At 31.6% G+C, this 72,089-nt stretch overlaps 2 protein-coding genes across 2 annotated transcripts; one reads left to right on the forward strand and one right to left on the reverse strand.

Annotated features, from left to right (window-relative positions):
• Positions 1 to 35,404: 35,404 nt before the first annotated feature.
• On the reverse strand, positions 35,405 to 37,481 carry LOC105777957 (hypothetical protein). Its single transcript, XM_012601493.2, has 5 exons — positions 37,215 to 37,481; positions 36,318 to 36,432; positions 36,104 to 36,193; positions 35,872 to 35,970; positions 35,405 to 35,781 (listed from the first exon to the last, which is right to left on the reverse strand). Exons 1-5 carry the CDS (start codon positions 37,280 to 37,282, stop codon positions 35,680 to 35,682), a joined length of 474 nt encoding a protein of 157 aa, XP_012456947.1. The 5' UTR covers positions 37,283 to 37,481; the 3' UTR covers positions 35,405 to 35,679.
• An 8,647-nt stretch (positions 37,482 to 46,128) lies between these two features.
• Positions 46,129 to 46,723, forward strand: LOC105778607 (uncharacterized protein At4g14450, chloroplastic). Its single transcript, XM_012602338.2, has one exon. It carries the CDS (start codon positions 46,229 to 46,231, stop codon positions 46,556 to 46,558), a length of 330 nt encoding a protein of 109 aa, XP_012457792.1. The 5' UTR covers positions 46,129 to 46,228; the 3' UTR covers positions 46,559 to 46,723.
• The last annotated feature ends 25,366 nt before the right edge of the window (positions 46,724 to 72,089 follow it).

The following is a 72,089-nucleotide window of genomic DNA, read 5'->3' on the forward strand; positions in this document are numbered from 1 at the left end:
AACAAACTTGGAAGTTGAAATCAATTTTTGTAACTATTGAAGTCAAAATTAACATGCAAAAGAAACCGCTTAAAGAATCTGATAATAGATGGATAACTTCACTTGTTTCATTTCTTTTTTTAAATCTTAGAATTTTATTCTTCAGAAGAACTGCTTCTAGAATCTGGACATAATAGATGGAAAATAAAATTGAAAAAAAGAAATAAAACGCCAATTGACGACACAAAACAACAATTTACCTGATCTAAAAAAAAGACATGGCGATGATCCTAGGAACGGTGCTATTCGTTCAAAGGTACGTCTACTCTTCTATTTCCTCTGACCATATGCGTATCATTTTTGCATTTATTTCTTTTTGTTTAATTTTTTCCCAACTATGTTATTTGATTTTTATTTTGTTGAATTAGTTTGTAATGATTGAAACTGCTTTTTATTACTTCAATTGAGTCATTTTTTCTTTATTCAATTTTCTCATTTAATTCCATTTCTTGTTTCATTTTTTAGTGAGAAATTTTACTTTCAACTTGTTTCATTTTTTAGTGAGAAATGTTACTTTCAACAGACTCTCACATAGACAGATGTTGAATACTTCTCTTAGATGATACACACAGATGTTACTCTTGGCAGATTTTTATAATAACTGATATTTTAAGGTGAACTTTTTACAGATCTTACCGTGGCGGACTCTCATGCTAAATTTGGAAACTACAAGGATACTAGTTAGATCTTCATTCAACCCAAAACACAACTTATTCTGATGGATGATACATTCTAAGTCATCCTAGAAAATCTTACTGCATATCATGAGAATGCTCTGATTTGACGGGCAACTTATGCTTAAGATAACCTTTTTATATATAGTGTGAAACACTCAGGTTTAGCGGATACCATAGAATTTAAATAACTTCCTTACATAGCGTAGGCAAACTCAGATCTGACAAACACTTATACTACTCATAGTTAGAATATGCCAAATTCTTGTACCGGCGAAACACTATGGCAGATTCACCTTTAAAAAATATTGCTAACAACTCTTCCAGGAAATGCCCTTAGGTCACATTCACATTTCACCACAAGGCTATTCAAACAGATATATTTTCACGCTTATCCAGATCTTTACTACAAAGTCATATAGTGAAGAAGTCTCTAAACTTACCCTGATTTCACCACAAAGGTGGTTATCCAGATCTCGCCTCAAAGGCATTGCAAAATGTGTCACATAGGCATCACAGAATATGCCACAAAGGCTTTACAGAACACGTCACAAAAGCTATACAGAATATTCCACACAGGCTTTACTGAATACGTCTATGTTTACTATCCCAGCAGAGTATCTCAAAGGGTGTCATGAGTTTCTCCCACATGGTCTTGTACATATTTTCATGTCGTGCTCTGCCAGTCCGGTTTACATCTTACCAGAGGCAACAACATGAGTATTATCATTGTTATATGATTACATGGGTCTCTACCACATGGTCTTACACATATTTTCATATCGTGATCTGTCAGTCTGGTTACCAATGTACCTGCCTTTCTAATTTTCTTTGGAGACAAGAAAGAAGAAATCTGAAAAGGAAAATTAAAGTCTTTCCTTTTTTATACCTCTATTTTTAATATAAAACTAAACTCTTCCCACTTTAGGAAAATCCCTAATCACATTACATGCACACAAGATTCCACTAATTAAGAACAACCATCGAGACTCTTCAGGTGTCATGCAGAGTGACACATTTCCTTTCCTAAGGTTTGAAAACGCAATCGGTATGTGTCCCACTTACCGTGGGTTAATAATCAAATGATTAAATTCACAACAATTGAACTTGCCACTAGCGTGTCCGTGCACGGAGAAGCTCTCCAAAGCGCAGGAGTTCGCCAAACGTGGAATGGGAGTCCACATGATGGCGGAACACAGTAAAACAATTCGCTAGAGGATGCGCCTAAATAAAAACTAGTCTAATATTGCTAATTAGATGGGCCCACCTACAAGTTCTTTACTAAATCAACTTGGTCAACCATCCAAAATACAGATTCAAACATTTGGGATGTGACAACTCCTCCACCCTTAAAGAAAATTTTGTCCCTAAAATTTCTTACCTGTAAAAAGTTGAGGGTACTATTCTTTCATAGTTCCTTCTCTTTTCCATGTAGCTTCATCCACTTTGTGATTCCTCCAAAGGACCTTTACCAGAGGGATCTTTTTATTCCTCAACTCCTTTACTTCTCTATCTAATATGCGGGAAGGTTCTTTTTCGTAGGATAGGTTCGGCTCCACCTTTAAAGTCTTTAATGGCACCACATGATCCGGATCCAAACAATACCTTCTTAACGTTGATATATGACAGATGTTATGAATTCTAGACATTTCCAACGATAGTGCTAATCAATACACTACAAGTCCTACACATTCCAAGATTTCATAAGGTCCAATGAACCTCGGACTAAGCTTACCTTTTAAGCCAAAATGAATGATCTTTTTCCAAAGCGAGACCTTAAGTTTTGTTTATATAACTAACTATTTATCTTAAACTTGAAATATAAAAAATTTTAACTAAAATTGATAAAAAAAAATGTTTATTTTTAGAAATTTATGTTTAAAGTAAATATATGGTTAATTAGATAAATAAAATTTTAAAAAGTTAATTTATCTACTTTTTTTAACAAATTCATTATAGGTTCTGATCATATATGTTCTTTATCTACTTAATTTAACTTGATAATTATTTTTTTATTATCTATAATTATTTTTAAATTGATATTTTATTTATAATAGTTTCAAGTCTACTATAAAAATACCCTTGCATATTCAAATATATCACTGTCGTCCATGAGCTTCTCCGGCTGATCCCAACAGAGGATCGGAGCTCCTTCTCATCCTACAACCTAGATCTACTAATTACCTTCACACCGTTCGAATTCTTGAACAGACCTTTGCTATTTTTCAACTCATGAGACCCAAAAATGGGTGTTTTTTCTTTTGTGTTTTTTATTCTAAATGCATGGAATGGTTTAAATTGTATTGTAAATTCAAAATTTATTATTGATTGTCATGCATTTCTACTCACTCTTTTTCCAATTTCAGTTTAGTCATTTTATTAATTTTGATATTTCATTTCGAATAATATTCAATTTATTAATATTTTTCATATACATTTTTAAGATTTTTGGTAAGATTTTCAGAAGATACTTATGTATGCTTCAAAATTAAACTTATTTAATTTTCATTTAAGCTAACTAGATAATTTTATTTATCTAAATTAAATTTAAAATCAATACATAAATTTAAATAGATAAATTTAATATATTTAAACATATACCATTGATATATGTCCATATAATTTTTTAAAAATATATTTATAATTATTTAATTAAATTTAAAATTGTCATAAATGTTATAAAATAATCAAATAAAAGAACACTTAAAGTAAACAATAGATCAAATCAACAGAGAATTTTCTCGTATCTCATTTCACTCATACAAGTGTTCTATTTATAATTCATTGTCATTTAATGCAACACATATAAATGAAGCTTACTTAAGTGCTTCATTAACAGAACTTGCGCATTTACTTTCATAATGAATGAGGGGGTTTTATTTCATAAATAAAGGGGTTAGAAAATGGACATCCACATTTATTTGTAACATTCCCCTAAGATGTCCACTAGAGAAAACTGTGCCTCATTAAAACCTTTATTAGGAAAAATTCTGTGGGATAAAAACCTAATGAAGGAAAAAGAGTACACAATCTCCTGTTACAAGTTGCCTCGTTAAAAAAATTTACCAGGAAAACCCAGTGGGACAAAACCTTGGTTAAAGAGAAAAAGTGCAACGTGTTTTTTACTCCCCATAATGGCAATATCACATTACATCTTTTAGTTGTTGCCTTCCAATCTTGTGTAGTCGTCTTTCAAACGTTGAAGTTGGCAATGCCTTGGTAAAAATATCTGCTAAATTATCACTAGAACGAATTTGTTACACTTCTATGTCACATTTCTTCTCAAGATCATGAGTGAAGAATAGTTTTGGTGAAATATGTTTCGTTCTGTCACCTTTGATGTAACCACCCTTCAATTGAGCTATTCATGCTGCATTATCTTCATATAAGATAGTTGGCATCTTTTCTTGTAAAGGCAAATTACATATCTTCTAGATATGTTGGGTTAATAACCTTAGCCAAAGACACTCTCGGCTTACCTCATGCATTACAATTATTTCAGCATGATTTGAAGAGGCAGCAGCTAATGTCTGCTTTGTTGAACACCATGATATGGCAGTACCTCCACATGTAAACAAATATCTTGTTTGAGATCGACCTTTATGTGGATCCGATAAATATTCAGCATCAACATAGCCGACTAATAGGGATTTTGGATCATTTGAATAAAATAACCCCATATCAATGGTCCCTTTGAGATATCTAAATACATGTTTAATTCCATTTCAAAGTCTATGTGTTGGAGAAGAACTAAATCTTGTTATTAAGTTTACAGCGAAAGTTATATTAGGTCTTGTATTGTTTACAAGATACATCAATGCCCCTATGGCACTTAAATATGATACTTCAGGACCAAGAAACTCTTCATCATTCTCGTAAGGATGAAATTGATCTTATTCACATCTAACGATCATACAGCCATCGGGGTACTTAATGGATGTGCTTTATCCATGTAAAATTTCTTTAAGATCTTTTCCGTATAAGTTTACTAATGGACATGAATTCTATCTTTTAAATGCTCTATTTACAAGCCAAGACAAAACTTTATTTTTCCAAGATATTTCATCTCAAATTCTTTCTTTAAATAATTTACTAAATTTTGAAGCTCTTTAGGACTTCCAATAATATTTAGATCATCAACATAAATAGAAATTATCACTAAATCTGATCCAGACCTTTTTACAAAAACACATGGACAAATTAGATCGTTTTTATGACCTTCTTTTAACAAATATTCACTAAGATGATTGTACCACATACGTCCAGACTGTTTTAATCCATATAAACTTTTCTTTAATCTGATTGAGCAATTTTCTCGAGAAACTCTATATCCTTCAGGGATTTTCATATAAATTTCACTATCAAGTGTACCATACAAATAGGCTGTAACAACATCCATTAGACGCATGTCAAGTTTTTCACGTACTGCCAGACAAACAAGGTATCTAAACGTGATTGCATCTACCACAGGAGAATATGTCTCTTCGTAATCAATGTCGAGCCTTTGTGAAATCCTTGTGTTACAAGTCATGCTTTATATGTTATGAATTCATTTTTCTCATTTCATTTTCGCACAAATATCCATGTATATCCTACCGGCTTTACATATTTAAGTGTTTGGACTATAGGTCCAAAAACCTCACGTTTAGAAAGTGAATTTAATTATTCTTGAATTGCACCGTTCCATTTTAGCCAATCTTTTCTATTTATACATTCCTCAATAGATTTAGACTTAGGATCCTTATTTCCTTTTGTTATTTTAATAACAAAATTATAAGCAAAATTGTTGTCAACAACTATATTTTTCTAGTTCCATATTTTTGTTGTATTGACATAACTTATCGAGATATCTTTATTTTCACCATTTTTTTTCATTTCCAGGTACCTGAATCTCTTCTTGAGTTTTATAATTAGTTATGTCATGGGTTTCTTCAAGAACCTCCGCCTCAACTATATGACCATCTTGAATGTTTGCTCCTTTCCTTTTACGAGGATTTTTTATCTTTGGAACCAACTGGTCTTCCACGCTTCCAGCGTAGATTACTTTCTTTTGTACAAACAGTTTGCCCTATTGGGACATCAATTCATATTGGAGCATTTTTAGCTGGTATGTGAGATTTTGTAATTCTCTTTAGGTTAGTAAATAAATCTGGCAGTTTGATTTGTAAAATGAATTATATGTTGAACTTCTAGTTCACATTGCTTTGTACAAGGATCTTAGACAATGATAATTCATTTCAAGTACTTTATTCATCCAACTTTTTATTCTCTCCCCCTAATGTTGGGAATGTTGTTTCATCAAAGTGATAATCAACAAATCGTGCAGTAAATAAATCTCCAGTTAATGGTTCAACATACTAAATTATAGAAGGAGATTCATAACCAACATATATTCCCAACCTCCTTTGAGGACCCATCTTTGTCTGTTGTGGAGAAGCAATTGAAACATATATCACACATCCAAAAATTCTAAAATGAGAAATATTTAGTTCCTGAACAAAAGCCAATTGTAATGGGGAGTATTTATAATTTATTGACTGGATGCGTACAACATGTAAATCAATACAATCTCATGTTGAAATAGAAAGCTCTGTTCTCATAAGTAATGGTTTAGCTATTAGTTGGAGGTGCCTAATAAATGATTCAGCTAAACCGTTTTATGTGTGAACATGAGCTACATGATGTTCAACTTTTATCCTAATTGATGTACAATAATTTTTGAAAGCTTGGAACATAAACTCACCAGCATTAGCAAGATTGTTAAATTAAGCCTTATTGGATAATATGTTTTGATATAACAAATTAAAGTGTTTTTTAATAAAAGTAAAGCTAAGCAATTTAATAAAATAAATTTGAAATGGTTTCAATTAAGTCAAACATTTTCAAATATGTTTTAACCATTTTCAAACAAGTTAGAATTGCCTACAGGACAAAAAGTATCGATATTTTTTTATCTAAGTATTGATATTTTACAAGATATTGATACCCCTCTGATAATCGATACCAAATTGACATTCTGTTTCTTTCAAACCCTAGTAGGTATCGATCCGGTATCTATACTTTTCTCAAGGCATCGATATATTTTCTAAGGTATCGATGTTCTTGCTCTAACGGTTACTGAAATCTACATTAATTAAAAAAATATCGATACCCTTTTAGTAGGTAGCAATACTAGTTGTTTCAGGTGCAGTTAATGACCTGGTATTTCATCCCCAACAGCTACATTCACTTCTACAACAACCATAATGGTTGGAAATCAATTAGAATGTATAAATACCATCTTCTAAAGATCTAGCAAGATGTAGAGTAATGCGAAATGCTTAAGGATCTATCAAAACAACTTAGAGCTTAATTCTTTCATACCTTTTCTTGTAAACACTTGTGAGCTTTCATTGTATTCATTTAGCTCAAGTGTTCTTTGTATTTGTGCTTAATTGGCAAACATCTTGATCTTGTGAGGATTGTTTTCTTTGTATACTTATTTGTTTCTCTTTGAGAGAGAGTTTATTCTTAAGGTTTGGGTAGAAGCCTTAAGGGAGTTAAAACTTAAGATTTTGGGTATAAGTATTAAGAAAGATTGTAAGGTTAAACCTTGTCCTCAAATGTTTCCAAATTAGTAAATTTGGGAAAGCTAAGGTAGTGGAGTAGGCAATTGGGGTCGAACCACTATATATCCTTGTGTTCTTTGTTGCACAATTTTTGTTGCTTCCACCACAACTTCTCAAAGTCTGATTCAACCTCCTTATCGTCGATCTCAATTTGATCCTTTCGAGCTAACAAAGATGAATTATTTTAATTGCATAATCTGAAATTAATCATTTAAACAAGCAATCTCGCAAATGACAGGTTGCGAGTTGATAATACATATATGATTATTTTGTAGATGCATCTACCAAAATCATATAATATCAAAACAATTCACATGGTGGATGAATGAGCCCATATTCATTTCAGAAATGCAAAACAATAAATCTCAACTTTAGCTACTGAGCTTGTAATAATCAATTATCATTTAGAATAAGCAACACATGAGAATTCTTTAAATTAAAAAAACTTCTAGTTTCGTACTAAATGTCCATATGAATTCTCATTTTTTTGTATCATATATGATCCAGGATGGTCTAACCGATCATACCAAATAGTAAAAGTATGTGTTTCTACAAACTTCTGGTTTGTAGTAACATGTGTCTCAATTGCACTAATAGGTGCATAATATAAACCTGATGAAAGGCAGGTAGTCTTTCCAAAACATATTTCTTTCCACATTCAACATTTTTAATATATAAATATTCAATATTTTTCTCATTTGTAGTCTTGTTATGATATTCATTTCATGAATATCTATAAAGTTAAATTTCTTTGAGATTTAAAGGAAAACAATGCATCATCTATAATTTACTTTACCCTTAAAATAATACTATCATAGCTCTTCTAGAGCCTTTTATTACTTTTGCATTTACCTAATATGATATTAAATGAGAATAATCTTTTACCTTTAAAGATAGAATATGTTGTAGCAAAATCTACGTGACACGTGTCTTTATTATTAGGTTTAACGAAAAAATCAAATTTTTTATATTTTTCTTTAAAAGAAAACATTGTTTAAGAAATATTGCAAATATTCATAGGAAAATATATAAAACTATTTTGAAAAATTAGAAACATATAAATGAGCTATATCATTAAGGCATTTAAAATCACCATCCTTGTATGCATGGTTAGCTTTAGCATCATAATAAAAACTTTCATTTTTTGTATGGAAAACTATCCTCCATTTCATTATTTTGGAATAAAAATTTGTCTCAATATTGTTTCTCTTTTTTTAATGGATACTTTGATAAAGTTTTATTAGATGCTTAAACATATGATAGGTACGTGGCCAATGCATTTTGATACCATATCGGTAATATGAATTTTCAATAACCTTCAAATATTTTGACCACAATTTTCTTGTTTTTCATTATTATTCTTTTTCTAATGGTTAGAAGTACCACTATTATAACCACCATGATAACAGTTATTACTACATCTCCAACCACATCCTCAATTACAATGACAACCGTGAGCTTTATATCTTTATTTTTCATAATTGTTATGTATTGTTACATTCACTTCGAGGAATGAAGCATAATCAGCATAACGAATAACTCGATATTTTGTTTAGCTATAAGAATGCATGAGATCAATTCATAATATTTTTTAAAACATTTTAAACAGTAAACAGAGAATTATTGACCCAATCAAGATTACCACTAAGCTACATGTGAACATTAAATAAAAGGAGTAAACAATTTTAAAGATATTATTCCCATTACTGCAAATTTTAAAGATTTTAAAGATAGAAACCCATAAAGAAATACTCGGCTGCAAATGCTTGAAAGAAAAATTCTTTGTGAGGTTTGATAATCTTTATACAAGTTAGCAAGTACTAACCTTGCTAGCCCATAAAATCTAGTGATTATAGCTAGACTAAATGCATTAAAATATATATTACATCTTACTAGTGCCTAATGATCTATTAACCAAATTTACTCAATTAAGTTGATATGATTCATGGTGGATATTTAAAAGAAAGATAAGTGGTAACTTCCAGATAAATCAACAAATCAAAGGGAAAAACTATGAACAATAATAATAGTAAAAGAGTAATATTCATCAAGAATTTCAAGAGCTACTTATAGAAAATGTCAAATAGTGTATTGGCCAATCATATTTTAAATAAAATTAGGAACTTAATGTACACGTCAACTGAATGCAAAACAAACAAAACAAACAAACAACAAATCTCCTTCAAAATGCTTGATAGGTTACATATAATGTAACTACAAATCTATATTCATTATGCATCAACATGAACTCCCAAACTACCACGTAATCCATAAATAGTAAATCCATGAAAGAGCATGCAAGCATCAATGTAAAACAAACAAATATAATATAATATTTTATGCAAATTATCTAGATCAAAAGGATAAGATATAAATTTAAAAAAATTGAAATAATTGAATTTTCTTTTAGTAACCTTTTAAAAAAATAGTGAATAAATCAATTAGTTTAAAAATTTTGTATGCTTTGAATATTTCTCTTTCTATTGAAATATGATGAACAAATTAAAATAATGATGAAAATACGTATGTTGTATATAGTTCAATGGAAGCTTTATGGGCAAGTTATATATAGTCGCAGTGACGTGAACTTTACTATGAACTTGTAGAGGCTCATGCATTAAAACAATGATGAAAATACGTATTTTGTATATAGTTCAATGGAAGCTTTATGGGCAAGTTATATATAGTCACAATGACGTGAACTTTACTATGAACTTATAGAGGCTTTGTTAGAGTATGCCCAAAGATCAATCATGGGATGGTTGTAATAACATACTTGATTTATCATGTTTATTAATATAAGGCGTTACCATTATTATTTCAGGTTCTTTTCTGTGTGTATAAATAAATTGTTTTATAATAATGTCCTAAGAATAATATGATTATTCTTAAAAGATCCTTAGTCAAGTATTATTGTTAGATAGGAAAACGATAATGTATTAAGACTAACATGTAGTTGATTGATGATAAAGAGTTATCATTGATATGGAATGTCGAATCGATGCATGAATATGTGTGTTAGAGAACAACATATTGGATTGACCCATTATGAGTATGTTTCCTGGATTATTATGTAATTGTCACGACATTACTCATAGTGATTAATATGTATATGATCCTCGACTTGAGATCATCATAATCCCAACATCGTGAGTAGTATATTTTGATACGATCAAACGCATACCGTGAATCGGTTGTTCTATAAAGGTTGATGTTGGATATACCACAATCGATGTAGAGGGATATGGTTGGTCGATATAGAATAAGTCCCTCCTACATAATGGGAGTAATATCTTGGGCCACTTGATTAAGTGAGACTAGAAATGCATGGCCATGCTCAAATAAGTTGATATGAGATGTCATACTTATTTGTATATTGTAGTCTGCTTAAGGTATCAAGGAACATGGAATGGACTATACAAGTGTGACTATTCCATGACTTGTGTCCAATCCAGAGATAAAGGACTTAAGGATTATTGCATACAAGGTTAATCATAAAAAAATAATAAAAAAAGGTTATGTCGAATCATGATCTCTTGTGACTTAGGTAGCAATGATGCATTGCTAGATGCCACTCATTGTTTGTAACATTGGAATCGTTCTAGTATTATTGCTAACGTTACAGGAACCTACAGGGTCACACCCTATAGTTGAAATGAACGGAATAAACCATAGTTGGTATTATTTTTGGGTTTCGCTTGAATTAAATTAATTATAGAATAAATTTAATTCGGTAATCAAATTTCCAACACATTATGTACAAGTTTGTTGTACACATAATGAGGACATGAATTTGGTTAGCATATGAATTCAAAATTATAATTTTCAGTTTAAAATATTATTATATTTATTTAATTCCTAAAAACCCTAAAATAATAGGATATAAGAATCCCGTTTTTCTTTGTTTTTTGTCTAGCAACCGTCAAAGAAAAATTACTTTCAAAACCGTTTTGGGGATTTCTTCCGTTCGTAGTCAACTGGGTGGATTACGTAGAGGTCGGAGTCTCGATAGATTGCGGTTTGGTTCGATTGTAGATCAGACTACACATTGTTGAGAAGTTGTTGTCTACTCAGAACAAACATTAGGTAATTTCGTAACCCTTTTCACCCCGATTTGTTCCTCACACATGGATCTGTGGTTAGGGTCTCCGATTATTAAATTTTTCTGCTGCGCCGTAGGGGTGCCGGGCGATCCAACAGGCTCATGTTGTTAACGTATTATAAATAATCAAATAAAAGAACACCTAAAGTAAACAATAGATGAAATCAACAAAGAATTTTCTCGTATCTCATTTAGCTCATACAAGGGTTCTATTTATAATTCCTTATCATTTAATGCAACACACATAAATGAAGCTTACTTAAGTGCTTCATTAACACAACTTGCATATTTACTTTATAATGAATGAGGGGGTTTTATCTCATAAATGAAGGGGTTAGAATATGGACATCCACATTTATTTGTAACAAAAAATAAATTATTTATCTTAAAATTTTATTATTTAATTTAAATAATAATTGTTTTACTGTAATTATTCAATATCTAAACTTTATTAACTTCAATTACTTATTTAAAATATATTTAAATTAATGATGCATAATTATATTAAAACACATATTTATAACAAATAAATTGTATTTTATTAATACATACAACAACCCGTGCATTGCATACGGGAAAGAAAACTAGAATTATATATATATATATGACTAGTTAGTTCAAATATTTTAAATAAAAATAAAATGAAATATTATCTTATAATTTAATATTATTAAAAAGATGAATATGATTAAAAGACATTATGAATATTATTAAATTCTAATTTAAGTATAACAAAATATTTAAAATAAAATTAATAATAAAAATTAAAGAAAATAGAAATAATCATAGAAGTAAAATTATTATTTACTTTGAAATTTTTAAGAGTAAAGTATTATTTAATCAAAATATAAGAAACATGAATGATTTGAAATAATTTAAAAGATATTAAAAGAAATTTAATTTAATTATCAAAAGAATTTTAAACTTTAAACTTTAAATTTTAAATTTTATTTATTTAAAGTTTTAATTTATTAACTTCCATTTTATCTTAATTATCAAAATAATTTAAAGTTAAAAGAAAAATAAAATAAAATACTGACATTATATATCATAGAACAGTTTTTTTTCTCTGTGTTGTAAAAATATACAAAATGTAAAAGAAAAATATTAAAAATTTTAATTATATATATTAATAAAAAATATAAATCAACAAATTTATTTTATTTTCTTTAACGTTAAAGTTAATTCCATGTTTATAATTTTACACTATTTAATGGTAATTAAAATTATATAAATGAGGTTTTCAAAAAATGTATAAATTATTTAAATTAAAATCCATTTAAAATAAAATCTTAATAAAAATAAATTTAAATAAATAAATAAAAATCAATATATTTTTAAATTTTAAATTTTAAATTTTAAAATTTAAAATTATAAAATGGAACATAATTTCATTTAAAATTATTTATAAATAAAATTAGAGAAAATAGATTAACATATATTAATGTAAAATAATATAAAATAATATCTTCATAGAATTTAAATTATTTATTAACTGAGTTTAATTAAAATAAATATTAATAAATTGAAAATGAAAAATCTTTATTGAGCTATCATAAATAAAATGCTTTAATATTTTATATTGATTATCTTCAACAAAACAGTGAAGATACGTGTGAAAATAATTATGAATTCTAAAAAAATAAAATCATATTTTGCACATTTATAGACTGATCTAGCTAAAAATACGAAAAATTTAAAAATTTGTAATAAAATAATAAATAATGAATGAAAAATTAAGGATATATGCACTTTTTTTAAAAGAAATTAGCGAATTAGGTCATTTTTCACATTATCTAGGGAAGTAGGTCGATTTTGAGAGTTAAAGTTGACATTACGAAAACGTTATGTAAAAAATATTTTATATAAAATGCCCTTTTCAGAAAACACTTTATATAAAATGCGCTTTTTTATAACAATTCATCTTTCTTGATCAGATGGTTAAATTATTTTGTTTCCGACTCAATGACTTGGGTTTGAGTCCCTTCCATATTTTTGGTTTCTTATCTAATGCATGTTTTTCAAGTTTTTCTTTTAATTTTAATTAAAAAATAAGCATGAAATTTTCAAGTTTTTAATTAATAAACATGTTTTTTACATTACTTTATTCTTAATTCTTGTTTTATTTAATAACTTTTTATTTATATAAACAAAATAATAAATATGCAATTGTATAATGGAAATATAATTTTCATATATATAATTATATTAAATATATTTTATTTTTAAAACCTAAACTAATTTTTTATATATTTTCTTTTTATATAATTTTATATAATTTTCTTAATATTTATTTTTCAGTTATCTTTGGTATAGAAAATTCTAATATTATAAATATAATTTTATATGTGAAATATTTATTTTTCCACCTACATCGTGGGTGTGATAGACTCTAATATTATAAAATTAAACAATTATTTCAAATATCATTATATTTATATGTGAAATATGTCAAATACATATACAAAAATATATAATACAAAAATTGTCACACCCATGATATGGATGGAAAAATAAATATTTCACATATAAATAATTATATTTACTAAAAATAATGATATTTGAAATAGTTAATTGATTTTATAATATTAGAGTCTATCATACCCACAATGTAGGTGGAAAAATAAATATTTCACATATAAAAATTATATTTACTAAAAAATTATATTTGAAATAATTATTTTATAATATTAGAATTTTCTATACCCAGTATAACTGAAAAATAAATATTAAGAAAATATATAAAAAATTAGTTTAGGTTTTAAAATAAAATATATTTAATATGATTATAAATATAAAATATATTTTCATTATATAATTACATATTTATTATTTTGTCTATATAAATAAAAAATTATTGATTAAAAACATGAATTAAAAATAAACTAAAAAACTTAAAAACTTGTTTGTTGATTAAAAACTTGAAAATATCGCTTATTGTAACACCTCAAAATTTATATTGTTAGAAGAAATAAATTGCCGATAAATGGTTTAGTTTTGATGGTTATGTAGCTAGAATATTACTTTAGAGGTTCACGGTACAAACAACACTTTACCCATTTCCTTTTTGGTTGGTTAGCAACCAATGAACAAAATTAAATTAGGATATATATTAATTTTGATAAAAATATAACAAATGTGGGTAGTAACCCAATAATTAAGTATTATACTCGCTAAGGTTTGAATCACATCATTCCCCCTTCTATTTCTTTTATTTTCAATAGCTAAGGGAAATTACCTAGCAACCCTTAGAGTTTTGAAGCCCTAAAGATTCAGCCCTTTTTCCTAATTTTACTTGAAAACTAGTTTTTTTTTTTCAAATCAAAATTGAATTTTTCTCTCTTCTTCCCTATTTCTCCTCTCTCTTTTTCCCATCTTTTCTTTGCAAAATCTTTGCTCTCCATTGTTGAAATTTAATTTTGATCCCGAATCCAAAAATAATCTTTGCTCAACCCTTTCTTTGTATCAATTTAACATAGCGCCATCAATTTCATCCTTAATCTTGCCAAGAATCGATAAGTTTCAATTCAATCTTGGGAGTTAATCCCAAATTCTTGTAATAATTACATTCAATGTTAAACTTTCATCTTAATTAACAAATCTTTTTCGAATCTTCTTGACAATCCTGATAATTTTGCTAAATCTTGAAAATAATCTCTAATTCTTGTGTAATTATCAGATGAAAGACTCGTTGTAGGTGTCCCGATTCAATTTTGGACGTGAGGATCATCGCTTAGTCTCCCGGTAACAGGTGTGTGTTTCTTTACAAGTGAATTGGGGCAATTTGGGCCCCGAACTAGGGCTACAAGGGTGTGTGAGCCACCTGTGTGGACCACACAGCCACTCACACAGCCATGTCCACCCTGAAATCCTAGGAGTTTGATTCATACACGGCCTGTACCTCTCCACACAGCATGCCACATGATTGTGTCTTCCCTACACCTTGATTTTACAAATTCCACACAGCCTCAGTCTGTTACAAGGCCTAGCCACACAGCCATGTGCCCCATCCACACAGTCCAGGGCTTTCCACATGGTTCGGTCACACGGCCATGTGTCCCCTGTTTCTCAAATTTTACAATTTTTCCCAGAATTTTATGATTTATTCAGATTAGCCCCTGATTGGATCCCAAACTATTTTTAGTGTTTAATTTATTCAGTTAAGCTCTGATAATATGAAGAATGCTAGAATAAATTATCTAATTGACTAAATTAATATTATACTTATATATATTTGCATGAACTGTGAATAAATATGTTTATTGTACCTATATTTGTGAATGTTCGTATAACATGCCTTATGATACCGTTAAATTGGATCCTTGAAAAGCATATGGTTTGACTACTGTATCGATTATTTTAAAGCATAATTAATGTTGTCGTATTTGATCTGTTATAAATATGTTATATGTATCCGTTTTAATTTGTTATAAGCATGTTATAATTTTATTGCATGGGATGAGATATTTTGAAAGGAGGAAGTTCTAGCAGATTCATAGTTTGCAATGTAACAGCCAGTTTTCAGTGAAATCAGAACAATGATTTCGGGACCACAAATCTGAGTTTGTAAGAAAATTTATTTTAAAATTATTTTATGGTTTACCGTATGATAAGAATATCGTATAAAAATTTCGTTAGGAAAATTTTACCGGTTTCATATTTAATTGATAAAAGGACCAAATTGCATGAAATGCCAAAGTTGAATTCTAGTAGCTAAAAGGATCAAATAGCTATGGAATTCAAAATTTGAGGTCCTTATTGACAAATAGACCATTAAGAGGAGTTAGTAGATAAGTTTGATGATTCATCCATGGAAAATTAAATAAAGAAAATGACTAAATTGGAAATAGAAATAATTAAAGATGATAAAAATCTAATATCATCTTATATCATCATCTTTCCCAAATTTTTTTATGGAAACCCTAGCTAAGAGAAGAGAACTCAAGCAAGATTATTTGGCTTAATTGGGTAAGGATTCTTGTCCCTTTTTTAATGATTTTTATATTTTCGAGATCGTAAGCATCTAGCTATCTCTAGGATTAATTTGCAAAGTTATCAAAGTACTAGGGTTTTTCCATGGATGAACAACTTTTGTAAAGTGCATTTTGATGAAATTGTGATTTAGGGACTAAATTGTAAAGATGTAAAATTCATAGAAAAATCCTAAATTTTATGAATTACATGGGCTAAAAATGTTATATAAAAAATTTGGTTAGGCTTGGAATAAGGATTAAATTGCATGAATTTCATCTTCCGACCCTAGGGATGAAATTGTCATTAATTAAAAGTATAGGGGCAAAATGATAATTTTGCCTAGAATGAGAATTAAATTGAATTTATTATGAATTGTATTAAATTGAGTTAAATTTACTCGTATAGATTTGGATAACTCAAATACAAAGTTAGATCGTGGAAAAGAAAAAGTGTCGAACTAGTACATTTCAAATACACGAACATTTGTCAAGATAAGTTCGTGTAACTAAATTGTGTATATTTATATGTTTGAATTGAATGTTGTATATGTGAATTGTATAAATGTCATATGTATGAAATTGATCACACATCCGATAATATTTGATAAATAATAAGTCACGTTTGGATAAATGAGATTCGATGGATACAGGGTTTTCGAATTGGTTGTGGTCCTGTATATGTTGCGGACACACCACAGCTCGAAAGAGCGTCTCGATAATTGCCTTATCAAGCTTCCCGTTATATAGTTTTTGTGAGCTTCTCGATAATAGCTCTTCGGAACATCCCGATTGGTTGTGATTATGCATGTATTGTAGACACACTACAGCTCCTATGAGCGTCCCATTATATTGCTCTTCGTGAGCTTCCTGATTAAAGGCTCTTTGTGAGCTTCCCGATATGGCTCACTTGAACTTCTCGATATATGGTTATCTAGAGCTTCCCATTAATGGCTCTTCGGAGTTACCCGTTATTGGCTCGCATGAGCTTCCTGATTATGGCTCTTATAAGCTTTCCGTTATATAACCCGGATAAGCTTCCTATTACATGGCTCACATGAGCTTCCCGTTATATAGCTCGAGAGAGTGCTTCTCGATTATGTGCTCTAATGAGCACTTCCGAATATGAATTGACGGATTTCAGATTCGTACACCTCATGTGTACTACCTTTGTATCCATCGATATTTTAAAAGATACAACGTGTAAAGTTCCGTTTTGAGATGATATGAATTCAAGATGAATTACTATGAGAAATACTTGAAATACAAAGATATAATATGTACATGTTTATAGATAATTGAAGAGATAAATACATGTATGTGGAAATTGAATATTGATGAGCTCATTCATGTTTCTTGGTATATATATGTGAATTACATGACTAATATGCTTGATAAGGATATGTGCTAGGCAATTGGCCAAATTGGTTTGAGTATGCTTACTTGCTTACCTTAAATGTAAATGAATGGTAAGTTTATTTCCTCTTATACGAACTTACTAAGCATGAAATGCTTACTTTGTTTTATTTCCTTTGTTTTATAGTATTCGAAAGCTCGTAAAGGTTGAAAGTGAGTCGAAGCAACATCACACTATCACTTAGTTTGTTTTGGTATAAATAGCAAAATTTCTTTTGGGTATAATGGCATGTATAGGTTAAATTAGACAAATGATGGCATATAAATGTTTGGTTAAAACAAGCCATTGGTATGGCTTGTGTTTGGTATATTTTTATATGTAAATATATGGCTTAAACATGTTTGATGTGTGTGTTTGAAATGGTTAAATGGTGGAAAGTATATAGACTTATTGATGATTGGTTTGAGATAGTATATGTAATAGCCCGATTTTCAGTGATGTCAGAAACAGTGGTTCAAGGCCACTAAATCCGATAAGTAATCTCGTAAATTTTATTATTTAATATTTAAGAGTCAAATGTGATTTTTAAGAGATTTTTGAATTAGAAATTTGGGTTTTATAAGGATTTATTAGGTCAAGTGGTTTAGAAAATGAGGTATCGAGACCTCGATGTTATAACCCGAGCCATAAATATTTTTATAAATATTTACGGAGTGTCATTAAGGTAGTATTAAAATTTCGTTAGAAAATTTTAACGTTTTGGTAGTCAATTAGTTAAAAAGGACTAAATTGAAAAAGGTGCAAAGCTTGCTAAACTGATTAAATAGATTAACAATGAAATAAGGGAGGAACAAAAGGGCAAATGGACCCATTTTAAATGGCTGAGGTGGCATAGTATAAAAAATCAAGGATTTTTATGTGATAAAGGGCAAAATTGGAATTAAAACAAAGTTTACATGGCCAAATGTGATTTTAATAGTTTCTAGACATTTTCTTCATCATTTTTCTGTAAAAAACAGCCATGGAAGATGGTTTAAGCTGGTCTTTCATATTTTAGCTTCATGTAAGTTTAATTCTTGCTTTTTCCTTGAGATTTTTATGTTTTTGGACTTTTACAACTAGGTCCAACTTACTATTTTATTGGTTTTTATTTTTTAAAATTTTGGAAGATACCATTGAAGTTCATATGATTTTAGTTGTTAGATGATGAAATTGAGATGTTGATGGGTATTTAAAGGTATTTTATTAAGGAATTTTGGATGAAATCATGTTTTAAGGATTTAAATTGAAAAGTTGTTGATTGCATGAAAAATTCTAAAATTTTATGGAATTTATTGGCTTCTATTGATATATATGAAATTATTTAGGATTTAAATAATGAATAAATTACATGAATTTCATTTTCCGAGCCTAGGGAAGAAATCATTATTTAGTAAAAGTATAGGGGCAAAATAGTAATTTTGCCTAAGATGTGACTTGGATAGAATTGAATGTTAATTGTATTAAATTGATGTTAAATTTACTCATATAGATTCGAATAGATCAAATACGGAGCTAGATTGAGGTAAAGAAAAAGTGACGGATTAGTATACATGGTTTCACGAACACTTGTCGAGGTAAGTTCGTGTAACTAAATTGTGTATATTTATATGCTTAAATTGAATGTTGAATATGTAAATTGTATAAATTTCATGTATGTGTATATAATTTACCTCATAACTGACAATTCTTGATAAATGAATAAGTCTTGATAAAATGAATGAAACTCGATTGGATACAGGGTTATGTTTCTCGAAATGGTAATGTTCCTGCATATGTTGCGGACGTAGCGTAGCTTGAAAGAGCGTCCTGTTACAAGCCCTCTCAAGCATCTCGTTATAAAGTTCTTGCGAGCTTCCCGTTAAATTCTCTTCGAAGCATCTCGACTGGTTGTGATCTGCATATGTTGTAGACACACCCATGCTCTTATGAGCGTTCTGTTTATAGGCTCTTTGTGAGCTTCCCATTAAAGGCTCCTTAGAGCTTCCCGCTAGTGCTAGCTTGAACTTCCCATTATATGGCTATCTAGTGCTTTCTAATTAAGTGCTCTTCGGAGCTTCCCATTAAGTGCTCTTCGGAGCTACCCGATATAGGCTCTTTGTGAGCTTCCAGTTACATGGCTCAATGAGCTTCCCGTTATAGTGCTTGAGAGAGAGCTTTTTGCTTAAGTGCTCTAATGAGTACTCCTGGACATGAATTGACAGATTTTTTATTTGTACACTTTATGTGTACTACCCTCGTATCCATTAAGATTTCAAATCATTCAACAGGTGAAATTCTGACATGAAGGCAAGTGAAAATCAAAATGAAATCAATATTTGAAAAATACATGAAATGCATGGAACTTGGTATTTGATGAGCTCATCTTTGTTATTGACATTTACATGAAATGAATAACTAACATATTTGATGAGATTGTGTGCCTAGGCTATGGCCAAGTTGTTTGGAGTGTATATGTATTTTTACTTAATGTACAAGTGAATCGTAAGTTAATTTCCTGTTATACGGACTTACTAAGCATAATATGCTTACTCTATTTTATTTCATCTATTTTATAGTAATACGAAAGCTCGTTGGATTGGACACTTGGGGAAATCACTCACACTATCCATCGGCACATTTCGGTACAAATATGATATTAATTATAGATATAATGGCATGTATAGGTTTTGGTTAGCCATTGGAATGGCTTGTGATGAATGTGTTTTGGTATATTAACATATGAGTTAATTTCATGTTTAATATTAAGTAAATATGGTCAAATAGATAATTTTACAATCATGGATTTATGAAGTGATATGGTATGTATGAGACTTGAGTTTTGCATGATTTAAATGTTTTGGATTGGCTTTTGGATGTGTTAAAATGTTTGTGTAGGTGGATGATCAAATGGGTAAGAAATAAGGCTTGGAAATAGCCTTATTTTGTCCACACAAGCAGAGACACGGGCTTGTGTCTCAACCGTGTGTGACACACGACCTAGCACATGGGCGTGTGGCTTGGCCATTTGACCCCTACAGCTTAATGTTTTGCAAGTCAGAGAGTTACACAGGATGGGGATACGACCGTGTGACCTATTTCATATACCACACGGACGTGTGACCCCTACACCTAGGAAAAATTTTGAAATTTCTCGAAAAATTCTCTGAGTTCCCGATTTAGTCCCGACTTTTTTCTAATGTATATTTTGGGCCTCGAGGGCCCTAATAAGGGACTTTACGATAAATTTTCTGACATAAATGTTAAAATGATATGAAATGTCTGTATTCATTTCGTAAGTTCTAGTAATGCTCTGTGTCCCTGTTTCAGCGATGGATACATGTTAGGGGTGTTACAACATAATCAGAAAATTATGCCTATATGCACATATGTGTATTTGGTAAGTATGAACACTTGAACATATGTGATAGTATGTCATGCATAAGACTTATTTTTGACTAGGTTTTAATGTTTTGAATTGGTTAGTGAATGTATTAAAGTGTTGATGTAAGTGGAAGACAAATTGGGTGAGAAATAAGGCTTGGAAATGACCTTAGTTTGTCCACACGGGCATGTGTCTTAGCCATGTGTGACACATGGCTTAGCGCATGGGCATGTGTTTTGGTCGTGTGTCCCTTTCATTTTTAAAATTCAAAACAGAATGCTTAGGATTTTTCACACGACCTAGCACATGGGCGTGTGACTTGGCCGTGTGACCAAGTCAGAGAGTTACACAGGTACAGACACAGCCGTGTGCCTCATTTTGAATTCCCACACGGCCTGACCACACGGGCATGTGTCCCCTGCACCTAGGAAAAATTTTGAAATTTCGCGAAAATTTTTCTAAGTACCCGATTTAGTCCCGACTTGTTTCTAATGTATGTTTTGGGCCTCAAAGGCTCATGGAAGGGACATTATGATTGATTTCTGATATGAATGCTAAATGTTATAAAATGTTTGTTATATGTTCTGTAAATTCTGGTAATCCTTCGTAACCCTGTTTTGATGACAGATACGGGTTAGGGGTGTTACATGCAATTCTAGTGGTTCATCCACATATTATCTGGCAGTGTATTGACCTGCAACACTAGTGGCTCGCCCAACCACTATCTGTCAACTTTCATCTGCATTTATGTTGTGTATTCACAACCATCTGGCAACGTATTAACCTACAACTTTGTGGTTTATCCACAATTCGATGTGTAGGGATGGCGAGTTCTAAGGAACTCTTATAGTGTGTAGTGGTGGGGTAAGATCTTACCTGTTAAATCGAATCTATTTGTTAATAACATTGATAAATACAATATTGAGCTCATATAGAATAAAACTTAAACCTAAAAATTAGATCCAATATGATTTAAAATCGAATTAAAAGCCCGAAACTCGTAATTTTCGTAGTCTTCACTAAAACAATCATAACTTGAGCTCCCAAACTCAAACTCAAAATCGAGTGATACAAGGTGTGTTTCAAAGCTAAGATTTAGATATTCAAACCCTAAGAAGACATATTAACTGTAACACCCCAAAATTTTGGGTTAAAAGTTTTAAAGTTTGTAGTTAAGGTCAATGGGTAGTTGAGCAGTTGAGTTTATTTTAACGTTTTAGTGTCAGAATAAGCCTACTAGTTCGATGGTAGAATGTGTTACTAGTTTGCCTTGGTTCTGCGTTTGAATCCCGATATGAGAAAAGAGAAAATTTTGTTTTTATTTTGTTTCTTTTTGTATTAATTTAACTTTATTTATTTGATTTGATTTTTATTTAAAGAGGAAAAAAATCCCCAAAAATTTTGACCCACGTTACACTATTCTTTTCTCCCTCTCTTGCACGTCAAATTTTCTTTTTGCTTCCTCTTTCTTTTTCACTTTTGATTTTTAGGTTGATTTTGGCTATTGTATTTTCATTCTTCAAATTATTTTTGGGTTTTATCATCATCATTGTTGGTTGTTGGCCATAAGTGTTCTTTGCGTTTTCAAGTGTTGATTTGGGTAAGTATAAGTGTTAGTTTCTTGATATTTGGTTCTTGGTTGAATCAATTTTCCTATATGTTAAGTACTTTTGTAAATAGAGTGTTTCAGATTGGTTGATTTGAGATATTTCGACCGATCGTTGGTGCTTCAAGGAACGTCAATCAAGTGTGTTTCTAAACTATTAGTGATTAGGGATCGTGTTGTTGTCACAAATTCACGATTTTCAGCCTATTTAGGTGTGGTTTCGTGACTACACAAGCGTGTGTCGTACACGGGCAGTCCACATGATCGTGTGACACTGCGAAATTCGAGATATTTCCATTTTTCACATAGACGTGTGCCTTTGACACATGACCATGTTCCTTATCACACGGGCGTGTGAGGTAGCCTCACGGTCGTGTCTACTCTACTTCTTAATTTTGCTAATTTTAGAATATTTACATAACGAGTTACACGGGCTACTCACACTGGTATGTGTCTCTGCCGCACGGCCATGTGCCTCTTTCACACGGGCGTGTCCCTCCTGGCCTAGACTCTCCCACACAGTCGTATGGCTTTGTTTCGCAGATTTTTGTTCTATGTCATAAATTGACTCGTTTTAGCCTGTGTAATGCAACATTCGTTAAGGCCTCTGTAAATGTGTTTGGGACTCTGTTTCAGCTTAGACTCGTTTGTGTATTTGCAATTATAGGATTAAAGCTAATTGCTTATTTATGCGTTAATGTGATGTGATAAATGGATTTGAGATATTACTAAGTAAATGAATACAAGTATATCTGATTCTGAATGTATGCAACCAAAAGTATACCTCTGTTCGGTGAGTCTGTTAGCTAGTGGTGTGCATTTATGCATTTGCATAAAAACTGGGATTTTGGTTGTGAAAAGAAGGAAGACTAATTTGGCAGTTCAACTGCAATATTTCTGTACCGTGGATTACCGCATGACTTTATACATACGTCATCTCGGCTACATATTTTAATTCGAGTGGCTTAGTTGCACATTTGTGGTGTGTAGGGTGGATTGGCGTATCATGGTCCTATGTGGTGTGCAGGGTGGATGGGCTTACTATAGCCCTTATGTGGTGTGCAGGGTGGACGAAGTGGTGTTTGGTTGGGTGGGTGGGTTTTCATTTGCTACTCATCTGAACATGATTCTTTGTGTTTATATTTGTTATAAATGTTTGAGAATTAGTAGGTAAATTGTTACGTTATTGTGGTAAGGTAATATGCATGATATGGATCTGCGTAGTTCTGTGTGTTTCGGTTGACATATTTGTTATGAATGTTGATTATGCGAGTAAGTTAATTCAGTGGAGATGCCAATTTACAAGCTTTTCTATTACTTTGTTTAAATTCGTTAATTTATGTCTCAATCGGATCTAACGGCTTAGTTTTAAGATTCACACTGAGCTCGCATAGCTCATTCCCTTTTAGTTTTCTTTCTTTCAGGTACTGATCATGGTTAAGCTCTGGATTCAGCACATCGGAGGTTTCAGAAAGTTTTGGTGTTGGTCGGTTTATTTAAAATTTCCATAAGCTTAGTATGGTTTGTTTAAAATTTATTTGTAAGACGATTATACAAACTGTGGTATGGGTTTTGACATTGAATTATTTGTTAAAATTTTAGGTTTTCAATTTTTGAACAAAGTTTTTTGAAAAATTTCGCACATGGTTTTTAACTAGTCTTTTGCAACTGTTTTAAAGTTCACATGATTTTTGAGAAATGACATGTGGTCTTTTGTTAAAAGGTAAACAACATGTTTTTTTGTTATATCACTGGTTTTGAATTGTGGATTAGGATTGCCGAATTTGATGCACTTTTGAAAATGTTCAAACAACACCAAATTGGTTTATTTGACTTGATTGTTAACGCCAATCAAACATTATTTGCAAAGCATAGGTTTAGATTACTAAATTTTGTTGAACAAAGAAAGAGGTTGACTTTTGAACAGGAATTTGGAATTCAATAATGTGACCTCTGAAACTCAACCAAGACTTTTAGGTCAGGTTTTGGGGTGTTACATTAACCCAAAAATACCTAGATCCCATCCAAAAATTCAACGCATGTTGAATGATTTTCCAAACTTGAAAATTAGAAGCTTCTATGAATGTATCACCCTACGTGTTTAAAACAACTAACACCTAAGCTTGATAAGTTCAGTGAGTACACAATGATAGATCTACTTATAATATCCTGTTAATAGTGTTGAGCCCCTTAGAAATATTTGTTTCAAAACTCACTCATGCCACATTTTAATGCCACTAATTGCTTCCCTTATTCTTATCGAATTATAAGGGCTCAACTTAGATTTATGGTTTGCTAACTAATCACATTAAGAAATTCAAATAAGTGTCTCCTATGGCGTGCTTAAATGAAATTTGAGCAAACATATTTCTTTAACCATGAATTCTTATCAGAATTACACATGCGTTTCTCTTATGACCCTTTTGTTCCATACATATGGACAAACTTTATATTTTCATTTCTTTCATTTAGAACATACCAAAATTAAGGATTTCAATTTCTTATATCATTTCCAGGCCCTTATACAAAGCTTGGTTCATATTTTTGCCCTTTTTATTGATGAAAATTTATTCATTTAGCTTAAACAATTTATAACAACATGGTTTAACTCTTATCAAAATTATCCATATATAAAACTCAAACATACTATTATCTTAGTACACATTCAAAACTTACCATATCCAAGAACCAACACATATACCTTAGCTATCAACTAACACAATCAAGCATTTCATTCAAGTTTATTCATTTCTCAACCATCTCAAAATCTAAGATCCAAGCATACCATAGTAACTGTTAAATTCAACCGTTAAAATACATTACAACTTCAACTTATAACTTCCAACCAAACCTAATGATAGCCTATATTCATGCCACAAAACCATAATAAAAAGAGTCAAATCTACCAAGATTGAAGCTTGATAGTGTGAGCCTTGAAGTTGATTCGACTACCTAGTTCTGCAAAAATGTCAACTACAGAAAACAAGAAAAGAACAAAGTAATCTTATAAAACTTAGTAAGTTTAAAGGTATTTAGAAAAAACTCTTACCTCAATTTGCACCTAAATAAATAGATATAACTAGTTTAATACGATATCCTGTCAAGACATTTACAATAACAAGGTGAGCATTTCACATGTTAATCGTATAATATCTTAATCATTCAGTACCACTTATTCCCGTATCATTCAATAGAAGAGATCCAACACATAAAGCATATTAACCAATAGATCACGTCAATTCATATTCACATTCATATACGATTTTTTTAAAATATATAATTCTATCACCAATCCATATATTTTCTTTTAACAATTAGCTCGATGAACTATAGTAACATAATTCAGATACTCGTGTACTCATAACACACCAGAGAGCATTGAAATGCTAACAGAGACACCAAAGTGCAAACAGAGGCATCGAACTGCAATCCAGTACAAGTGCGCATTCTAACCCTATTGTCATGTCAATCGTATCCTAATCGTTTACTACATTCAAACGGGCATTTAACAGAATTCTTAAGAGTATAAATCAGAGGCACTTCCACAATATCCGTACACATGCTATAAATCAATTACGTTCACTTCCACAATATCCGTACACATGCTATAAATCAATTACGTTCATTTCAATATCGAGTAACCATATTATTCACCAACTAACGAATAGTCATTTTTCACTTGTACTTAATTGTAAACATTTTATAATTTCAATTTAATATCAAAATTCAACTCGAATACAATTTAACCAAATCGTAATATGACAATTTATAAATATATATGCATATATTAATCTAAGTTATGAACTCACCTAATACAACTAGCAAACAAATTTGTTCGTAGGGACTATTATGCAATTTTCCTTTTCTTATTTTCCTCAATATAGTTCAATCATTGATCTATATAATAATTATATTCAATTTCTTAAGTTAAAATGCATTATCATATTCATTTTTATGTATATGACTTATAATTTCCATTTTATAAATTTTCCTAAACTTTTACACTTTGTTCAATTTAGTCCCTAAACTAAAATTATTAAAATTTCACATTTAAGCCCCAATACATATAATAAATTATAATTCCATCGATAATCAGCCTTCAATCCCTTAAAACTACAATATTTTCATGCTAAGTTTAACATTTTTACATATTAGTTCTTAAACTTAAAACTAACTGAAATCACTTTACAAAATAGTCCTATTTAACTATCAAGCTTAATAATTTATCATCAAACTTCAAAAACATAACAAATTATCAATGGCAAGTTTTAAAATCTCTAACAGTTTTGAAATCGGAGATACGGGTTAGCTGAACCTAGTTGCAACAATCTCAAAAAGATAAAAATTACTAAAAACAGGCTTGAATTTCATACCATGCAAGAAGATTTAAAGCTTGGCTAATTCTTCCCTCAAGCTTCCATGGTGGTTTAGGTTAAGAAAATAAAATGAAGAAGATGATGACTAATTACCTTTTGTTTTTAATCTTTTAATAATATTATAACATATAATTCTTTTAAATTAAAACATTTTAAACATATAATTATATATTTTCCACCCATTAACCATCCACACTAACTAAATAAGGTTTAATTTAATTTTAAAACCTTCATTTAAAACCTTTATAATCATTTAATACAAATAAACCTACAACGATTAACTTTTACTACTTTTACGATTTAGCCTTTTTTCCTTAATTAACTATCCAAACATCAAAATTTCTGGACCAAATTTCAATATGCCTATATAATTGCTCTGTAAATATTTAATGAAAATATTTACGGGTTCGGTTTATAGAAATGAGGTCCGATACCTCGTTTCCCAAAACCACTTTACTTTAGGGACAAACCACTTGAACCTAACTATTCATTCAAATAATAAAACTTATCAAATTAAATTCTAATATAATACTATATTTTGCCCCTAAATATTGAATAATAATATTTACGAACTCAATCGTTAAATTTGTGGCCCCGAAAACACTGTTTCTAACACCACTGAAAAACGGGGTGTTACAAGTTTGGCTAAGATGAAAATAGTTATTTTTAAACTCATATATATAATCTTTATAGATCAATACATCCACTATTTTTAATTGATTAAGATCTCACACCTTGAATGAAAATCTCGATACCATATCTAATCCTCCAACTTCAATGTTACAGATCTAATCAAATCTCACCTTGATTTGACCATGACATAATGGTACCAACACCAAAATACACATATGTTAGTTTCAACCATAGTCCAATAAAATTCTCTTATTAAAACAATTAGGAACTACTTACACTATTGCTCTTTCGAACGAATATTCAAAGATTTCTCTTATACTAAGATAGATCCGAATGATCTAGATTGTCACATTCAATCAAACAACAATGTATACATATAAATTATATTCGACTCTTAATAAAGGAAAGAGAGGATTACAATTTGACTAACTAGTCATTACTTACTCTATACCAAGCTACATTAGAAATTACGATTCAATTGGAGAACTTGAGAAAAATGAAGGAGGGATGGCTATGGAGAAATCAAAACAAAGTAAAAGTGATTATAAGCAATAATGTCTCAAATTAAAAATTAGATAAAAGAATAATAAAGATTCTGTTTTGATCAAAGAAATGAATAGATGGGGAAAAAAGAATAAAAACTAGTGGCAACGGAGACAATTCGATGGTGGAGTAATGGTGGAAATAAGAGGGAGAGAGAAAGAACAACGGTGTAATGGTGGTGGTTTGATGTTGCAACGGTGGCTAATGGTGGAGATGTGGTGGCAAAATGTGAAAGGTGGTGGCATAAGTGGAAGATGAGAGAAAAAGATGAGAAGAGAGGAAAATGAAAGAGAAAACAAAAATAATTGTTTTCTTTGGTTACTAGGATGGCAAGGGTAAGTCAAAAGGGGAGAAAAATGGAAGGGAGTGAAACAAGGAGAAGAAAAGGAAATAGGGGAACATAAGGAGTAAAAAATGGAGTAAAAAAGGAAATGGGGGAAAGAAAAGGGAGGAAAGAATATCCTAAGAAAGGCAAGTCTTTTTGAGCAGAAAAAGGGTTGACTAAGTGGCTACCGAAATTAAAAATAAAATGCAAGAATGGGGACTCAAACTTGGGTCACTTCGGTAGTTGTGCTTGTTCTTAATCACTAGGCTAGCACACGATCTTATTCAAATACTAGCGATAATTAAATAAAAATGGGGTGTGACAATAATGTTCCTAAAATTATCAAAATAAAGAAGTACATCTCCCACTCTTCAGTTGCCACAATTGTCCTATTTTTAGTCTGCAATGATGGACTCTTACCTTTAAGATCTTTCATCTCCTCGAACCCCTATAGAAAAACACAGACATGAGTAGTGGCTCCTGAATCAATGACCCAATGGTTTATTGAATCCTCTATTAAACAAGCTTCTATTATAAAAAGTTTAATACCTTTGCCTTTGGTGGCCAGGTATTCCTTCCACTCTAAGGACTAATCGATAAATTTTGTCATTTCTCTAATTATCTTCGATTTGATCCAATTTTCGATATAATTTTGGCATAAAGTTCAACCTTCAATAACCCTTCTTCTTTCTTTTGGTTTTGGGGAGAAGAAGATGAACATGTAATGTTTTATTTTTCTTTTTTTTAGCTTTTATACATAGTTTAGTTTGTAATAATTTATAATTAATTTAATTAATATTTATTTAATTAATATTAATCACCATTAACCAATTTGGTGGATAATAGTTGTCCACCACCATCGAACAACCAATTAAAAGTGACCCAATTGCATAATCGATCCTTCAATTAATTAAAAATTCATAGCAATAAACTTTAACCACATCAAACCAAAATTAAATATAATATTATAAATTACTCGTAAATATTTATTAATAATATTAGATAATAGAGAAGTTAGATGGACGGTAAAGGACAATTAAATTGCCATTTGGTATGTTTATTAATAGGGATAAAGTTGTAAATAAGTATTAATAAGATAAAGAATAATAAAAATAAAAATGGTATCATCTTCTCTATGTTCTTCCACCTAAATTTGAAAGGGAAAACACCATTGAAGTGCTTAGAGAGGTTCAACCATATTTCCTCTTGCATGTGAGTTCTATTTGAGTTTATTCTTAGTAATTTTTATGTTTTTGAGATCGTTGCAACTAGGTCTAGCTAGCTCATACCTTTGTTTTCTAATCTGTTAAAAATTTTAGAAGTTACCATTGATGAATGAATATTCATCATGATAATTATGTGTTTGAAGCTTTGATTGTGGTATTTGGTTGTTTTGTGAAGTGGTTTGTATTAGATTTTGATTTAAGGATTAAATTGTTAAAATGTCAAAATTTCAAGGTTTGATGGTGAATTTGAGGTATAGTTGGGACTGTTTAAGGGCCTAGATTATTTGGCAGTAAATTTTGAATTGAGAAAATGGTTAATTTGATTATTTTCGAGTTAGATGACTAAATTGAAAATTCTATAAAAGTTTAGGGAAAATGTGTAATTAATGAAAAGTTAAGGATCATATACATTGAATGGAATGTGAAATGTGTATGAGATTAATATATTGTATTTAATTATTATATAGATCAAGACTTTAATCAAAAAGACAATAACCAAGGAAAGGGAAAAATATCAAAATAGTCACTGTGTGTTGACTGGAATTAAATCATAGGTAAGTTCATAGTATTTCAATATGTAAATTAAATTCTTCTTGTAATCTTATATTATTGTTCTTTAGTCAATATGTTTATATATAATTATTGTATGAATGCACAAACGTGCCCCTGTTTGTACTTCGGTACCTCTGAATGCACATACTTGCCCTTGATTGTACTTTGATACCCCCTGAATGCACATACGTGCCCCTTTTTGTACTTTAGTACCCCAGAATGCAGATACATGCTCTTGATCGTATTATGGTACCTCTAAGAACATTATATCGTCTCATCATTTGTATTCTTGAAATTTTAGTAATTAAATAATATGTGAATCATGTCTAACTGTATGTAGATTAAACATTATACTATGTCCTTACTAAGCTATGTAAGCTTACGGGTTTTTATGGATTGTTTTGTAGATAACCGTTGCTGACTTTCTGGAAGGATCAACCAACCAGCTCACACTATCCATCTAAGTTGGCAATTTTTATATCTTTTGGGTAATGGCATGTATATATAGATAAATATATGGTTTTTAAATGTTGATAGAATTAGTTCATGAGTGAGATGTGAGTTTTGCCTAAGGTATGTTTTGTATTGATGAAATAAGAATACATATATAATGCATAGATGAAAACCTTGAAGTGTAGTGGTTGAATGAAGTGCTTATAATCATAGTGTAATACTTTATTGCTTAATGTCTTATAAAGGAGGTCTTTTGATCATCCTTGAAACTAAATGCTTAGTATATAAGTGGTGTCTTTGAATGGCATATTGGTTAGATGAAATGGGTGGATTTATTTGGTATGTTTAGATGTGTTGGAATAGTGCTTAGCTTTATTGAATATGTGCATAATTGGAGTGATTGAATATAAGTAGTTTGGTCTTAAAATGGCATAATTTTTTGGTCAAATTTGGTACACACAGCCTAGGACACGGGCTGTCACACGGCCGTGTGACACACACAGCCTGGCAACACAGCCGTGTGTCATTTGTAAATCCCCAATGTTTTAAGTCAGTGAGTTACACGACCTAGCACACGACCGTGTGTGGCAAGTCACAAAGTTACACGACTGTGTGACCCTACTTAGTGAGTTACACGGGTGAGGACAAGGGCAGGGACGCGGCCGTGTGTCTCCTCGTGGTCGTGTGTCCCCTGTTCGATTGTTACACGGCCGTGTGACCCCTGTTTTTACATTTTTGCATTTTTTCTTAAAACCTCTATTCTGTTTCAAATTAGTCCTGAATTATTTCTAAACTATTTTTAGGGCCTCGAAGGCCCGATTTAAGGCCCAATTTACATTTTTTATAGTTTTTTAATGAGTTCCCATTAAATATGATTGAATGACATTAAAGATATATTTTGATATAAATTGTTTGGATTTGCATGGTAATACTCTGTAACCCTAATCCGATGACAGAGACGGATTAGGGGTGTTACATAATTTATAATGGTTCAGCCCCTATTGCCTACCTCCACTACCTTTGGTTTCCATCACTAAGGATTTCACAATTCACTACTAGAATTGATATCTTTCAATGAGAAGGTGTAACCTTTACAACTCTATCTTTTTCTTAAGCCTTAGATAGAACCTTTCCCCCTAACTTTTATGGCTAAACTAGAACCCTTCTTAGTTTTTATGGCTCAACTAAAACCTACCTAATTTATAAGTGGTGCTATGAAAGAGAGTAAACAAAGAGACCTGTACAAGATGTTTGTTTACAAAAATTAAGGTCTCAAATAAATGAAATGAATAATACGCTATTAGAGGTATGTATATGATGAAGTGAAAAAAATAAAGAATTTGATGCTTTTCTCTTGAATTTGTTGCTTTGATATGTCTCTCTTAAGTCTTGAAGTGTTCTTGATGAGTATTTATAATAAGGAATAACTTTGTGGATATTTATGGTCATTGGGGATGATTTAGAGTCATTGTAAGCATTAATTTCAAGCTAAAAATGTGTTCATGCAACTCATGTCTCTATACTTATTAAGGAGGTATTGATACTTGGCTAAAATAGTCGTTCATAGTAGTTGGGAGGCTAAGTCTCAAGACTTGCTTAGTAAATCTCAATACCTTACCCATCTAGAAAGTATCATTAGCTTCTGACTTGCAGGCATAGAAACTTATACCCCAAGTATCGATACTTGGCTACCAAAATGCCTTGAAAATTATTTTAAACACATTAAAACACTTTGATATTGAGGGTGAGTTTGGATAGGCGGTGCGTTTACCTGCAGTTAGTGTAAAAACAGCGGTGGTGGTGAGATTAGATACTGTAGCGATACTGTAGTGTGAGACAAAAAGTAAGCTAAACGCACCGCACCGTACCCAATCGCCCATCCAAACCCACCCTGACTCAAAAATATTTGGTAAGGATGATAAAAAAAAAACATGTTTTTGAGTATTTTAAAAGTTTTGAAAATGTTTGATAAAATTTTCAACCATTTTTTCACCGAATGACTTAGGAAATATAATCTATAAATTTATCTTAAATGTTGTTATATCAAAAGCTTAGGATATCGAATTAACAATAGACTTAAGTGATCATAGGTATCCTATAAGGGTAATACACAAATGAAGAGCTTATTAGACAAAAGCTTTCCAAATATCGCTTTTGTAATTATATATAATTTCAATTTCAATCACGATAATTTTTTGATTTAATTCATGATTTAATATCAAAGTAATTAATAAATGAAAAGCTAAATTACATTTTATTGCAACCCACATTATATAAGTTCAAGCAATCCCTTTGTTTGATCATACTAGCATTAAACAGTATGCATGTCAAATTATGAACTAATGGATAAATAGATATGAGAAATAGATTGTGAAAATTACTTATTAAAGTAATTGCATTTTCTCATTTTGGGAAGATATCTAAAAATAATTTAATTAATCTGTATTGTTTTTATTGGGCGAAGAAATTAAATAATTAAATTCAAAATAAATAATTAAATTAAAATATCATCATTATTATTTATTTTGGAGTTCAAACAATTTATAATTATAATTTTACATGTATATATTCTAATATGATAAAAGTTGTTTTTATTTTAACAGCATAAGAATCAGATTATGTAAAATACTAATTAATGAAAAATTAATTTTAATTAATTTGAGCCTCTAATTAGTGTTTAAGTTTGATGTTTTTTATCCAATTCAAGAGAGGAAAGACTGGACCATGAAAGCAAAATTGCCATCGCACAAGGAGGCTCATGTGGCCTAGTGTGGCTGACCAAGGAGGCTCATGTGTTAGGGACTTGTGATTTGATTGTTTTGAGACTTTGAAACAAGTTAACTTTTTCATATGCTCTTTCTATAAATATGGAGGTAACAAAAGGTTCAAACATAATGGGTTTTGATCTAATCCGATTCAATAGGGTAAAAAGAATTTTCTGAAATTAAATTTCAGAGTGAATTAATTCTTCAACTAGTTGAATTGGATTGGGATTAGATTTTGAGATAGTTAACAAAATATCCTTATACATAATATTAGTTTAAAATATATGATAATAAAATTTATCTTAATACTTGCTCTAGCATAGTTATACTTAGAAAACAATTAATAGTATCATTAAAAATAATAAAAATAAAAACGATGATATATCAGGCTAGATCGAAGTCGAGCGATTTTTTGTATTAGATTCAAGGTAAATAAATTATATTTAATGTCAGATCTAGATTGAATTTTATTGAAGATATATGAGGTGAAAGTCAGAAGGGTAAAAAAAACCACCCCACCTTTCCCCTTGTCATCTCTAGCGGCAACCTACGCAATTATATATACTTTTCAGCTTAGAGAAGCTCATTTGAAATTTAGTAAAATATATATTATGCAATTTTATTCCGCGTAAAATAAATTTAAAGTCTTTTTGGGTTTTTTATTTATATTTGATAGAAATTATAATTGTTTGTTCAAATAAAATAAAATTTGAGATCAAAAATTGGGGAATGCCGACTTTAGAGAAGGGAAGCTCAAAATCCTTAGTTTTGGAATTTTTTTTCGAGTATCATATGTTTGTGGTTTCGGTTTGGAGCCTAATCTCCAAACATCTGTGAATTCGAGGGTGAAATTAAGGCTATTGAGACATGGAATGTAGATAAGCCATTAAGGCTTGCTTTCTATTTATTGATTATTGTCCTTTTTTAATAAAAATTACATTTTGACCGAACAAAATAAAATGGTAAGATGAATTTTGTGAGGGAATTAAAACTCCATTCCACTTACTTTCTACACAATGTCAGGTTTACAACTTACAAATTAGAGAATCTCAAGTGTTGTGTGCAAACATCTCTCTTGGGCAAGTCGATTACAACTTCAACAGTCTCCATTCTTCAGCAAAAAATATTTTTCCTGCCTAAACAACTGATCCAAACTATCATTCAAGTCTGGGTTGCATGCCCTCGAGAAAGGCAAAGAATCTCAAGCAAGGCGTGCGAAAGTTGGTTTTTCATATGCCATCCAAAAAGTAAAGGCTGATTGGGTAAAAATATCATGAAAACCCCTGAATTGAAAGTCGGATTATATTTTGACTCCTATGCTCAACAAATCATTGTATGTTAAATAAATAAAAAAAACAAACTAGTCCATTTGTTAAAAATAAAAACTGAATCCAATTTTACGGTTAAAAACTAGTCTATATACATCAACCAAAGATACATATGGAATGCCACATGTCACTATCTGGTTATTTTATTAGTCTCTAACGTACAAAGATTAATTTGCCTACATTTTTTAGTAAAAGGAATAAAATGAAATCTGACTCATTCAGGGGCTTTCAGAGATTTTACCGGCTGATTGAGGTTGAACCATTTTTAAATCCTCAAAACATCCACTCCAAATACAAATTCATGACTCCAAGTGGAACAACAACATATATAAAGATAATAGAGGGATGCAATTATTTGAATTGCAATAAAAAGCAAAGCTTGTGATCCTAACACTGAAATGTAATATAAATCCAACCTATATCTCGTGAATTTTGATCATATCATAAGCAATTTCTAGCTCCATTACTGAATACATAAATGGTTGCATCAAATATTAATATTCCAAACAAGGAAATAGATGTTTTTGATTTAAACCCCTCAATTTTTTTTGAACACAATCAAATTGTCATGGAAAATAGAGAAGGGGCAACCGATTCAATAGTACAAATGCTTCAGTTAATAAAGAACAGATAAAAACTAGAAATCGAGAAAGGATCCAATCAGATAGACCTGCAAAGTTTTACTGGAGATTGCCAAAATTTTACTTCTTTGATTACATCTAAGTAGCTTTTTGCTTCGGGGACTTCCTCCTTAGTTGCCTCTTTGGCATCGAGTTCTTCATCCCCACAAAGAAAATTAATGCACCACATTGCGCAACACACTGCAATTGATTAAAAGAGAAAGATCAATGAAGTTCAGACATTGCAATCCCTAGGAACAACACAATAGGTATGTATGCATTTCTAAATACCTGCAAGAAATCACCAAGCAGAACAGAGTATTGGGGTTCATTGGGACGATAGTTGTAGAAGTCATAGAGAAGTGGTGTGCTAACCAACAAGTAGACAAACTATGACAAAAGAAAAAGACAATTAAATGAGACATAAAAGTAGAATCAGAAGAAACTCTTAGCTGCAGTATCAAACTTTCTTTTTAGTCCAAATGTAATTGAAATAATAATCAGAATGAAATGAAATTCTAACCAGGAGTAAGGCTCCGAATCCATGGCCAAATACAAACAGAATAGCACCTAGTCCTTTCAAAACGATGGCAGTTGCAACTAATTGTCTAACCTGTGTGAAAAAGTCTCCTTTTAAGAAAACAAAAGTACGACTCGAGCAAACAATACTAACACAAACTTAATATAACAAAATAATAAAGAAATTCATTACAACAAATACAAAATAAATTTCTTACTTCGATATCTGGCAAATTTACATGGAGTTGAGATGATATATGTTTCTTAGCAAGATCAAGCTTTGGTATCAACTCCTTTGCTGCAGGCCCGCCATCAACCCCAAATTCATTGAACCTGCCAACATGTTGAACATCTACTAAAATATCTTTAGTGTTTAAAACACGGGTGCTAGCCAAGCTCTTTACACAGTCTATCTACTAATACAAATTATAATCGTACGAGAAAAGACTCAGCAACTATATAGCAACGGCAGTTAGACTCAGTACAGGGGCAGTTACTGAAATTACAACATCAAAATCAGATTTGTGACAATGGAATTTCGGCAAAGCATTGAGAAATTCAGGGTTTTGGTTATTGAATCAACTGCTTGATTAAACAAATGACAAAAATCTATCGCCTCATATCTATTACCACTTCATGATACCCGAATTCATCTTCTTCTCAGAATATGGCATTGCCTACACAAAAATATTGTCCGGAAGTACTTAAATGATGCTACCTTATCCACTAAAACTAACCATCCAGTTCTGTATTTGGAAATATTATGTCTATTCAACAGAAAATAAAGAAAAAAAATAAAGGTTTTTCATACTATTTCTATATCACGGCAACTAATAACATTTAACCTATTAAGTGTAAACACACTTTTTTTTAAAGAAAAAATCTCACATTGACTCCAAACTCCCCAAATTTAAAATCTTGAAAAGCGACCCAGATCCTCAACCAAATTCATCACTAACAAGAGTTACAAATTAAGGAAAATAATGCAACAGTACCCAAAAACTAACAAACTTGGCACTTTTTTTTAAGGAACAGATCTGAATAATAAACATATTTCTTAAACAACCCAACAAATAGAATAAAGAGATCCAAAACAAGAAAGAAAGAGTGATTACATTTGCCAAGCGGAGAGGATGAAAATAGAAGCAAAGAAAACTCGTCCGGCAAATGAAGCAAAACCCATTGGTTTTTCCCCCTTTATCTTCTTACCACTTGGTTCCAAGCAAAAAGACAAATACAGCGAATTTCAGGGTTCTCACACTGTTTCGAGCGAAAAACAGTGTTAAGAGAGCAGATTTCAGGGTTTAGTTTCTCCCAAGAAGAAAGTAAGAAAGGGATTTTTTCTTTCGGGGGAGGGGGGGTGGAGGGGGGGGGGGTTGGCTTTGTGGTCGGGATCTTGATAGGTTAATTATTCATAAATTACAAAGAAATTAAAAGGAGAAAGTAATAGAATTTAAGGAAGAAATGAATCAAGATCCGACTCTTCACGACACTATTACTATTTTAGTAGTTCCCTACTTTTGGGTTTGAATTTTAGCTTTATTACTCTTTTACCATTTATAAAGGCTTAATATCATAGTTATCTTAACCAAACCGGAACCAGCTAGAGTATTGATCTTGAGAAGTACTTTAGATTAGTTGAGCTGTGAACAGATATGATCTGATTGAATCATATTGAAAATTAACTAAACAGATTTTTTATTTTTTTAGATATATATTTTATATATTTTATGATTTTTTATAATTTATTTAATTTAATCGAATCGATTAGACCAACAAACTAGTAGCTTGACCGGTTTGACCATTGGTCCAATTTTGAAACCCTTTCTTAATATATCATTTGATATTCAATTTTTTTTTTTGAATAATAAACAACTGGTGCCATTCAAATTTTAGGTAAAAGATGGTTACAATCTATTTTGATATATATAATACTTATATTTTTTTGTTTAATGTGATACTTGTATTTTATAAAATCATATATTTTGATACTCAAAGATAATGATATTAATATTTTAGTGTTTAATTTATATTTTAAAGCCAATAGCATAACGGAAGAGTGATTAAGCCCAAATACTAGGGTGCAAACTGTGTGGTTGTTATCCCCCCTCCCTTATTTGTAATTTATACCTAAAAATACATTTTAAGGTTGATTTAATGAAAATTCATAATTAGTTAATAACAAATAATTTTCATTAAATTAACTTAAAATTTTAAAGAAAAAGTCATTAGATTGCATTTAACAAATTAAACACAAAATTAAACAAATCATAATTAACACTAAATTTATTCTATTAATAAATCATGAAAATTCAATCCTAATAATATTATCAATTTCTTTCATCAAATCAATTCTAAAACTTGAATTAAGCACAATTACCATATTTAAAAAATATAATATCAAACCATATATTAAACCCTTTTATTCACTAGAAATAAGAATTTAAAATTCTTATATATTGGCCAAATGAGACTTTGGCAAAGAGTGAAGCTTTCAAATTTTAATATCTCATGTTTGACTAGTAACTTATGTGTAGATTTTAAATTGGATTCAAATATATTCGGGTTATTATTATATTGTGTTCTATAATGTTTGATTCGATTCAATTGACTCATATCATATCATATAATAAGGCACAAAAATTATATTGCGATAAATGGTGAATCTTTAATATTTTAATTATTTATAAAATTATTTTAAATAATATATTAACTTTCCTATAATTAATATATTATTTAAATCATTAATATTGTAACACCACTAAAATTAAGTGGTTAGAATTTTAAATTTTATATTAATTAGATCTTAACATTAGTGGTTAAGAGTTTAATAAAATTCCTAGAAGAACCAAGGTTTAAATCCCACCTTTTTCACTTTTCCCTTTTATTTTTTTGTACTTAAGGAACCAAGGTTAATATAGCTTATGTATTATTTGTGGTAAAATATGACCATAAAATGGGCATTAGTCTAATAGCTAAGCCTTTTCCTTTTCATTCCTTTGATCTTAGGTTCAAGTCACATTGGTTTCCCTTCCTTTTCTTTATTTTTTCCTTCATTTCGGCCAAAAAGGGTTAAGTGATACAAACCTTATTCTTTACAAAGTTCCATTAATAAACCACTTCCTAGCACAACTAGGATTTCTTATTTGATTTCAACCCAAATTGAAACACCCATTCTTCTTATTTATTCTCAATTTTCTTTACAAGCCCTCTTTTAAAAAATTCTCTCAAAGTTCTTGCTGAAAATTTAGTTTTTGAAACTTAACTTTGCAATCAAGTCCCAATTGAATCGTTTATCATCAATCGTTGAATTTTGTGCCATAATTTCTAAATTTCTATCAAGACCGGTAAGATTTCCCATTCCCAATAGCTAGATCTCAATGATTCTGGAAAATCATAGTTTTCATTAGATCTTTCATCCGTTATGAATCTTTTACGATCTTGTCGAAGCCCCTCTCAAATCTTGAAATCCGTAATTAATTCTTGCATTTTGTCAATCAAAAGTCTCATGTTGGTAATCTGGATCATACTTGGACGTGAGAACCACCGTACGAGATCTCGAAAGCCAGGTGTGTGTTCTTTCACGAAAAATCAAGTCAAATTTTGAAACTGCCAAGTCGCACACGACCTACCACACGGGTGTGTGGCTAGCCCATGTAGATCACATGGCCTCTCACACAGCCATGTCCCTTAGTATTCCCTCGTATCTCCGCTTTGCATACGGCCTCGGGTGTCACACACAGTCCGGTCATACAACCGTATGGCCCTTGAAACTCAAAAATTTTAGTTTTGTCTTAACTTTTATTATTTTATTCAAATTAGTCCATGATTAGGTTTTTAATGGCATTTATAAAACTAGATTATGCAATTAGGTCCTGGACTAGGAATAGAACAATGAGATATGGATGATTAAATTTATTGATTGGATTACTCTTGATTGATTGCCTAAATAGTGAATAATGTTACATGTATTTTATGAATACCCAATTGAATGATCTGAATGCCTAAATTGTTGACAAAATTGGATGTCTAATTTATTCATAATTGTCATTGATTGATTATGAGATAAACAGTAAACGATATATTGATTGAATGTCTTGGAATGTATTTATATTGCATTTGCACGGGTTAGGTTGATATGATCAGAGGAAGAACCGGCAGTTTATCTGCATTTAATCGTTCAATGTGTACTCACAGTTATAGCAGATTCCAACTGCGACGGTCCCGATGTGTACCCACAGTTACAGCAGCTTCTAACTACGATGTTTTCACTGTGCTCTCACAATCTTTCTAACAGCTCTTATTTGCGAAATGGTCGTGTTTCCACAGTTATCGACAACTTTTATTTGCAATTACCCGAATCTGAATGTGGTATTAAGTCCACAATATTGGAGTGATGGTGGAGGGAGTTCTGGGGAACTCCCAATTTTGGAGCGCTAGTGGTTGGGGGTAGGACAACTGATTTGTGTATGGCATATTTGACAATTTATGCATCCATGACTGAATTTACTTGATGAAATGATTGATCTGATTTATGTGCATATATCTTTCATGAACAATAGGAAAAACTTTGAAATTGATTCAGTTGATTGTCTATATTTGAGAATATTATTATTGCTTGACTAAAGTAGCAACACTAAATTACCATATTTGAAATTGACAGATAATTATAATTGATTGATTCTTGATAATGACGTATGGTGTTATTTAATGTTTAAAAGTATAACAATATGATTTGGTTTATTGTAAAGGGACTCACATTGAGCTTCCATAGCTCACTCCCCCCTAATTTTCATCTTACAGATAATCCTTCAAGCTATGACGCAAACACGACACTCGGAAGGTCTCTGCTTTTGCTCCATCTTTATTTTCGTTCATGTTGTTATTTTTAATTACTTAGGATGTTGAATTATTTTCCGTTTTCTTTTATTATGAACTGTGGTTTGGGATTTAGTTTTAAGTTAATTGTTAGATGCATTTCATTTAGTATAGGTTATAAAATTTAGGTTATTATTTGTTAATATTTGATTAAATCGAATTGTTTTATTAAATAAAAAGACTTATATTTTAATTCCGCTGCTATTCCTAATAAGTTAAACTAGAATATTTTTAAATCACCTATATAAACTTGAGTTTTAAAAGGAAAATTGATTTTAATAAAGATCGAGCCACTTCGATGGTTAATGTCATCTTCGAAATTCGGGTCTACCGTCTAGGTCGGGTTGGGGAGGTTACAAATATATTAATATAAAATTATTTAAATAATTTTTAAATAATTATTTAGGTTATAGACAAAATAACCAAAACTGCCAAAATGGTCGACAGATAGTGTGATAGGGCTCCGACAAGATTCCAACCAATCAAGCTTCTGATGATCTACAAAACAGAGGAAAAACAACTACGTAAGCAACTTATGCTTAGTAAGATCATATAAGAAAAAAAAATCAAACTTACTGAATACAAAATGACAAATCATTCAATCATGCTCATTAATTCATTTAGACATTATATTTCCTATTCATCACAATCCACATAGTTAGTAAATAACATGAAAATATAACATCTATGAAATATAATATATATTATGAAATGAATTCCATACATTTATCCTTCATCACATGATAGATTCTCTTCCTTTTCATTTAATTTACACATATCCATCTTTCCATTTCATACGATCATTAGCAACAATAAGTTTTTATACATGCCTTTCCATTAACATTTACTTACCCGTTGAACCACTTAGAATAACATCGGATACTCGGGAATGCTCACACAAAGTGTGCCTTTTCATGTAATCGTAACCTTTTCAATAATGCTCAAACGAACTGTGAAATGGGCTTGCTTACATGAGCTATGGGTTGGGATGTTAGCTACACAATGCTGTTCACACGAGCTGTGGAGAATCCGTAACAAATGCAAGACCTCAGCCATTGGTAGGACATCTAGGACCAGCACTCGAAACCATATAATCCATAATGACATGTCATTTATATCCTAAGCATTCTCAAGATTCAAACAAGACTATTATACCGTCAAGTATCCAAAACACTGTAATATTACCGAATTAAGTTATATCTAATATAACATTAACTAATGTTCAATCCAAACAATAGTTAATAAGTTATTAACTCATACGAACTTACCTCAATCACCACGGTTGTTACAACAAAGTCAAAAACTAATCAAGACAATCGCTTTCCCCTGATTCAAGTCAGGTTGATTCTTTTCTTGATCTAAATAATAATTTCATTCAATTAAATAATCCAAATAGCTAAAAATCAATAATCCTTGCTTATAACCCATTTAAATGTGAATTTACGAAATTACCCCTAACATTTTAACTTTTGTGCAGTTTAATTCCTAAACCTGAAACTTACAAATTCACCATTTTTAAGTAAAAAACATGCTAGCCAGTTTTCATTAGGTTTACAAATAGCCCAAGTTTCCACCATTTCACAACATTATCAATGAATTTTACTAATTTCTCAAATAAGTCCTTAAACACAAAATCATCAAAAATCACTTAACAATCAAGCTTAATAATCTATCAATTAAATTCAAAACACATTCCAACTCAATCATGGAAAGTCCCTAAACTTTTAACAGTTTTGCAAATTGACCCCTCGGTAAGCTAGATTAAGCTAAAACGAGTTTAAAAACATAAAAATCACTAAAAATGAGGTTCAGCTCAAACACATACCATGCATTAAAGAATTGAATTGGCCGAACCTAGCTCCTCCTATTTTTGATATGGTGTTTCAATTTTGGAAGAAAAATAAAGGTTGAAGATGATGGTTTTATTTTTCTTTCTTTTGTTTTAAAGTTATCATTTTCTTAATTACCTAATTAACCTTTTCAAAACATTAAAATTACAACAAAACCAAATCCAAAAACATCTAGTGATTAAAAATATGGTATTATTGCTAACTAAATCCTTTAGTTTATGTTTTCATGATCATTTTTCCCTTTTTCTAATAGAAACAAAATTTTGTACCTTTCACGATTTAACCCTTTTTTTTCTAAATTAAGCATTTAGTCATTAAAATTTCTTAACGAAAATTTAATACGACCTTAATATAACCCTATAGACACCAAATAAATAATAAAATACCGACTCACTTGTCGAATTCATGGTCCCGAAACCACTGTTTCCGACACCACTAAAAACAGGCTGTTACAAGAAAGTTTAGTTTAAAACTACTTGTTATTTAGATTAACTAGAGTTTCAGTATACTTGAGAGTTTTATTTAGATGCACTTAGCTAGCTTATATAAAGGCCTCTTTATTGTACACAAGTCAACAATTCATTCAACAACTTCTCTCTTTGAGTTTGTCCAAGTTGCGGATTTAGCTTAGAGCTCTAGACAAATGAAGGGAAAACATGGAATTTGACACAACCCGAAACACAAACAAATCCAAGTCAGATCTTAAAATTAAAAAAAAGTAAATAAAATAAATAATTAAGATAAAAAAAATAACAATTAAATAAATTAAAGATTAGAAACAATGAAACAAGAACAAAACATAATACCAAAGAAATGAAACAAGATAGATGGAAAAGATGGAAAGTTACGTGTAGAAGTCCTAACGATCCTTAGAAACCAAATGGATCCACAACCCCATTCAAACGACTCTATTTTCCCCTCCAAGAAAGAAAATTTGGCAAGAAAAAATTTGAAGATGATTCCCACAATCTGAAAAGATTGTTAAAACTCTTCTAAAAGAAACACAAGAGAAATTTTTGAAAAGAAAAACTCAAAGAGAATTTTATTAACTCAAAGAGAGAAGTTGTTGAATTAATTATTGAATTGTGTATAATGAAGAGGTCTTTATATAGGCTAGTTAAGTACTTCTAAATAAAACATCAAGTATACTAAAACTCTAGATAATCTAAATAACAAGTAGTTTTAAATTAAACTTTCTTGTTGACAAACTCCTAAATAAATTTAAAATACTTAAAATTATCCAAAATTCGGAATAAATATATAATAAAATAATAAAACTTAATAAATAAAATATTGGGTTCAAATATGATAAAAATTAAACCTAAAAATCGGACACAATATGATTTAAACTCGAATTAAAAGCCTGAAACTCATAATTTATGTAATAATCCTGTCCAAAAATTTTTGCTCGCGCAGTCTTCACTAAAGCAGTAATAACTTGAACTTCCGAACTCAAAATCGAGTGGTTCAAGGTGTGTTTCAAAACTAAGAGCTAGATCTTTAAACATTATGAAGACGTATTAACCCAAAAATGTCTAGATCTCATCTAAAGGGTCGTCGCAAGTTGAATGATTTTCCAAATTTGAAAATTGATAGCTTCGGTGAATGAAATTTAATAAATTTCACCACATCCATACATGTATTAGTAGGTTCTGGATTTGATGAGAAAAGTGTGACTTTAGCTTGGGAACATCGCATCGCCATTTGAACTTAAGGTTGTAGTTCATTTAATTGGGTTCTACTTGTGTTTGAACATGTATACAAAGACATAATTTGGAAATTGTATTTGTAAATTTGATTTGTATTTTTTGAAACCCTTATTGTATTATAAATTGAGCTTGGTTTCGGTACTTAGTTTAAAAATGATTATGACGTGTATTTTTTAGTCAAAATGGGTTTGATATTGTTTTATAAGGTTATGAGATTTGTTGAATGGTAAGAAATTATTTGGATATATCTTAAAGAGTTTTTTAATTGATTTTTAATTCGCTTGTGCTTTTATTCGAGTCCTAAATAACTTTAAAGTACTTTCAAAGCCCTCAAATAGTTTTAAATTTAGTTTTATGGTATAAAAATGTTTGAAGTTCAAAATGTTAAATACCTTCGAGATTTTGTTACGTTTATGCTCCGGTAACACCTCCCACTCATACCATATACTGGGGTAGGTGCGGGATGTTACAAAAACTTTAAGTATTTAAGTTCAATTTTTACCTTATAAAAATTATGTGTGAACTGATTAATTGAGTTTAATTAGTTAGTTTGAGTTGAGTTAATTTCTTCAATTTAGTTTTTATAATGATTGATTCTAATTGAAATTATTAGTATAGTTAATTAATTATATATATTTTTAAATTATAATACCATATATATTAATTCAAATCTTATTTAAAAAAAACTAGGGATAATATCACATTTGGTACTTGTACTTTCATAGAATGTCTAATGTGATACTTGTACTTTAAAAATATCTAATATGGTTTTGAGCTATCAATGTGTGTTTTATTATTGTACTTGTTCTTTCATAAAATGTCCAATATTTATTTTATTATGGTACCTTTGAAAATATCCAATGTTTATCAATATATGTTTTATTATGGTACCGGTGTTAATATCGTTAGTGAATTGCTAAATCAATCAATGAAAATTTAATATCTAAATTTTTTTTCAAATCATCAAGTTCATAAAGATAATATAGCATTACGTGAAAAACTAAATAAAAGTTCAATAAAAAATATAGTTAATAAAAATAAATAAATATTAAGCTTACATGAAAATATAATAAAAATATTATTTAAAATAAACTAAAATAGAATTTGAAATGCAAGTTTTGTTTGGAGAAGATGATCTAAATGGAGAAACGATGTGTTGCTTATATAAGTTATTTAATTTAATTTAATTAATTTTTGTTTTATTTTAATTTTTTTCATAATGTTATATGTCTACGTGGCAATTTTTTGACTAATAATAATTCCTATCATTTTAACACTAAATACTAAAATATAGATAACAAATGTCACATTATAAAAAACTATAATCAGTGGAAACTAGAAAGGGTATGTTAAAGAAAAATCAAACCAATAAAGCAATATTCGGTCAAAAAAAGGAAAAGAAAAACCAACAAATTTCCCAAAGCTTAAAAAAAAAAAAAACAAAGGAAGGTCAAGGTCAAAAAAATGAACAAATCTGGTGTGGCTGTAAAAAGCCAAGCTCATATGTTAACTGACAGCTAAGCTAAGCCAACCTTTTCACGTGCGCTAGACAACGGTTCCCCTCCTCCCTATATAAACTCCCTACTCGCAACAGAAACTCTCATCTTTTTTGCTCTTAGAAAACAAAAAAACTAATTTTCTCACTCACATACTAAATAAATCACCAAAACCGTCAGATTTCACCTCTCATCCATGTCGACTACATCGAGGAAAACCTCCGCCATCAACGGCGGTAATCAGCGGCAGCCCAGTCGACTTCAACGGCGTGCACCGGCTTCCTTACAGATTAGTCCAGTTTCTAGCTGGAACGTTGCGATCCCTCTCTTATCACCTCTAGTTCCTTCGCCTCCCTCGATCGATCGGAGGATAGCTGAGAAACGGGAAGATCCATCGCGTCAAGAGCAGCTGCGACAAAGCCAGACTAAGGAGCCTGAAAAGCTTGATCCTAAAATGTGGAAGCATCCGGCGGCTCCGTTTTGTTATGAGCCGGCGTCGTTAGTTCCGCCGTTTGTGCCGGTTTAGATGTAAAAGAAAAAAAAGTAGTTAGATCTAACGGGGTGCGTTGAGCTATTTCTGTTCAACGTACACGTCACTACTTTTCTGTGAAATTACAACAATGTCCATCAATATGTTCATAATTTATTAGTACTTCTAACAATAGAACTGATTTGGGATACAGATTTTACATTTCCCCTTAATTTCATCAATTTCTTTTCCTGTTTGGGGAGTGAGAATAAGAGAAACCAAAAGTTAACCAACGAAATTAACAAGGAATTTGTTTGAAGGAAAAAAAAAACAGAGAATAAATATTGTCGTCGTTTGGGTGCCGATTTGATTTGGGTTTATTATTACGATCCGATCCGAATGGTCATCTTGGGAAAAGAAAAGGCGCCACATATAACAATTAGTATATAGTTGTGTTTGTGGAATGCCGAATCAAACTGTTATTTGTATTATATTAATGTTGGATTGTTTATTCAATAAGGATATGGTTGTGAATTAAAGAAATATTTTCAAAACCTAAGCTTGATATATTTTGATTATTATTTCAATCAATTAAAGATATGCAAGTTTCTTAATTTTACTTGTGAATTAAAATTTTCAAAACCAATTAAATATGATTTTAATTGAAATAATAAAATTGTTTTTAATTATACGTGGGTTGTATATTTATTTTAAATTCATTCAATGAGTGTTAATTTAATTTATAATAAAATTTGATTAATTTCAATAAATTAATTAAAGTAATTAAAATAATATTTTAAAAGTAATAAAATACAAAGTGAGAAGTGGCCATTAGTGAAAAATATAAACATATAAAATTAATTAATTAATTACCTACCATTTTATTTTTTAATAAAATAAAAAATTTATTTTTAATAATCAAGCTAATAATGTCTAACAAAAGCCAAAAGAAAATAAATAAATAATTCTTTTTTTAATGAGGTTTCTAACTTATGAATGTTAACAACATTTATTTAATCTGATAGACATAATATTTTAAAACACTAGTAAGAAGATTCAGAATTGTGCAAGTATATTAAAATCAAATAATAATAAAAGTATCAAAAATCAATTAATAGTAAAAACTAAACATATCAAATAATAAAGAAAACCATACCTTTTTAGTGATTGAACAAAACCTATAAAATAATAGGTGATTTTTTTTTACTCAGTCTGGTTAATTGATGTTTAAACTTAGAAGATGTTAGATTTTGTTATGAAGATGGAGTAGGAAAGCTTTTCCTAATAATAGACTAATGATTGTGGAATTAATGCAACAAATTGTTGTTTGTCAAGATAAACTGGGGGATGCATTATGCTGTCAAAAAGTGGAGGAATTTATAAAATAGGTTGAAAAGTTATGGCAAAGAGAAGAGAAGAGAAGTAATGATATCAAAGATTTAGATTGAAGTGGTTAAGGTATGGGGATAAAAATATATTTATATTTTTCATTTGACTACAATTCATAAGAGGCAAGTGAATAAAGTACTGAGTATTAAAGGTGAGAGGGGTGTTTCAATTGATGATGAAAGAATTAGTGGCGGAGCCAGAATATTAATTTTAGGAGAGTCAAGTTAAAATTAGAAGTATTATGTAACAATTGATTTAAACATATAAATAATCAATTCAAAAGAAGCAGTATTCCAACATGACAATCGATTTAAACATATAAAAATTATATTAAAAAGAAGCAGCATTCCAACATTTAAGACGGAATAATTATCATTTGACTCAGTTAACCATTTTTTATTCCGTTTTCACAGGAATGCTCACTGCTTCACAAGCTATCATTTGACATAATTTTAAACAAAGTGACCAATGTTTTCTTCCTCCCCTTCACTTTGGCTAAAATTTATTATAACATTATCTAACTATTTTTGTTTCATTTTTACACTTCTAACAAATTAGAAACCGTCTCCTAATCATTTTCCATCCAAAAACATACACATTTCACTTAATTTTATAAGCTTCCAAGTTCCATCAATATCCTTTAATGACAACTTTTAATATACTTGATAAAACAAAAAACTATTGGTACGTATATGTAAAACAAGTTTCAAATATTCAAAATCTATGAAAAGTTTGAAGAAAACATACCTTATACTTCAAATTTGGAGGAAAAACGATAAATTTTTTCCTCCTTTTCTTGTTAAGCACCAATATGAAGAAGAAAGATGATAAAAGTCTCTTTATCTTTTTTTCTTTTCATATATATATTATTATATTACTTATAAAATATTACTATGTTAAGTAAACTATTAAATAAACATTAATTTATTATTATTTAACAAAATATCATTCAAAAGTCGTCATGGGTAATTTAGCTTATTCAAGAAGATTTTCTCATTATTTTTATAAAGAATAAATTTTTAATATTATTTTTAATCCTATAAAAATATTGGAGGGGCTTACTTATATTTTTGGGAGGGCTATAATATACATACAAAAGGGAAAATTGCAAAAATCTTAAACCTTAAGGGGCCTGCTTATGTTTTTGGGAGGGCCATAGTGTAATTTTACAAAGGACTAAATTGAAAAAATTAAACTTTGGGGGGCCCATGGCTCCCCTGGGCCTCAACATGGCTCCGCCACTGGAAAGAAAGATTATGGGTATGTATGAGGATTTCTATAAGAAGTTGTTTATAACTACTTAGTAAAGGGAGTGGGGTTGGATATTGGATACGGTTCCAGAGTTAGTATCGGATGAGATGAATGGTATTTTTATTGTAGCTGTGAGCAATGAAAAGGGAGCAGTGTTTGAGCTGGGAGTAGAGAAGGCACCTGGGCCAGATGGGTTCAATAGTGTGTTTTAACAACACTATTGGGACATAATTGGTGATACACTTTTTAAAGTTGTAAAGGAATTCTTTGAAAAGGGTGAAATATTGACAAGGTTGAATGAAACTAGAGCTGTCTTGGTGCCTAAGGTAAAGAAGGTTGAAAAGAGTGCATATGGGAGTGAAGGTAGATATGATCAATACATATGATAAGGTGGAGTTGAATTTTTAGGAGAAGTGTTACTTATGATGATGGGGTTTGTTGTCAAATGGGTAAGATGGTCATTGGAGTGTATTTCATCAATTTCCTACAAGATAATTGTTAATGAGAAATAGAAAATATACAATTTATCCTTCCAGAGTCTTAGGTAGGGTGTAACATTCCAAAATTTTAGTTTAACACGTGAAACTATTTCAGTAGTAAATATAATGAAATATTGAAAAATTAAAAAATTGTAAAATAAGAGAATTTTCATGAAGATAAAATGATTTTGGATGTGAGATTTTATGAAAATAATCTTAGAGGCGATAATGTAATGAAATGACTAAACCACAAATTTCAAAAAATTGAGGACTAAAATGTAAATTCGCCAAAATGGGTAAAATGTAATTTTCATTATCCATGGTTTTATAATAAATGTTACAAGTGAATTATGAGAACTGAGATTAATAATTTCTTATTATTATAAAGAAATTTTGCAAATAGAAGAAAATATAATGAATTCTGAATTATGAGATTGATAATTTCCTATTTTCATGAATATAGTGAATTGTGAATTATGAAATTTCTTTTGCTAACCCAAGGTCGAATTAGGACCAAATTGTAAATTTTAAAAATATCGATTGATCTGCCACAATGAATTGTGGCAAATTAGGTTTTTTTTAATACTTAAAGAGCTCGTTTTCTAACAAATACGTAGTGTTTTCATTAGTTTTCCATTTTAGTACTTAGATAATAAAATGACCATATTTGAATGTTTTATGACCTTTCGGGCCAATCTTGGCCTAAAGGAAGACTAACACATTAACTAAGTGTGCAGGACATAGGAACAAGCCAATGAGTAAGTGGATTGCCTCTGATGTTGCAACACCAACTCCAAAACCTTCAATGAAGCATACTGCCTTCGATGTTATGACACGTAACTCAAACGAAAGGAGTAGACTGCCTTTAATGTTGCGAGGTCTAAGATAAGCTCTGGCAAGGAAAGGCTTGATATTTAAGAAGTCAAATAAGACTCACTTCCCTTTCTTGAGATCTAACCTGGTGTATAGTTCACATTCACTTCTTTAATCCTATGCCTTTTTTTATATGTTTTTAAGCAATGAGGACATTGCTTCTCTTTAGTAAGGGGGCCATGTTATAATTTCTTTGATATTTTAATTTTCCTATATTTTTTTGAAAATTGATTCTTCCATAGAGGTGTGTTTAAGTGAAAATTTGCTCAAAATTTGGTTTTTGCATAATTATGCTAACTCTGGTATGCATGAAATCTTTTTATTTTAAGCATTTCTATGTTGACTAAGTTATGATAAAAATGCAGATCTTTGTCACAACCCAAATTTGGCGGATCCAAGAGAAAGGCAAATAGGTGTGAAGGTTATCTGCTTTGGCACACTTTGGTAGTTAGTCCGCCAATTTATAATCTTCTAGCAAACTAATGTTTGACGCATAGAGTACCCATCCATAGAAGCTTCTTAGGATTTAATTCTTGTAGTATTCTTCAATTGAAGAAGGAGTACGACAAGCTAAGAATACGCATCGAAAGTTCTTGTTGAGTATAACACTTCATATATGAGTTATCGCCAATAGGTATAGTACGTTAAGTTTACTTGAACAATATGAAAAATGGGTTATATAAAGTGATTGGTTGAGAGTCAACTGAATGGTTTGACTGGTCAAATAGCATCAATATTAGATTTTCTTTTATATTTCTTTCAAGTTTTTTATGACACTAAAGGGACAACTTCTATATGCATCTGACACTTGTCAAGATCAATTAAGAGGTACTCGGGAAATATATGTTGAGAAGAGAACATCTGGATGGTTTTTTTCTTCCTTCAATATTATCCTTTGGTTATTCTTATTAAACTTAAATGTTCTCTTATTCTTTATTAAGTTGGAAACTAAAGATTTGAGTTAATCAGTTGATGTTCCACCTCCTAGTAAGTCTGATAACTTTGCATGTTGAGTTTTTGAATGAGTAAAAAATTTATGAAGTATAAACTATAACATATGAATAAGAGACCCTGCATGGGGGTCGTCTACAATTGAGATGTTAGCAATCTGTCTATAAATGGGTTTTAATGGTAGTTTCATTGTAACAACCCGTTTTTCAGTGGAATCGGAACAATGGTTTTGGGACCATAAATCCGAAGTAAAAAATTTATTTTCTTATTATTTTATGATCTACAGCATGATAGTGTTATCGTATAAAAATTTCGTTAAGAAATTTTACCGTTCAAGTTCAATTTGATAAAAAGGACTATATCGCGTAAAGTGCAAAAGATGAGTTCTATTAGCTAAATGTATTAAATAGCTATAGAACTTTAAAATAGAGGTCCTTATATGGTAATTAGCCCATAATGAGTTAGTGGATGATAATGACTTGGTATTTTGTGTAATTATTAAATGTTTTAAAGGTTAATTTTGGAAATTAGTAAAAAGGTTAATTAAAATAAAACAAAATTTTATCATCTTCCATTATTATTTTCTTTTCAACCGAATGTTAAAGAAAAAGAAGCCATTTTTGAAGCTTCATTCTGCCAATCTTATTCCTTCAAATTAGGTATGCATTTTTGTTCCGTTTTTGATGATTTCTATGTTTCCGGGATCGTTGTAGCTTAACCTAGCTAGCCCGTGGACTAATTTGTGAAAATATTAAATTATTTTCATTTTGCCATTGATTAACATGTTAGGGTTTTAAATTTTAATGGTAGAAAATGAATGGTTGTTGTTAGATAAACAATTTTTGTAAAGGAATTTTTGATGAAATTATCAATTAGGGATTAAATTAAAATATGATAAATTTTTTGGTAAAATTATGAATTTGTGAAATATATGGGTTGCTATAAATATGTTTATAATTCGACTAGGATTAGGTAGGGATAAAATTGAATGAATTTCATTTTCCGAGCCTAGAGACTAAATTGCAAAGAATTAAAAGTATAGGGGCAAAATGGTAATTTTTCCAAAAAGTGTGTTGGACTAAGTTGAACATGAATTATATTGAATTGAGTTAAATTCATTTGTATAGATTCAGTTAGACCTCGTATGGAGTTAGATCGAGACAAATAAAATTTCGGATTAGTCACCTCCGTATTTATGAACACTCATCGAGGTAAGTTCGTGTAATTAAATTATATAATTATATGCTTTGTTTGAATTAGATGTATGTTATTTGCTTTATTATTATATAAGAATACCGATCGCATATCCGACGACGTATGACGATTACCGAGCCCTGTTTGAACCATAAGAATTCGTAAGATTCAAATGGCATGTTAGTAGGGTTATCGATTTCAGCTCTTATGACCTTACCAATACTCAGCTCGTATAAGCTTACCGTTATTTAGCTCGGAGGAGCTTACCATTATTCAGATTGGAAGAGCTTACCGTTTATAGCTCATATGAGTATACATGTACATGAATTGATGGATTACAGTCCAGTATACCTTGTGTGTACTACTCGCGTATCCAACAATATCCTAAATGCTTCAACGGGCACAGTTCTATTACGAGCTTATATGAGTTCGATACGAACTAGTACATGTATTTACATGAATTATATGGAAATGGTTTGTATATGATATATGGATACATGTATATGATATATGGATACATGGTATAGATGTTACATGTATACGGAGTTTGAATAGTTGTTGAGCTCATACATGATTCTCGGTTTTTATATGAATTACATGGCTAACATGGTTGATGAATATGTGATAGGATTTCTGCCAAATTGAGTTGAGATATGCTTTGGTTTACTTACTTTAAATATGACAAAATGGCAAGTTAAATTCTATGTTATACGAACTTACTAAGCTTAAATGCTTACTCTGTGTTATTTTTCGTGTTTTATAGTGATTTGGAAGCTCATTCGAGTTGGAAGCTTGTCGAACTATATCACACTATCCATTGGCTCTTTTGGTACTTTCAGTTATTTAATTTCGGTTATAATGGCATGTATAGGCTAATTTGGCCAATGTTGGCATATAAGTGTTTTGTTGAGATTAGCCACTTATATAGCTTGTGTTTGCTATATTTTGATGTGTATATATATATGTGGCCTTATCATATTTGATGTGTGCTTGATATGGTAGAATGATGGAAAGTAAAATGTGGTTTGAATATGCATATAAGATATGTTATATACCTTGGTGTGATTTAGTGCTTTGTTATGGAAATCTTATAGGTATATTGATGTTAGTTAAAATAACATATTTGATACCATTTGGAAATATTGATATGTTTTGGTAAGTAAGTTAAGTGACATGAAATGATGCAAAATGATTTACCTTGTGAATTGGTATTTTGGGTACCAAATGGGTGAGCTTGATAAGTGACCTACATAATAGGTTTTGGTACAATCATGCATATATGTATTTGGTCACTTAGGTAAATTTGAATACATGGTTGACATGTTTGCATATTGTCATTTGAGGTGCCTAAGGGCATATTGGTTGTATGTGATGATTTTACATGTTTAACGCTTGATTTTGACTTGTTTTGGATGCCTAATTATGACATGAGTATATGCAAAATGTTGAGAATAGGTGGATGCCAAATTGAGTGAGAAATGTGGCTTGTAAAATGGCCTATTTTCGTCCACACGGGTAGAGACACGGGCTTGTGTCTCAGCCGTGTGTGACACACGGCCAAGTGACACTGCCATGTATCCTCTGTTTCTTTTAAAGTGCGCAAGTCAGTATGCTAACATGGCCTAGCACACAGGCATGTAGCTTGTCCATGTGGCACAAGTTAGTGAGTTACATGGGCACGGACACGGGCTGGGATACAATCGTGTGTCCCTATTTCGAATGCCCACATAGCGTAAGACACGGGCGTGTCTCTTGGCTGTGTGACCCCTGCAGCTTTGAAAATTTTAAATGTTTCTGAAATATTTTATGAGTTTCCAATTTAGTCCAAATTTGTTTCTAAAGTGCATTTTGGGCCTCGAAGGCTCGTATTAAGAACAACGTGCATGATTATGATTTGTTTTTGACATGAATGCTATATGTTATGAAATGTTTGAATTTTTCTATCCATTTAAATTGTAAACTTTAGTAATACTCCGTAACCTTATTTCAGCGATAGATTCGGCTTAGGGGTGTTACATTTATTGGTATCAAAGTCAGGTTTAGTCAATTCTCAGATTGAACGTAGCGTATACGAGTCTAGCGATACATGCCATTATATAACCTATGATAGTGTGATATCTCCTGACAGTTTTAAAACATGTTTTTATATAGCCATAATATTCAACTGAGCTGATTCCAATAAAGTAGAAAGTAATGTTCAAGCCTCCATTCATGAAGTAGCTTCGAGTGGTACGAGGCCCATATTTGAGGGCCGAGGAAAAGAGGTTAAGGAAGCCTTCTTCTAGATGATGAATGAAGTGTTCATCGAGTTCGTACGGATGAACTCAGCTGCTCGACAACCTCCACCCTCCTGTTCCCCAATCAGTTCCCGTTATTCCTCATGGTATGGAACCAATTCGAGTTAGTAAGCCTCCTGTTGATAATATTTGTAAGTACGGGGCTAAAGAATTCTGAGCTACTGCTTGAGAGAGCTGAATTCTGGTTAGAGAATACCATCAAGGTTTTTAACGAGTTATTTTGTTCACCAACTGAATGTGTGAAGTGTGTAGTATCTTACTAGTGGTGGAATACATTGACTTCTGTAGTGTCGAGAGAGAGGATCACTTAGGATTTCTTTCAAGTTGAATTTCGAAAGAAATACATCAGTCAAAGGTTTCTCGATTAAAAACGTAAAGAATTTTTGGAGCTCAAGCAGGGCCGTATGTTAGTGTTTGAATATGAGCAAGAATTTGTTTGATTAAGTAAATATGCTCGAGAGTGCATTCCGACCGAGACTGCAGTGTGTAGATGATTTGAAGATGGATTAAACGAAGATATAAAGCTATTAGTCAGGATCTTTGAGTTGAAAGAATTTGTTATACTGGTTGATCGGGCACATAAAGCCGAAGAGCTGAGTAAAGAGAAAAGACACGCTGAATTTGAAGCTAGAGATTTGAGAAAGATATTGACGAGAATGTCATATCAGTCATCATCGAAGAAATCTAAAGAACATCACTACTGTTCTACTGATCTATGGGACATTCTAATAGAGATAGAGATACGAGACGCTCCAGTCCTAAACCCCAGGCTACATTTATAGTGAGTGTGGGGTAGTGTTACAAACATCAGACCTAAGTGCAAGCACTATAACAGGTCACATTATGGTGAGTGTCGAACGAAGAGTGGAGCGTGCTTCAGATGTGGTCCTTTTGACCACTATCTTAGAGATTGCCTAGAGAAATTCGAGAAAGAGAAAGCTTAGACCACGAGGCCGAGCAATGCTATTGCGAGAGGTAGACCACCTCGTAATCCTAGAAATGTAAGTGGTATCCGTGGTGTTACGAAAGACTCTGTTGAGAGATTTGAGGCATGAGCACCAACTAGGGCTTATGCTATTCGTGCACGCGAGGATGCTTCTACGCTAGATGTTATTACCGGTACTTTATCTCTTTATGATATTGATGTAACTACTTTGATTCATTTAGGATCGACCCATTCATATGTGTGTATGAATTTAGTGTCTAGTAAGAATTTACCTGTTGAGTCAACTGAATTTGTGGTTAAAGTATCGAACCCTCTAAGCCAGTATGTGCTAGTTGATAAGGTTTGCAAGAACTGTCCATTGATGACTCGGGGTTACAGTTTTTCAGCTGATTTGATTTTATTACCATTCGATGAATTTGATATGATTTTGGGCATGGATTGGCTAACTCTGCATGATGCTATGGTAAATTGTAGGCGAAAGGTTATTGTATTAAAATGTCAGAACGATGAGACATTTCGTATTGAATCAGATAATCAGAGTTGGTTGCCTATTGTTATATCGGCTATGTCAGTGTAGAAATATGTAAGAAAAGGTTGCAATGCTTACCTTGCATATGTATTGGATACTAAAGTGTCTGAATCGAAGCTTGAATTAGTGCTAGTGGTTTGCGAATATTCTGATGTGTTTCCAGAGGAGTTACCTGGATTACCGCCAGTCAGAGAAGTCGAATTTGCTGTAGAACTTATACCAGGAACAGCACCGATATCAATGGCACCTTACAGAATGGCTCCTACAGAGTTAAAAGAGTTGAAAGCACAGTTACAAGAGTTGACTGATAGGGGTTTTGTTCGACCTATTTTTTCACCTTGGGGTGCACCGATTCTGTTTGTTAAGAAAAAGAACGGATCGATGAGATTATGCATTGACTACCGTCAGCTCAACAAAGTTACAATCAAGAACAAATATCCGCTACCTCGAATTGACGATTTGTTTGACTAGTTGAAAGGTGCCACAGTGTTCTCGAAGATTGATCTTCGTTCTGGTTATTATCAGCTACGAGTGGAAGATTCATATGTGCCAAAAACTTCATTTTGAACTAGGTACGGACACTATGAATTTCTTGTGATGCCGTGTGGTTTAACTACTGCACCTGCAGTATTTATGGATTTGATTAACAGAATCTTCAGACTGTATTTAGACAGATTTGTTATGGTATTTATTGATGATATTCTGATATATTCCCGAGACGAGTCTGAGCATGCCGAGAACTTGAGAATTGTGTTACAAACTTTGCGAGATAAACAACTGTTTGCTAAATTAAGAAAATGTGAGTTTTGGCTCCGAGAAGTTGCTTTTCTAGGGCACATAGTATCGGTTGAAGGCATCAGAGTTGATCCGAGTAAAATTTCAGCGGTTGTTGACTAGAAACCACCGAGAAACGTATCTGAAGTTAAAATTTCAGCGGTTGTTGACTAGAAACCACCAAGCATTTGTAAAAATTACGAATACATAATCAATTAATTTTTCATTTATGTGACTAGAAAATTAATCTTAAAATTCATAACATTCCATTACTTAAGATATGCCATAAAACACTCATTTAACATAAACTAGCACCATAGTCGAATTTTCAATATGCTATTTATTCCCCTTTTTCCGAATCAAATAGCAAAATATTACAAATATGTATATATTTGAATACTATAATCATGCATCAACTTACCAACATGAGTTAATTCATGAGCCACTCATGACATCATTTCATGCCAAATATACCACACGCATATGCTATGAAACTTTATTTTCTCTCATGAGCTTACCATGACCAGTAATGCACCAATATAAGCATCACTCCTATTTCAACATTTATCGATTATAATCAGACATTTAACCAATTATACACGATTCATTCATATACTTTATTATCCTCCTCCTCCTCTCGATCCCACATCCTTTATGTATATAACATGCTTAAATAACATTATACATAATTTCACTATTCACTTATATTTAAATTCAAAGTTGTCTAATCAAGTAATAGTCACTAAATTATTTTTATCTGGAGCTACAGAGCTCCAAATTAAGTTTTGTTAATTTTAACCAAAGCTAGACTCACATATCTTCTAACCATAAAATTTTCAGAATTTTTGGCTTAGCCAATTAGTACAGTTTATTCTTTAAAGTCACCCTTATTTCACTGCTCAACATCTCTAACCTCTCTTCACTAAAAATGAATTATCTTATTGTACAGAATTCTGATGATATTTTCGTTTATTTCTTTTGAAAATAGATTCATTAAGGATTCTAAAAATATAAATTATACCTCATATTTTTTTTTTACAATTTTTAATTATTTTCCAAACTTAGAACAGGGGATTCCAAAATCAATCCGACCCTGCCTGACTGAAATTCAAATATCTCAAAATATATAACTGTTTTGCTTGCTCTGTTTCTTTTATGTAAAAATAGACTCATTAATATTTCATTTCATATCTTATTAACTCTATAATTCAATTTCCACCATTTTTGGTGATTTTTCAAAGTCACACTATTGTTACTGTCCAAAACTATTTTGTTGCTAATTTTACTTTTTCATAATTTCACTTTTTCACGTTCAATCATTATTCAATTCAATTCCACACATATATTCATCGTTCAATCACACTTAATCGTTACATGATCTCATGTATTTTCACTTAGTCAATTTCTCGAAGAACACTTCGGAATAATAACAGATACACGGTAGATTCAGCACACAGCAACCACCCTTTGTAATCAATGATATCCGGTGGGATCAGCACATAGCAACCACCTTATAATTAATGATATCGGTTCACATAGTAGCCTGCACATAGTACTACACATGTGACCATCACTATCTAATACACGTAGTAGCCTGCACATAGTACTAAACACGTGATCGAAGCTATTCGGTACGCATAGTAGCCTACACATAGTACTACATATGCGACCTACCATTCTGGTACACGTAGTAGCCTGCACATAGTACTACACACGTGACCATCACTTTCACTTTCACATAGTGGCCTACACACAGTCCATGCCACAATGTGATCATTTCTGTCACTTCATTCGTATCCCTTTTTATTCTGAATGTTCAATCGGGAAATTTCTCACTTTTTCTCATTTTTTTTCTTTTTCACTAATCAAAGTCAATTCCTTGTCTTTCTTGACTTATAATAACAAATTTAACTTATTTAACACTCACATTATTCAATCCAGTCCAAAAATCACATTTTGGTAAAATTACATTTTTGCCCCTAAAGTTTTACAAAATTACAATTTTGCCCCTAGGCTCGGAAATTAAACTTTATTCCTTTTTCTTACATTTTATGACATGCTAAACATTTTTCCCTTCTATGGAAACATCAAATTCTCACTCTAACACTTACTTATGAACATTAGGTATTTTTACCGATTATGTCAATTTACTCGTTTTCACTTAAAATCGGCTAGCAAAATTTATTTAACATAATTTCAAGATTCATATTCTACCATAAAACATCAAAAAAAATATATTTCACCTATGGGTATTTTTCCAAATATGAACCCTAGATTATATTATTGCTAGAATAAGCTAAATCAAGTTACTTGGACTCCAAAAACGTAAAGAACATTAAAAATTGGGCTTGGAATCACTTACAATGGAGCTTGGAAGCTTGAAAACCCTAAATATGGCTTCCCCCTTGCTGATTTCATTCACCATGGAGAAGATGGACAAATTTTTGGCTATTTTGGCCTTTTTAATTCTTTTAATTACTAAATGACCAAAATGCCCCCAACTTAAAAATTTCTTATTTCACTTATCTCTTATCAGTTTTTGTCCAACAAGTTAACCAATGGTCTAATTACCATTTAAGGACCTCCAATTTAAAATTTCATAACAATTTGACACTTCTAACATGTAGAACTCAACTTTTGCAGTTTTTATAATTTAGTCCTTTTGACTAAATTGAGTGCCCAAACGTCAAAATTTTCGAACGAAATTTTCACGAAATCATTTTTGTGAAATCGTAGACCATAAAAATATAATAAAAATAATTTTTTTCTCGTCGAATTTGTGGTCCCAAAACCACTATTCCGACTAGCCCAAAATTCGGGCTGTTGCAAGATTAAAGTATTTGATGTCGTAGAAAGATTTGAATCTGAGACAGTGTAGATGGCTCAAACTGTTGAAAGATTATGAGTTAGTTATTAATTATCATTCAGGAAAAGTAAACATAGTTGCGGATGCTCCGAGTAGAAAGTCTTTGTTTGCTTTGCGAGCGATGAATACACGATTGACATTGTCTGATGATGGCTCGGTCTTAGCTGAGTTAAAAGCTAAACTGATGTTTCTACAGTAGATCTGTGAAGATCAGAAATGTGATAATGAGTTGCAAGCTAAACGAGTACAGTGTGAGTCAACGTCTGAGTAAGATTTTTGGATAGGGTCCGATGATTGTTTGTTATTCAGAGATAGAGTTTGTGTACCGAAGAATCCAGAGCTTATACAGAAAAACTTATATTAAGCTCATAGTGGTATCTTGTCTGTTCATCCGGGGAGCAATAAAATGTACAATGATTTGAGACAGATGTACTGGTGGCCAGGAATGAAATGCGAGATTTTTGACTGGTGGCCAAGAATGAAATGCGATATTTCTGGCTTTGTATCCAAATATTTGATATGCCAGCAAGTCAAAGTTGAACATCAGGTACCTTCAGGACTGTTATGGCCAGTGATGATATCGGAGTGAAAAAGGGATAGAGTTACTATGGATTTCGTATCGGGGTTACCCCTATCTCTGAAAAAGAAAGATGTTATTTGGGTTATTGTTGATCATTTGACAAAGTCTGCACATTTTATTCCAGTACGTACAGATTTCTCACTTACAAATTAGCTGAGTTATATGTTTTTGATATTATCAAATTACACGGGGTGCCAGTATCCATTATTTCGGATAGAGATCTACAGTTTACATCACGATTCTGGAGAAAGTTACAGGAAGCTCTGGGTACGCGGTTGCATTTTAGCACTGCATTTCACCCTCAGACAATGGTCAGTCCGAGAGAGTGATTCAAATTCTCGAAGATATGCTTTGTTGCTGTGTTTTAGAGTTTAAAGGCAACTAGGAGAAATATTTACTGTTGGTCGAATTCGCGTATAATAATAGTTTTTAGTCGAGCATAAAGATGGCACCGTATGAGGCTCTGTATGGTCATAAATGTCGACTCTATTATATTGGACTGAGCTCAGTGAGAAAAAAGATACACAAGGTTGATTTGATTCGCGAGACTCAGGAAAAGTGAAAGTGATCCGAGATAGTTTGAAAGCCGCTTCAGATCATTAGAAATCGTATACAGATATTAAATGCAAAGATATAAAGTTCTAAGTCGGCGACATAGTATTTTTGAAAGTATTTCCCTGGAAGAAGATTCTTCGGTTTGGTCACAAAGGAAAGTTGAGCCCGCGATTTATCGGACTGTATGACATTACTGAAAGAATTGAGCCTGTTGCATACTGATTAGATTTACTGTCAGAGCTTGAGAGAATTCATAATGTCTTTCACGTGTCTATGTTAAGACGGTATTGATATGACCCTTCACATGTTATCTCTCTGACGGATGTTGAGATTTATCCTGATATGACATACAGTGAAAAACCGATCAGAATTCTGGCACGAGAGGTGCAATAATTAAGAAATAAAAGCATAGCTTTAGTGAAAGTTCTCTAGTAACGACATGAAATAGAGGAAGCCACTTGGGAACCTGAGGAAGCTATGAGAAAGCAATATCCGAACCTCTTTTCTAGTAAGATTTTTGGGGATGAAAATCCCTTTATGGGGAGAGTTGTTAACAGCCAGTTTTTAGTGGAATCGGAACAGTGGTTTCGGGACCATAAATTCAAAGTTTAAAAATTTATTTTATTATTATTTTATGATCTACAGCATGATAGTATTACCATATAAAAATTTTGTTAAGATATTTTACCGTTTACATGTTCAATTTGGTAAAAAGGACTAAATCGCGTAAAGTGAAAAAGTTGAGTTCTATTAGCTGAAGGTATTAAATAGCTATAGAATTTTAAAGTAGAGGTCCTTATATGGTAATTAGCTCATTAATGAGTTAGTGGCTGATAATGGCTTGCTATTTTGTGTTTTTATTAAATGTTTTAAAGGTTAATTTTGGAAATTAGTAAATAAAGGTTAATTAAAATAAAACAAAATTTTATCATCTTCCATTATTATTTTCTTTTCAACCGAATGTTAAATAAAAAGGAGCCATTGTTGAAGCTTTATTCGGCCAATCTTATTCCTTCAAATTAGGTATGCATTTTTGTCCCTTTTTGATGATTTTTATATTTTCGGGATTGTTATAGCTTACTCTAGCTAGCCCGGGGACTAATTTGTGAAAATTTTAAAGTATTTGAGTTTTTTCATTGATGAACATGGTAGGGTTTTGAAGTTTAATGGTAGAAAATGAATGGTTGTTAGATAAACAACTTTTGTAAAAGAATTTTTGATGAAATTCTCAATTAAGGATTAAATTGAAAAATGTGATAAATTGTGTGGTAAAATTGTAAATTTGTGAAATATATGGGTTGCTATAAATATGTTTATAATTTGTCTAGGCTTGGGCAGGGATAAAATTGAATGAATTTTATTTTCCGAGCCTAGGGACTAAATTGCAAAGAATTAAAAGTATAGGGGAAAAATGATAATTTTTCCAAAAAGTGTGTTGGACTGAATTGAATATGAATTATATTGAATTGAGTTAAATTCATTCGTATAGATCCGGTTAGAGCTCGTACGGAGTTAGATCGAGGCAAAGAGAAAATCTCGGATTAGTCGCCTCTATATCTACGAACACTCAGCGAGGTAAGTTCGTGTAATTAAATTATATAATTATATGCTTTGTTTGAATTAAATGTATGTTATTTGCATTGTTATCATATATGAATACTGCTCGCATATCCGACGACGTACGACGATTACCGAGCCCCGTTTGAACCTTAAGAATTTGTAGAATACAAATGACATGTAATTAGGGTTATCGATTTCAGCTCTTATGAGCTTACCGATACTTAGCTCGTATGAGCTTACCGTTATTCATCTCGGAGGAGCTTACCGTTATTCAACTCGGAGCAGCATACATGTATATGAATTGACGGATTACAGTTCAGTACACCTCGTGTGTACTACCCGCGTATCCAACAATATTCTAAATGGTTTAACGGGAACAGTTCTGTTACGAGTTTATAGGAGTTCGATACGAACTAGTACAAGTATTTACATGATTATATGGAAATGATTTGTATATGATATATGGATACATGGTATAGATGTTACATGTATATGGAGTTTGAATAGTTGTTGAGCTCATACATGATTCTCGGTTTTTATATGAATAACATGGCTAACATGGTTGATAAATATGTGATAGGCTTTTGGCCAAATTGAGTTGTGATATGCTTTGGTTTACTTACCTTAAATATGACAAAATGGTAAGTTAAATTCTATGTTATACGAACTTACTAAGCTTAAATGCTTACTCTGTGTTATTTTCCGTGTTTTATAGTGATTCGGAAGCTCGTTCGGGTAGGAATTTTATCGGAGCTATATCACACTCTCCATCGACTCTTTTGGTACTTTCGGTTATTTAATTTCAGTTATAATGTCATGTATAGGTTAATTTGGCCAATGTTGGCATATAAGTGTTTTGTTGAGATTAGCCACTTATATGGCATGTGTTTGGTATATTTTGATGTGTATATATATGTGGCCTTATCATATTTGATGTGTGTTTGATATTGTAGAATGATGGAAAGTAAAATGTGGTTAGAACATGGACGTAAGATATGTTATATACCTTCGCGTGATTTAGTTCTTTGTTATGGAAAACTTATAGGTATATTGATGTTTGTTAGAATGACATATTTGGTACCATTTGGAAATATTGGTATGTTTTGGTAAGTAAGTTAAGTGACATGAAATGATACAAAATGATTTACCTTGTGAATTGGTATTTTGGTTACTAAATGGGTTAGCTTGATAAGTGACCTACATGATATGTTTTGGTACAATCATGCATATATGTATTTGGCCACTTAGGTAAATTTGAATACATGGTTGACATGTTTGCATATTGTCATTTGAGGTGCCTAAGGGCATATTGGTTGTATATAATGATTTTGCATGTTTAAGGCTTGATTTTGACTTGTTTTGGATGCCTAATTATGACTTGAGTATATGCAAAATGTTGAGTGTAGGTGGAAGCCAAATTAGGTGAGAAATGTGGCTTAGAAAATGACCTATTTTCGTCCACACGGGCAGTGACACGGGCATGCCTCTCAGTCGTGTTTGACACACTGCCAAGTGATACGGCTATGTGTCCCCTGTATCTTTTAAAAGCACAAGTTAGTATCTTGCACGGCCTAGCACACGGGCGTGTGGCTTGGCCATGGGACACAAGTTAGTGAGTTACACGGGCATGGACACGGGCTGGGACATGGCCGTGTGAGTCACACCATGTGACCCTTCCAACTTTAAAATTTTAAATGTTTCTGAAATATTTTTGAGTTTCCAATTTAGTCCCAATTTGTTTCTTAGGTGTATTTTGGGCCTTGATGGATCGTATTAGGAACAATATGTATGATTACGATTGGTTTTTGACATGAATGCTATATGTTATGTAATGTTTAGATTTTTTCGTCCGTTTAAATTATAAACTTCGGTAATACTTCATAACCCTGTTCCGGCGACAGATTTGGGTTAGGGGTGTTACATTCATGTTCTTTAAGCAGTTATTGCTGCTGGTTTAAGAAGAATGTTCGAGTTTGGGATCTCCAAGCTACATTAGGCAAGTTTCAGGTGAGTCATTATCCTGACTCATGCATGTTAAATTTACAAGGGAAGTACTTATGTTGATGTCATCTCAAATGTTTGGTAAGTGTGTGAAAAGTATCATGAAGTTGCTGCATGTGATGAGTGAAACATATTTGTTACTGAATGAATAAGAAGAATGTGAATTAGTAAGATGATTGCATGAATCTGGGTAGGTATATGTGGTTTTAAGTAAACAAATCTTCCATTTGTGATGCCTCTAGTAGGGAAGGTGCATTGCTAACCGGATAGGCAGGTCACGTTGACCACAAATACCCTCATGGTGGAGCCTTGAGAGAGATGTAAATCGGACTAGCGTAACACAGCACGAGGATGTGTAAGCCCATGAGGCTGAGACCCATGTAATTGTATGTCAATGAAAACACTCATGGTGATGCCTCTAGTGAGATATGAACTGGACTGGCAGATCATGACATGAACTTATGTATAAGACCATGTGGGAGAAACCCCATGGCAACCTTTAAGATAGTTCGACGGGACAGTAAAAATAGAATTCTCTATTACACCTTCGTTAAATGTTCTGTAAGGCCTTTATGGCATATTTGATGAAGCTTATGTGGCTTATCATGTGTTATTGTGTTACGTAATCTATAACGCCCTTGTGGCGAAGTTTGGTCGAACGCTTAGGTGTCATGATTTGGGTAAACTTTGAGACTTATTTGCTAACTAATGTGATGATAGAGAATTAGTAAGTTTAGTGATACATCTGCTTGGTTATTTTATGGAAAAATTTGAATATGATATAAGGAAACTTCTGGAAGAGTCTCCAACGGTATTAACTGATAGGTGTATCCCCCATATTAGTCTTTCAGTATAGGAAATTGATATATTCGTAGTTATGAAAGGTTTAAGTGTTACCAGACCTGAATTCAACTACTTTATTTAAGAAAGTAATTTGAGTTATTTGGTATCCTCCACATCTGAATGAATTTCACATTAGGTATAGAGGCCATCTGGAATTTTAGCTGTTTTGTCAAGTTGGGCGTTCTCGTGTTTTATAGTATAGTTGTCTAGAAATCTCTTAAATGATTTAGAACATTTCATTATCAGTATAAGTCATGATTTTTGGGTTGATCTGAGATACAATATGATTGGTATTCTGATATTTACCAGAACCAATATTAGAATTTGCCAAATGAAAGATCTGTTAGTAAAAGTATCCGCCAAAAATAATATCTCTGATAACATCATCCTGGGTAAAGTATTCACTGTCTGTTTGAGTGAGAATTTGCCAAAGGAGATTCTATTTGGACATTCTTCTGAGGAGTACATTCATTTTTCAAGTAATGAAGTAAGGTTTGTATTGAGTGTTAAAGTTTGGAATCAGTTCAAAGAGTGACTTGTGAATAAATTGATCAAGCATGGAAATTGATGAATATGTATACACCATCGTGGGAAAGTATCTTCCAAAGATAGAAATGAAACCTAAAGCCTTCAAGATGATGAATTCAACTAGAAATGCTTCAATGTAATCTGGAATTAAAGCTCACTAAGTTCATTTGAACTTATAGGTGGTTATTTATGTTTCAAGTTCCGTTGTAAGAGTGGATACACCAGAAGGGACCAAGCCAGGAATGCGCTAGGGTAGTTGCAAGTTGGAATATTATGCATGTAGAGGACATCTTAGGAATATGACGTATAGTTCTCTATGCCACTTAGAGTCTGTTTGTAACAAACTTTTAACTTGTAATGGCTTATATTTCTTTTAAAGGCATGATGTATTTTTAGAGATTTTCTTCATTTCCTTTTTGTTTTGAATACACTGAATAAGATATTGAAAAATATGTTTATAAAGAGTTATATGCCAATTTTTTTAAAATTTCTTAAGTGTTTTTGGGTGGTAATATCCAATATATGGACTCGACGAATCAGGTGGGTAAAGGGTGTTACTGATCTTAGTAATTGTGTATAAGGTTAACCATGAAAATTTATAATTCCTTAGAAAAACAAAGCATGCATGCAAGCTTAATTTTTTAGAAATGACTTAGTAATTTCCTTGATGCAAAATCGTAGGAGGCATAGTAGTTTAAAAGTGATTAGGCATTTTTTTTTTGATAGTTTGAGCTTTTCGAACCTACTTTATTAAAATTATCCATTGAAACCCACTTTTGACCTGAATAACCTATTCTTTTTAAACCTTGCATTAGCAAACCATTCCTTGTTTAAAATTACTCATTTTTTATTTTTCTCACAAAATCTTAGACTCAACTTGTTTTAGGGCATTTTAAAATTACTCATTTTTTTTGTAGCGCCCCATACCTGACCCTAGAATAGCGCATTATAACCTTACATATTTTCCAATTAAATAGATTGTGCTTGGTGAGAAACTTACATGTTTGCGGTTATCATATAATTAGCCTAACTATGGAACATTTTAAAAGAAGTTAACCAATACGCTTCAAAACCAATAAACTTCATTATAAGAGTAAAGGAAAATCATGGTTTGGTGCATACAAATTTAATCACAAAGTATAGTCAATCAAAATCTTAAACCTTAACACCACCCCTAATGTCAAGCATAGTAAAAAAACAAGAGTCTCACAACAATGGACGTTCTCTGGCATAGTCCTCAGTGTTCCCTATTTTTCGTCACAATCCTGAGGAAGAAAGGTAAAGGGGGTAAGTTCAAAGAAGTTAGCGAGTTCCAAAGCAGACACTACAATAGCTATACATAAGACAATAGTCTCTTCCCACTCAGTAAGACATATAGTTCACCTATTGGTGAATACCAAATACAAACAAACTTTATACAGTTCACCTTTTGGCGAATACCTGATTATATAGACCATAGAACAAACAATGCTCCTTTGGTGCATACACAATGCTCTTGCATTCATGCATACAACCTTCTTCATGTTAGCCACAACCCTAGCCTGTGTTCAGAGTATATCATTCGTTGGTTCTTTTTTCCTTTGTCATGCCTTGCCAATTTGGTTTGCAATAACACTTGCCCTACTAGAGGCTACATAACCATTTTTATGTATTGCAATCTACCAGTTCAATGCTATTTTTATTGAAGGCAACACCTTGAATTCATTTCTTTTATTTTCAGACTATATGGTTCCTTTCAATGTAAGAAGGGTAATGACTTAACATGAAGCAAGGCTCTTACATTACTTGCATAGACATGCTAGACCAGACTTTTCATAGTAAACGTTCGTCTCCACAGAACATGTAAACTTACCTTGAACCAGACATGAAAAAAAACTTTACACACACATGGAGTTTGAAGGAACTCACTAGATAGATGCATAAAAGCTTAGATAGCAGGACATTTGCCTTTATCTCGGAAGCTTTCAAGAGTTCCTTAAGCTATAATTTCAAGAGTTATCTAATCAGATCATTTTACCAAAAGCTAAACAAGTTTTAACGAAGACATTAACAGGAAACCTAGAATCTGAAAGTTTCCTCTTTTCTCACTTTAAATTGACCCTAAACCAGAAAAACCTAAGGCCCTGTAATTAACCATGAAAATAACTTAATTTTCATTGATATTTACTAAGCACTTAATGACAGAGGAGTTAACTGAATACAACGAACCCAATCCTTCAAGCAAGTCTTAGGGCTAGAGTTTTTTCGAGAAAAATGCAAAGAAGATTTGGAGAGAAATTAAGGTTTGCTAAAGAAAGCATAAAAATTTCTAAGGAAGCATATGTTGGCTTTATACAGGTGCACACGAAAGGAAAACTTAATAGGCAAGTTTTATTTCATCCACTACCTTCCTTCAATGCCCATGACTAATAACTTTCTCTCTCATCTTTAATGCATGTCCTTTCAGTTTAAGAAACCTTGTCCTAGTCTAACTAGTCCTTTTTAGCCAACTAAATGGTTTAACCAGAACAATAATATAATAATATAACCAATAGTTCTTTCAAGCTAATGTATTAACACTAATGAATAAAAATTAACATCTATTAGTTGGGGTGACGTATACCCTATAAGAGAGTCTGCCAGACCACCAAGCTTGCCTTAACAAAGACTTCGCCCAAGGGTGCATTCTATAAACTTTAAACACTTGGTCATATCTAGCACCTTATTCACTAAGAACTTATTCTAGAAGCCTTACTTTTATAAACAATACTCAAATACTAGGTTTTGTCAGGTAGGATGTTACAGGTATTGGGTGCCTACTTTAATTCTTAGAGTGTTTTTGTAGTTATATGCTCGATAAAATACCCTATAAAAAATTCAGTTGTTGCAAAAAAAAAAGGGTACTAGTGAGCACATGCTTCCAAAGTGAGAAAAAGAGAAGAATTGGGTACTTTAGGGGGAAAACTGTATTCAAGAGGCCCGAAGTAAGTTGAGTTTGAAGTTGTCTAGCTTAAAAATAATCATCTCTTTCCATACCTTGAACCAAACCCAATTAAACCTTGTTAAAGACCTATTGATTTAAATTTTTATGCCTGCTATATTAGCGGAGAGGAAATACTATGTTCAACATATGAAGACATAATTTAAATCGTAGGATTGCTGCTTAGCTTAATCAAGGAAAACAAAAATTGATTGGAAAGAACTTAGTGCACAATCATGAGGAGAAGATATTCAATTCATGATCATTATTAGTGTCTAGCTACTGTTTAGGTAAATAAGGCAGATGAGATAAGTTTCGAATAGGTATAATGTTAGAACTAGACTAAGTATGAGAGCCTTTTGAGCACGCCTGTGACACCTTGATGTTGTTGAGCACTAGGTTGGGACATAGTGATCAAGAAGTGTGTCAAGTTAGGAAGGATTCACCCAAAAGCTTTGATGGCACAAAGAGTGGGCAAACTCCGTTGTAGATAACAGAAATGATCTTTATGATGCGAGTTTACGTTAGCAGTGTAGAGTGTCCTATAAGATTAGCTTTGAGCCAATCAAGATGGAAGGAATAATAGTCAAGAACCAACCAAACAAGAATCGAGATAGTTAACGACCAAAGGTAGGTACTCAATTAGTTTTCTTGGAAATTATATATTTGGGTAAGACCACCCAATGACCGATGTGATGTTTAACAAGTTTTAATAAAGACTTGGATTAGGTTAAGTTTCTAAGATGGGTTAATGAGAAAACATTTTCTCTCTTCCTTTTCTTGAGATAATAGGACAAGAAGGAAGGTGAGGTCTTTCTCTAAGCTAAGTCTAAGACCATGATGTTTGACCAAGATTTTCTTAAAATTAGGGCAACACCCGGTAATTAGGCGAGCTCTAAACTTCATAGGTAAACTAAGTGTTACTTTAAAAGGGTGAAGTGTTGTCTACCCCACTGATGCTCTTGGCATGTTAAGTGGGTGCATAACAATTATTCGACTAAGGCAAGAAACTACCTTAGAAAATAATAAATCATTAGGAAAAAGAAGTCTAGTAAGGTATTAAGGAAACTCAGATAATAGGGTCGTCACCAAGAAGGCATGACGCACCAAGTGTGATTAGTTACGATACCGGTTACTCCCTAACGTAATGACTAAGGAAAAAAGATGGATTAAGGCATAAGGGTATGTTTTATAACTATATGTTTTCCCATACATGTCTCTTTACTCGTCTCATAGCTTAAGACAATCATTAGGTTCATTTTTCATTCCTTATAGTTATTGTTGTTCAATTTTTTCTTAGTGAGTATATTTAATAAGGGAGTAGGTGCCATTTTCAAACTGAAAATAAAACATTTATTCAATATATTTGTATTGAGAAAATATTTGAAAAAAATTTACAACATTACGATATGCATTAAGATGATGCATGCATCTTACATTAAACCTTAAAAACATTTTTAAGTTGTTGCAACAATAATTCCTACACCCATTGAATCAAAGCCACTTTGGGGTAATCATGATCAACTAGTAAGAACATGGATTTTCATCCAATCAGTATATGAACCTAATTCCTTAGGCATTCACACGTACTAATAATCGTTTAACATTTGACCATCATTCTAACTTAAGTAAAGCTTCGTGGGAAGTTACTTAACACACCATCAACTCAACACCTATCGCATCATGTACCACAAATGGGTTATCGTTTAATAATCTCATTAACATGTTGTGACTAGTTATCCTCTTTGAAGAAAGAAATTATTGTGATAATGCATGATAATACCTACTATAGGCTCGATCCAATTATCATACAATTACAAGATAGTTCTTCTTGCTTTCAGGAAATCTTCTCAGTGAGGTCAACATGACAATCCTACTGTGGGGGTAGTTAAATTGTCATGCCATTACAAGAGACCATTGATAGAGGCCGAAGGTCTTGTTTAGAGACCTTTTCCCACTCAATATTTTAAAAACATAATGTCTAGTTTCAATAATGAATGATCAATATATGCAAAAATATATCTGTGACATTCTTCTCTAAACTATATGACATGCTTATCATACATATGCATGAACATATATTCGTAGTTAAATAAATATCATCATGCTTATCACATAAATAAAAGTATAAGATTTAAATGACCCTTGTAATACCTAAATTTTACCCGCCCCTTTTGTAAATATAAAAACCAAATATAAGGCCCAATTTGTTTTTTTACAAAGCAAATAACAGGCGACAAGGCCCAAAACCTGAAATACAGCAAGGGGCCCAAAGTTTAGTGGCCCAAGACTGATTCAAAAAACCCTAGGGTTTCCAGGAGGCAACAGCGCCGCAACCGAGCCAAGCCAAGCTCCGAATCTTCCCTGATCTTCACCTGCAAAACAAGGAAAGAAATCAAACAGTATATGGAAAGAAAAATCATGTATTTGCGAATCGAAGATATGACCAGATTTTTTTTGATTTACTATTTTGGCTATAAAAAGCCATCAATACATTGTAACAGGGATCCGATTTCGAAATCAGAAATAAAAACTACTATTTTCGCAATATAGAGAGCAAAAAAACAAACCAAAGGTTGTTACTTGTATTTTATTTTTTTTTATTTTTTCTGTTATATGTATTTATTTTTTATTGTTTATATATATAAATAATATAAGAGGAAAGAAAGAACCTGAGTTTTAAGCCCTAACCGCCGTGAATGGCTGAGGAACCGTCTCCGAGGAAGGACGGTCGAAAATCGAAAAGTCTCTCGGGCTTTTGAGGTGCTTCCACAAATATTTGGAGGGTTTTGTACCCGGATTTACGCTTCGAAGCCACGAGAAAACCAGATCTGAGGATTTTCTTTTTCCCTGCCACCGTAAATGGCGGTGCCAGCGCCGGCGATCGGCGGCTGGCGCGGTGGCCGATGACTGACCAATAACCGGGCTTTTGCCGGAGGTCAGAGAGGCTGAGGGAGTTTTTGAGAGTATTTTGTTTTTTTTCTTAAAAATGTTTTAAAATGAATTTTTTTGA

Source organism: Gossypium raimondii, chromosome 10 (assembly GCF_025698545.1).
Source record: "Gossypium raimondii isolate GPD5lz chromosome 10, ASM2569854v1, whole genome shotgun sequence".
NCBI classification, from domain to species: domain Eukaryota; kingdom Viridiplantae; phylum Streptophyta; class Magnoliopsida; order Malvales; family Malvaceae; genus Gossypium; species Gossypium raimondii.

What these genes read in the sequence shown, in the direction of transcription:
- LOC105777957 (XM_012601493.2), bottom strand. Translation starts at nt 37,282, where the DNA reads ATGGGTTTTGCTTCATTTGCCGGACGAGTTTTCTTTGCTTCTATTTTC. An exon ending in GATTCGGAGCCTTACTCCTG is followed by an intron (nt 35,971 to 36,103) that starts GTTAGAATTTCA and finishes CTTTTGTCATAG; the next exon opens with TTTGTCTACTTGTTGGTTAG. An exon ending in TGCTTGGTGATTTCTTGCAG is followed by an intron (nt 35,782 to 35,871) that starts GTATTTAGAAAT and finishes AATCAATTGCAG; the next exon opens with TGTGTTGCGCAATGTGGTGC.
- LOC105778607 (XM_012602338.2), top strand. Translation starts at nt 46,229, where the DNA reads ATGTCGACTACATCGAGGAAAACCTCCGCCATCAACGGCGGTAATCAG.